This window comes from Lepisma saccharinum, chromosome 29 (genome assembly GCF_977018435.1).
Source record: "Lepisma saccharinum chromosome 29, izLepSacc3.1, whole genome shotgun sequence".
Lineage (NCBI taxonomy): Eukaryota > Metazoa > Arthropoda > Insecta > Zygentoma > Lepismatidae > Lepisma > Lepisma saccharinum.
Genome location: NC_139257.1, coordinates 12,079,071 through 12,151,159, shown reverse-complemented (window position 1 = coordinate 12,151,159; position 72,089 = coordinate 12,079,071). Strand labels below are relative to the sequence as shown.

At 36.6% G+C, this 72,089-nt stretch overlaps 1 protein-coding gene across 1 annotated transcript; it reads right to left on the bottom strand.

The window, feature by feature from the left end:
- Positions 1-31,173: 31,173 nt before the first annotated feature.
- On the bottom strand, positions 31,174-55,525 carry LOC145981390 (uncharacterized). The gene is made up of 2 exons (XM_083114629.1): positions 55,489-55,525; positions 31,174-31,599 (listed from the first exon to the last, which is right to left on the bottom strand). Exon 2 carries the CDS (start codon positions 31,567-31,569, stop codon positions 31,174-31,176), a length of 396 nt encoding a protein of 131 aa, XP_082970755.1. The 5' UTR covers positions 31,570-31,599; positions 55,489-55,525.
- Positions 55,526-72,089: the final 16,564 nt, after the last annotated feature.

Sequence of the window (72,089 nt, the reverse complement as noted above, 5' to 3'; positions counted from 1 at the left end):
GTACATGGTGGACACTTTGAAAACCGTCTGTGATGAGGTTCCCTTCACATCTCCATTAAGCATACTGTGTGCCCTTCAGGGTATGCAACCTATGACAGTTCATTTTTTCGTTTTTACGTCATGGTGCTCTTCGCTTTTCTTTGTTTTTTGGTGCCATTCAACACATGCCAATTTTCGTCGATACCAGCTCAAGCAGAACGCACACCCACCACACTCCCGTCATCGTCTTCATTCGCGTCCTTTGGGGAATCCCTTGCGCCGACATTGCACAACATTGCCGCGTGTTTTGAAAGTTACGGTGCTTATGGTATCTACTTAACGCAAACCGCAGACGCATATTCTGGGCGCGAGAAAGAATTTGTTGAATTAATGTTCATAATTTTCTTTTCGTTGTGTTGTGAAGATTTTGTTGTGTTAGATAAGAAGATTGAAGATGAGACAGACAACAATGAGTAAAGAAGAATGGCCGAAAAATGTCGATTTAAAGGTAAGTTACTGTTATGTTTGGCTTTTGTAATTAGTAATTATCCCACAAAGAAAAAAAATGCTCACTATAAACAGATTTTAAGTCAGGACATACACAGATATTTTGTCCGCCATCGGAAATTGTGTACATAGGTTAATTTTCATATCCATAGACTTTCGTCACCGATCAAGAGAAGAACAAACGATTTAATTTAAAAATCTATTCTGGTGACGATATCTGCTAGGTTCATATGGGCAAATGAATTCTTCAAAAACAAATTCTTCACATTTGTGCTAGGTTAGGTTCTGTGTTTGGCCAAAGCCCCGATCGTGCAAATTATCGGAATATAAGAATTTTTGCAAGCAGTCGAATCAAAAACACAGTTGGGGAAATGCATTTTTGAGCAATGTTTCAATTCATACTTACATTTTAATTTTTCAAGAAAATTAACTTTGCAGTGAGGTGAATGATTAAGACTTGAGGAATGATACTACAGTCCAAATTAAGTTTGAATATACTTTGAATTAACAAAACTAGCTACATCTTAATTAAAGAGACACAATTAGATTTTATTGACAGTAAAAATGTTTGTATTGTTAGTAATGAAGATTTTTTTAAAAAAATATATTTACCTTATATCAATTTTTTTTTAAAAAAAATCTGGGTACTACTTTACTATACCGGAGACACCTATCAATGATTTATTTCACAATTTTTTACATTGCTAACGTACTCTTCTGCATTGCGGAACATTTCTTTAGGTGAAATAATGAATTTATAACAAAAATAATGTCTATTTCTTAATTAACGAGTACTTACTATTGTTCCTTATTTCCCACAAACCATCCATGGGTAGCCCCAAAAACCATTGACGTTAGCCCAAAAATTCACCATAGCCCCACGAACCATCACGGGGACGAGGTATGCCTACTAGGTTAGGTTAGGTTCCATTAGCACTCCTTTCGTTCAATTTAGCATATACGGACAACATCATGGCAGCAGCAGCAATAGCGCATCGGAAATAGATTTTCGTTGAAAACCACATGCATTTGCATTAAAATGGATCAAAACTACATTCCCGAACATCAACAACACTACAGAAAATGATTTGCTTAAGTACTTTCTCCTGTAAATTTGAAGAAATCCATCTCCGGTATAGTAAAGTGTTACCAAAATCTACTATGCTTTTTCTTTTGCATTTTCTGCCTGATGTATTACATTCCTCTATTGAGTCTAAAATTCAGGGCCTTTTTTTTTACCTTGTATTGTACTTTTTAGATATTGAGCTGAATATTTTTTTAAAAAAGAATGAAACATAATCAAGACTTTTACCCATCCATACATGTCTCTACCAGAGCTAAAACTATTCTAAATAAATGAAAAATTATAATGCAGGTGTTCATGTTTCAAATTATAAGTGCATTTTTTTTCCACAGAAAAATCTACCAGATGTCTATGATTACCACATAACATCTTATCAGCAAGAGTCTGGAGGATTCGAAGTTGAACTGAGAATGTCTATTGATGATCAAAGTGATGTTGAAAACTGGTTCAGCGCTTTTCAAGATAGGTCCAAAACTACTTTCCGAGTTGACAAAACATTTCCCAACCTGGGACCTAAAGTTATTTTTAAGGTAATGTCTCAAGTTGTGTGATGACACACTATACATGTAGCCTACAATCAAGATAAAATTATAATAATTCTGGAGTCACTCAAGAACACTAATATTTTAATAATTTATATTCCTTTTTGTAAAACAAGCCAGGAAATTGTACAAATCTAGAGGCAATACATGATGCAAAGTTCTTTTCAGAATGGGGAGTAACTTCCTGGGATTTTTAAATTTTTTTTATACATAGCCTATATGAGTAAGTAACAATGGCAATTTATTCTTGAGTGTGCATGTGAAATCTGTTTTTCAAGAACTGTCTTGAATGTTTCAAGATCCACCAGTTCACAGTAATTTGATCCAATTTCCAGGGTCTTCATTACAAGTTTAAAGTATTTAAAATGGTTCAACACGTTAAGCATTTAATATTTCCAGAATTTGTAATATGTTATTTGATCCATTAAATGAGCTCTTGTTCAAGCTCCTGGGAAAAATTGAAGAAATGGGATTGAAGCGCCAAAAGTTTTGAGACAAAAGCAGTAATTATATTGTTACCTTGTTATACTTTATTGAGAACTAGCAATTTCAACATTAAGACTGCATGAAATATGTTAAGAATTGTGATGAATTAGTTGTACTAAAGTGTAAATGAGCCAATCGGTAGAAAGCATTCTATGTAAATGGAGTATTGTCCTCTACCAAACAAGCCTGATCTCCTGTTTGAAGTTTTTGGCCATTGTTAAGTTTGATTTAGCTGGATTATTATTATTATTATTTAGATCAGTACAGGATACAGTACTTTTTTCTTCAGTGCCATTCACATGTAACTGTGAATATGCCAAATTCTACAGTTTTTTATAGTTTACTCACTTTGTTGTTTTATTATTTCTGAATACTAGACTGAGATTATACATTACAGGGTTGCTACGCTAACAATGAAACAAAATTCAAGTATAAATCATATAATTTCAGACTCTCTAGGCTCAAGTTCCCAAATTTCACATGGAGACAATATTTCGAATGACAATCCTGATATTTGTCAGTTTCCAAAACCTGAGACTGTATTTTACAACAGTCTTATATAACCAGAATTAAATTACACATCCTTAAGGAGTAATTTTTGATAATGAACATTACATATATACTAGGAAAGATGGAAGTGTTGCATGTGATGTATCCTTATGTATCTGTGTGCTTTCATACTGTGTACTTGTCCATTAGACTAATCATATTTTCTTTACAGAAAACCTTCCGATGTCAACATAATACACGCCCAGCTACCCATAATGTAGTTAGATCAGTGAAACATACAGATTGCAATGCCAAAGTGACAATCACTGTAAAGAACAAGCATATGAAAAGGTGAGCACATTGCAAATTCTGGCCACATGAGCATGTACTAGTATTAAGGAAACATATATATAACTTTCGTCATTAGTTATTCTGAGCTTGCATGGTAGTCAGCAGTTTGTTGTAGTAGTGTTCACTTGCTGCAGTGTGTAAAAGTGGAAATTTCAAATCCATGAAATAACCATAATACAATATTTTAAATTGTGTACATTTTTAAATTCCACTTGGAAACACATTTATCCTGGATCAAGCACCATATTTCATTTTGTGGCAATATTTCCATACCTCCTCATGGTTCTTTCATTGGGTTATATGAACCAACAAGAGTGTGTTGCAACTTTGCTGGTAAAGGAAATTTATTGATTGCTGAAGTGTGTATTGTAGAACTTTCATATTGAAACAGTTCATGCATGACGCATATATGTTCCTTTTGAGTTAATGTTTTATTGTAGGTGTAGGAAAACTGAGGTGAAAAAAGATACACAGATACGTCTTCCAAATACATTAATGGTAAATGTGTATGTGAAGAGAATTTAAAAAAATTGGAATGTTACGTTAATTTCAATCTATCATTTGTCACTTTACGTATACTCTATTTGAAAGCATTTTATTCATTTCTTTGCAGAAGTAAAGATTCTCTATTAGCAAGCCATCCCACTGTAATAACAATGAGACTCACACACAACCATCCAGTATATGCAGCTGATGCTCTTCGTTATCGCAGACCAAATGATGGTGTTAAGGAGCAGATCAGGGACCTCTTCGCAAAAGGTCATTCCCCATCATCTGCGTTGGAAGTATTAAAGTATGACCTACAGGAAAAATATGGTGATAAATATTATCAGGTTGGTAATAATTTATTTTCTTTAAATAATGTAAATGCAAATTGATGGTGAAGTCATTATCTTCCTTTGAAAGTGTGTGTTTTATCTTTTATCTTGAAAAAATCAAGGAATTGTACAAATCATTGACAATATTCACTTGCATTCCATGGGAATGAAAAAGAAAACTGTCAGTGAAAAAAGTATTAACATGATAACTTGCTTGGAGATTTGTGGATAGTACCTACATAAATAGTTAAAAATAAATGTATTTAGCATGACCGAAGTTCACTTACTTTATTAGGTAGCTAGTCTTGTCTTGACAATATACGTAAATACATTTTTTTTTGTTAATTTCTTTGTAAATAATTTGCAAATAACTTTTATATTTAGTTTAGTTGATTTGACAAATCTTATGTAGCAATATAAAGTTTACTTTTTGAAATAAAGCAATAACTTAGCTTCATTGGTGACCAAGTACATTGGATGGTCCACTCGCAAATTCACTATCACTGTTTGTTCCTGGTTCGGATTTGTCACTGTGCTTGAGGGTAAATCTGTTGGCTTATGATAAGCAAGTTCATGTGTAATATCCAACCGTTAGTAATAATAATATCTTACTTAACAAATGAAATTGAAGACTCTGTATTATGATTACAACTAATGTAAAAAGTTACATGTCAACGTAATTCACCAAGCTGGCATCTTGCATGTAAAGATGTTTTGAGAAGTACAGTAGATTGACAGGTGCTTGTTATAAATAATCAATTGCAGTAAATTAAAATTAATATTCACTCAGAATAGTATCACAAAATAATCTATTGTTTAAATAGCAATTTGGTTGTCATGCTACTGCATACTAGAATGAGTAAAGTTCCAGTGTATGTAAATGGTTTTATGTATTGTATTGATTGTATTGTATCTTGTATCAATCTCACAGTGCCGCGGTGACTAAGTCGGTAACGCATCTGACTACCATGCTAAAGGTCCCGGGAACTTTTCTAACGTTGGAAGCGGCCCTGGTGCCCACCCAGCATCGAATGACATGGGAACCTAGGGGAAACCCTGGGGGTAAAAGTGGTCAGGGGCATGATGCTGATCACATCACCCCCACTCACGACCGAATCAAGAAAGTGTGGGGCGTTACCCCCACACCCCCTACATGTCTTCATGGTGTGGTGCTAAGCACAGGGGAGCACTTTACCTTTTTTATCTTTATCAATCACACACACCTTCGGTCAGAATCAAATTCACAGAAAAATACACCAATTGCACTCAGTTTGCAATTTTGTTGTTAGGTGAAATGGTCACACATCACTTTCTTCTTTATGCTCCTCAGTCTAGAGTAAAGAAGTTCAAATATCTCCAAAGCTCCAGTGGCTACTCATACATCTTGTCTGTAGCATTATTATTTATACATCAACATGGATTGGCAAGGACAACCAATTCAATGATTGCTTATAGGTTGAAATTAGAAGGCATTTATGAAAATCATTGTTTCTGTAGTTCTTTCATTGGATATCATGTATTTACTAGTCCAATCTTCAATGTCATTTTGTGTGAGTTCCTAATGAATCATATTTTCATCAGAATAATTAGCAGAAAATTGAATGGTAATTTTAGTCTTTGTGGCTACAAGTTCCAGTGCTTAAGTTATTTTTAAGGGGATTTTCTTCAGCCAGACTCCTCAATTTGTCCTTAAAATGCTAGCTGTAGTATTGTCTCGAAGATCTAAATAACAATACATGTCACATTTCTGGGACACACAAGTTGCCAAGAAGTTTCAAAAATTAATATTACATCTGTAAACATGAAATAATTTAATCCTTTTAGCTATGGTACAGTTTGTAATGAAACACATCATTTTTGTATCTGAATGTTAGGAATGCAAAGAAAGGCAAATTAGTTATGTTGTTGCACCAATGCTAAAACCATGAATGTGCTCAATCTTTGTTATATAAATATGATATGATATGATGTGGTCCGATTAAACGTCAAATTCCTGTTCAAGAATCAACCAGTCCAATTCTATATTACTCTTTCAAATGTACGCACTATATGTGCTTCCAAATCCAAATTTATAATAAATTTAGAATAATATAATGTTTTCATTTTTTCTGTCTTAATTTCTTTTAGATCGCTGCTGATGGTTCCTTATGCCCAGATTTGCAGTAGTGTTACAGAGAGTATTATAAAATATTCTCAAAAGAATATGGAGCTTCTGAGGGACCAGAAATGCTTGAATCTTTGAAAACATTTGTAACGGAATACAACAACAAAGTGGGTGAGGTATGTGCCACATTGGATGAATCAGATGACCATCTGATTGTTGCTATTTGTTCCCCATTAATGAAGAGAGTCCACCAGCTTCTGAAAGCATCTGGGGAAGTTGTGTTCATTGACTCCTCTGGTAACATGGATAAGAACAACAATCGAGTATTCGTTTTGATGGCTCCAAGCATTTCTGGAGGCTTGCCATTAGGTATTGTAATAACAGATTCTGAATCTGAGTTTGTTATTACCAAAGGTTTAGAGCTGCTGTCATTATTATTTCCCTCAGAGGCCTTTTTTGGTAAAGGGAGACAGGGCCCAGATATTTTTGTCACTGATGATAGCCGTAGTTTAAGAAATGCCATTAAAGTTAAATATCCGCATAGTGCAATGCTGTTATGCAAGTTCCATGTGCTTCAGGCATTCTGGCGCTATATATGGAACAGTTCACAGAAAGTATTAAAAGAGGATCGTCCAGAGCTATTTACCATGTTTAAAGTTATGGTCAATTCTCCAAATGATGAAGACTTAGACGAGGCATACCTTCAACTTCTGGGGAGTACTTTAAGTCAAAAGTATCCCAATGTTGTAAAGTACCTCGAAAGCATGATGGAGAGAAGAGATGAATGGAGTCTTGCTGGACGAAAGAATCTTTTGATACGAGGTCACAATACAAACAATTATAGTGAGGCTGCATTCCGAGTTTTGAAAGATAATATTTTACACAGGTTAAAAGCATACAGCATTGTACATCTCTTTGATTTCTTGAGTGTAAAATTGACATCTTATTATGAACAAAAAGTAGTTCATACTTTGAACAATAGGAGTAAGGCTGACAAGAGAATGAAACAGTATGAGGCACAAATGAAATTCCTCCATGCAGAAAAATTTCTGATGATCAATACAATGTGAGTAACCGAGAAAAGGGCACAGAATATGTTGTAGATGCGTATGTTGATACATGTTCCTGCCCTGTAGGTTTTCAAGGTGCTCCTTGCAAACACCAGTATTACGTGAAAGTTCAGTTTGCATTGCCTTCTGTCAACTTTCAGGTAGAAGGAGACATGGAAACAAAAAAAGTTTTCCATAAAATATTGACAGGCTCTCAACCAGAGGACCCAAACTGGTATAAGTCTCTCAGGTCATCCTCAGAAGGTCCAAACAATCCAGAAACATCATATCTCAACAACACAATGCCAGCTATACAAAATACTGAAGATGAAGAATTGTCACAGCCTTCAAGTTCATACCAAGCAGAACATGGACTTGAAGTTTCAGATGCCAAAAGAATGCTCTCTTTGGCATTCAAGAAAATAGAAGATAGTTTAGAGGCAAATGAGGAATTAGCAAAATCAGTATCCAAATTTGCTTCAAATGTGCTTAAAATGTCAGACTCAAACCTTTTTTCTTTCTTGGTTTCTAGTGGGAAATATAGAGGACCTGTATCTGGGAGAAGAAAAATAAATGTGCAGCCTACAGCTGTAGCACGTAGGACAACATATCTCGGTGGGAGAAATATTCAGCACACAGGTCGCCCTTCAAAGCACAAAGACTGCCAGAACATGCATATGCTTTGAAGAGAAGAAATCTCTCTACGTGGGCAGAATTACCAACACCCAAAGGGAAGGCTGCACCACATGCTCTGAATGCATGTGTAGAAAGGAACATAGCTCTTGGAAAAACTCACCACAAGAAATCAGCATGAAAGCTTGCTTTACCTAGAAAAGGGTAATCTACATACACTGCTTCAAATTGTCGTAAAGAAGATCAAACAACATACTATACTGTACTTGCCTTTGTATTTTTCTTTCAACCTTTCAGTCTTACACATGTTTTTCTTCATGAACTTAGCAAGTGTAATTTAAAACAATAATAAAATTAGTAAAGGATAAGAGGAAGTTAAAAGGTATGAAGAATTTAATCCTCATTCCTGTTGTTCATTCACATGGCTCCTGTACCAGATGTTGGACGGAAAACATTGAAAGAAGAAAAACTAGTATCCTATAGTATTGATTGTAAGTATTGTGATCTGTTGTACAACTAATTGTACCTTCAGTGCTTCCAAATAAGCATTGTAATTGAAAAGTATATGCCTGTTATTTTTAAATTAAATTAAATTTCAATGTATGATAATCTTGCTTCCCATGTTTCTTTATGTACACAGAGATATGATTCTTCATCCTAACCCGTGATGATTATTGCATTGCTTGTAATCAATTGAATTTTCAACTTTGTGTGTGTGTGTGTGTGTGCGCATGTGTAAATACATATTTACTGTTTGTGTATTTATATTCATTTATCTAACAAGTACATTTAAAAACAATAGAATTATAAAGTATAAAGCTGTGATGTTTGAATCTGTAACTCCGATACATTGTTTTTTTCTTGTGCAAATTTATTAATCATACATTTAATTGCACAATATGGAGTGCACTGAAATTTGTGGTTCAAACCAATCAATTACGTATGTTATAATTTTTGCAACATTCAAATTGTTATAAATGTTGAGACATTAAAAAAAAATCAGATTTTTATTGTTAAAATACATGTTAAAAATATGTATTCAGTATGTCTTATTTTCCTTACTGTCATATTTTTTCACATGGTCTTATCTTGCATGTATGTGTACTTTAACACTTTATGATGAAGAAGTATGACCGAAAAAGCGAACAAAAGCACCGGGCCTATGTGTGTGTGATGATTTTGCCAGTACGTCAGCGATAGTATTTCTTGCATTATGAAGGCAGTATCACAATTATGCATTGAGTATAAAACATCGCTTATAGTGTTCTTTAAGTACCTGTAGGTTAAGAAAGCATACTTAATCCTAGAAAATCCACATGATGAGGCTGATGCTTTAAAAAACTATGTATTTTGCATCAAGACAATTGAAGGGTTCGGGTGTAAAACATTGTGTATGACATTTTGATCATTTTTTAGTTACAAAGTAAAATTTCAATTTTTAGAGTGAAATTGCCATTTCATACAATTTGCATTGGACTCAGTGAAGCCTTCTGAAATTGGTAAACACAACACGAACACAATTTATCCACAGTATAGCTTCTAATAATAAATAATGACCAAAATGTCACTTACCATATTTTACACCCGATCCCTTCAATTAATGAATTTCCAGCCACACACTTCTGCATTGTACTGATTCAAATGGAAGTTATTGGCAGTGTTACAACCCAGAAGTGTTCATGATTGTACATTTAACACACATTGAACAATCAATATTCAAGAAATAATAATTGTAAATTCAGGTCAAGACAATTTGTAAAACCTAAAACTTTTGCTTGCAAGGCTTGGCATCAGTAAACTACTTCCCAATATGTTCAATGTTTATCTGTTCCATTTGCCTATGCTCAGTATTCAAAATGGTTATTTTTGTTAATTTTTGCTGAAAAGTACTATACTACATATATTTTTTATTAGGTTTCAGAAATCTACATTCAGCTGTAAATTGAGAATGATCAAAAAATACTTATAACAGAAGTATTCGAATTTGTGTATTTCACATTTTTAAATGATTTTTTTTTGGGGCCCGCAAAGCCACAATTCTATTCTGCACTGCATGTATGCACTTAGTAAAATCTGTTATACTTGACAGGAAATTATATATTATTGTTTTTTCATATTTTATCTTAATTTCAATGCATAACAAACAGAAACAAAATTTCTTTGCAAGTATAAAAACGAAATGCTAGGTGGGGGTACCGGTGCATGCATAATTTAAATTGTTATTGCACTGCAAGTTTGTAAAGAAATTGAAGTTTTATGTAATCTTATACTAGCGTGATATGTAGTACAATCAGGAAGAAAGGTAACATTATTATAATACATATTTGTGAAGCAGGCAAGTTTCTTCATTCCAAGTTTTAATTTTAATTCTCAAATTTAGTGCACTGGCATTGATTTTTCAATTTGATAGCAAGGAAAGGAAATTACTTGGTATATCAGTAACATGGTATGGAGAAAAGTATGTAGACAGGAAAACATATCAATAGAATGGAGAAATATGGAATATCTTATCTTCTGAGTAGCATGACACAAGTCACTATAACTAGTGTTTGTACTCAAATTTTTACTACTGGTAGGCAATGTCTTTCCTGGTATGTGGTATTTTAATTATTTTAAAGTTATGTTACAATCTGCTCAGTTCTTTTGTTATAGAACGACCGCAAAATAATTTTTGGCCAGGAAAAAAAATATATTTTTACAGTGCAATTACTTATCGCAAAGCAATATTTAAAACGGTAATTCAAGTAAACTAAGTTATCCACAATTGTCCATATTACCATATTAATTTATCAATAGAAAAAAAAAGACGTGTAGCTATGTACAGTGCTTTTTTTTCTGGGAATAAAGGTTCCAACACACTTCAAGGTGGTTTGTTGTGTTCACAATAGGAACTAATCACAATAGCCCCTTCTAGTCCACTGCACTTTTTGACTCTCTCTGCACTCGTTCATGCAACACCAACTCATCTACTTTGTTAATTTGGTGTCTGCACCGTTTGGACTACATTATGGAGTGTGTGGTGTATGATCACGTGGTGCATGCTAACTAATCAAATGAGCGTTTAAAGCAACAGACAGACATTTATTGAATGTTCTGAACGTGAACACAGCTATCATCTAGTTGATTAAATGTCATTTCCTTGCACCAGCCTGCACTATACCACGCGTTAAGAAGTGTATCGAAATAGACGGGGACAATATGTTGTACTTTCATAAATGATCCATGTAGTTACATACATATTTATTTGGTTAATACAGCATACTGCCAGAAAAAATCCACTGACTATGTAAGTTAACAGTGGTATTGTTCAAGTGGAAGTTTCAACTGATAAAATTGCAATACTCTTAAAAATGCATCAAAAGGATATATATGCTGCACAATTCAAGGAACTGAGGCATAGGAATTTTCTCAAATTGAACTAAACACTTGAAGTGGCAATTTCTGGGTGTGAGGGAATGAAGATGCAAGTGGTGGTCATACAGAAGTTTTCTTAGATTGGGAATGGATTCTCCATATTAGCCCCATCTAGTTCGCTGGACATTTTGACTCTCTTTGCACCGAAGCATCTAATTGGTTACACGGTGCAACAGCAAGTCGTCTAGTTCAATGATTTGGAGTCAAGTAGTAGATTTGGTGTTTGCACTACATTTTGGGTCGGTGCATGTGTGGTATATGATCATGTGGTGAGTGCTAACTAATCAAATGAACATTTAAAGCAGCAGACAGGCATTTGTTGAATCTTCTGAATCTGAGCACAGATGTTAAAAATCCAAGCAAGAATAACATACTTGTATGTTACCATCAGAGAGATTAATGTTTCTCTATGTACGGTACCTTTACATAATACCATAATACAGTTTTAAACAGAAAACGGAATAATGAATCACAATATTTAATACCCACAATCCAGTAGGGGAACCTGTCCTAAAATGACATACTGTAAGGAAAAAATGCTGTAACAAGTGTATTAATTGCAACTCTTTGTTTATTTTTTACATATTAAGAACTCAAAGCTTTACGTTTTATATGGTACAGTTAAAAATCATATATGTTATGTTATATGCTCTTTACAAAGGTTTTTTAAAAATGCAACAGTGTGTAATTTTACCTGAGGTACTTGGATAAAATGACATACCCATTTATAAAACGTAATTGAATCTTACATACCCATTCATATAACACGTAATTGAAACTTTTTACTAGCATAAATCGCAAGTAAATGTCCTTGATGTCTTTGGTACACCAGCACACTCATTGTGCGCCCACATTGAACATTGTATGCACCTCAGTCATGTTTCCTTAGGTTTCGAATGACTGAAGAAGTCGTTGCAATAGATACTTGGCGCATCGTAATCACTATCATGTAGCTTCCTTTTTCTGGAGGACCTGGCCTGGGATGTAGAGGATAGTGGTGATATGTTGACTGGTCTGAGCAATGAGGGTAATGAAGTTGCAGTTACAGATGTGGTACCATAAGGTGAAGGCATTGCAGATGGGGGAGGAAAAGATTGTGCAATTTCGGTTACAGGAGTCAAAGCTGGAAATGATGATGATTCGGCCACAGTTTTAGGTGTATCAATTCCTGGCTGGGTCCCACCTTCCCACCGGCAGAAAAGTTTTTTGGTAACGACCCAATCCTTTATGAACTCCAACCACCTGCTTGTTTTCCCTCTGCACTCTCATCCACAAAGTAGCCTGGGGAATGCAGAATGTCTTGGATGTACGTTGCCAACCCATTTCTCCACTGTTTATTGTATTTATAGCACGTTGCATAGTGTCCTTATGCCATGACTGAATAATGGTTGGAGAGTACGTACTCTCCAACCATTATTTCTGTAGCTTAAAATAATAATAAAAGAAAACATTTTCAGTCTGCTTTCCATATTATCTATCTTGAGCCTCCCCGATGGCGCAGTGGTAGCGTCGCCGCCTTGTAATCAAGGCGTCCCAGGTTCGATACCCGGTGGAGGCACAAGTGGTTCGGATCCCACTTTAAACTGTAGGTCCAGTCCCGATTAGCCTTACTGTGCATAAAGTGGACTTAAAACACCAACTCAACAACAACAACAATTCCATATTATCTACAATAATTCAGTTGCAATAGTGATAGTGAATAGTATCCAATATTTACACATTGAACAACTTTCAACACTTACATATTTTACACCTTGGCAATAATAGAATTCCTATTAAATGTGTAGGTCGACAAAAATATTTACTCAGGTAAAATTACATTCTATGTCATTTTATCCTAATTAAGAGTATGTCATTTTACCCTCTGTCATAACCTCAAACAAGTGTGTAAATGCTTGCGTTTATGAATACTTGCAAGATTTTACAATGGGTTTATAATATGCACAATATAACTAATTCCTTACCTTATTTATATAAATGTTGGCCCGCTTATTGTAATTGTAGAAATCTGGCATCAAACAATGATCACCTCAAACTTTTACAACTCCGTATTTAAGGATTACGCTCCTGTTTCGATATCCTTTACACAATAGCACCGCCACTCACACAGGTTCTTTGTTGTCTACTACAGTACACAATCAGACACTGAAAAGTACTACCCCCTTGCAGCAGTAACGAGAAACTCAAGGTATGTCATTTTATCTGAGTATGTCATTTTAGGACAGGTTCCCCTACCTACCTGTATACTGTGTTTTATAAAATTCGGAACCAAGATTAACGAAGGAAAAACACTACTTTCCAAATAGCAATTATTGTAGCAAAATCTATCCTAGTTCTACACATAGTATACAAAATTTCCGTGGTTATTTTCATTATCAACGAATAGTAAATCTATTGCATACATTGCTTCATAAATCAAGTTGCACCACAACAGAAAATTCAGATGTCCCTTTTCTGAACCTATTTATGCATCCTTGTTATAAGTTTACTGTTATACTTCTGAGATATAAAATTCTGGATAAGCACCTGTGTTAGATGGGTTTATCCACAATTTTTCATTTGGGGAGTGTATGTTCAAATTTAGGTATTTTTCGAGCAAAAATAACCATAAATTTGCCCTTTTTTAAAAATATTTAAATCACTGGTATTAGGAGATGGCATTGTATTCATGGACGTCAGCAGGATTTTTCCCCCAGAGAGAGACAAGCAAAGTAATTTTTGCCACGTGTGGGAACAAACAAAGAATATTTTCCAACATAGTAGTATTACACCCTTAAAAGACACCCCTTCAGCTTAGAAGTTATAAAGTTCCTCCAAAGCTCCTTCGAATAATTAACAGAGATTAGTGTGACAAATAAAATTGTGTGTGTAATTTTAGTAGACCAGGGTATGATTATATTGTATCCAATATCTACACAATATTTTCTTCATTTTTTCAATGCATTTTGTACAGAAATGGAATGACTTTAATTTTTATATATACACACACACACATATGCGCGCGCGCGTGTGTATTTAATTCGAGTGTGCAAGTTCCTCTCCCCCCCCCCAAGAAACAGACTGCTACATATCAGATGTAAAAAAGCAGCAAATTTGCGATGAAAAATATGAAATAAATTATTTTACAATGGAATTTGATAGTTCTATATGTGATTCCATTCACGTGTGTAATACTTCTTACTTTATCATTCATAATTAATAACTATTCAAATGATCAGTTTCTCTACACTTTCTTTACACTTGCTAAAGTCGCCTACATCATCGTGTACAGTGCAAAAAAGATATTCTCACAATCACAGCACCGTAACTTTCCAACAGCCAATCAGAGAGCAAGAAATGAAACCTCATTCACAAGTTGACTGGAAAAAAAAATTCGCGTACGGGACACGTTTTCCAAATAGGGTGTTACCATCGCCCACCTTATTTCAAACTGTAGACACTCGACTTCGGGAAACAGGATCAGTGTTGCCACCTCGTCGAGAAGTTGGACGACGGTTTGTGGAAGATGTGCTAACTGCAGTGATGGATCATCCAGGCACCAGTATGCGCGCACTAGCCCACGAACGAAACACCTCCCATGTGAATGAGTGGCGAGTCCTGGGAGAAGAGGGGATGCACCCGTACAAATTGAAGAAAGTGCAAGACTTTTTACCTAAGGACTTTGGCCCACGTGAGGACTTTTGCCAATGGTTTGTTCATCAAATTGAAATTATCCCCATTTTTCAGAATACGGTACTATGGACTGATGAGGCTATCTTCACGAAAACTGGTGTGTTCAATAGTAAAAACAGTCATGTGTGGGAACATGAAAATCCACATGCACTGCTAGTGGCACATCATCAGCACAGATTTGCAGTGAATGTGTGGTGCGGGATACTGCATGACCATTTAATTGGACCGTACATTCTCCCTGTTCGCCTATGTGAACCCACTTATCAAGCATTTCTCAGTGAGGTTTTGCCTGAACTATTAGAGGACGTGCCCTTGGCACTGAGACAAAGACTGTGGTTTCAACATGACGGTGCACCCCCACATTTTGATCCTAATGTGCCACATTTCCTCAATACCGTATTCCACAACCAGTGCATTGGCAGGGGAGGGCGTGTGCCATGCCACCTCGATCGCCTGATATTACACCCCTGGATTTCTTCCTCTGGGGAGAGATGAAACGCCTCGTTTACGAAACACCTGTCGTGTCAGCCAAGGACCTCGTTACCTGTATCAATGTAGCTGCAGCATCGATAGCAGAAATGCCAGGGTTGTTGGGTCGCACAACCCAATCCTTGATTCGCCGTTGTCGCCTATGCTTGGAAGTACATGGTGGACACTTTGAAAACCGTCTGTGATGAGGTTCCCTTCACATCTCCATTAAGCATACTGTGTGCCCTTCAGGGTATGCAACCTATGACAGTTCATTTTTTCGTTTTTACGTCATGGTGCCCTTCGCTTTTCTTTGTTTTTTGGTGCCATTCAACACATGCCAATTTTCGTCGATACCAGCTCAAGCAGAATGCACACCCACCACACTCCCATCATCGTCTTCATTCGCGTCCTTTGGGGAATCCCTTGCGCCAACATTGCACAACATTGCCGTGTGTTTTGACAAGAGCGTACCCAATTTCTTAGTGGACCGCCCAACACCGATGACTTCTCTCCACCCGTTTTGCCATTATTCACTTCGGAAAATCATTTTCCCACGTTTTCAAACGTCAATAACTCGGCAACAAAGCCATTTCCCGAATTTCGTTACATGAACTTTCCACCTTATTTTCACTCGTACAATCACCTCCCAAGCATTGTAAACGAACTTACAAAACACCCTGTATAATTCTTAACACATGATCTTGTAGGTGTAATTAGGGTCTATCCCTTATGCTAGAAGGCAGATGCCCCCTAAACTAATTGAAAAGTCATTTTTCTTGGTAATTAGTATCTACATGTTGAAGTATGAATGAGGACAGCCAGAGAACTAGCGGCTCCATGCTTAAGGTGGCTTGGTGGTTGTTGATAATGAAGCAAAAAAAGTAAGTTGCAGTCTGCTGAAAGGACCTCTCAATTAGGTGAAAGAACAAATGGTTGTGACACAAACTTCTGTACCCACATAAAAGAAGATTCCATTTTTCAAAATTATTTATTGCACATTAAATACATACACATACCAGAACACAAAAGCCTACACAAATATGACACCTTAAGTATCTTGAATTAATTGGATTCGTCAAAATAATATATTAAATGTTGAATAGAAAATAGGCTTTTAAGTTCTATGAATTTCTGAATGTCGTCTAAGATCCTGCATCAGTGCAAATGACTTCTTACATGTTGAACACACATGGGGCTTCTCTCCAGTGTGAATTATTAAATGTTTTCTAAGATCTTCCTTCTGTGCAATGATTTATTACATGTTGAACACACATACGGATTTTCTCCAATATGAATTCTTACATGTTTTTCAAGACTTTCCTTTCATGTAAATGATTTGTTAGATGTTGAAGACACACAGCACTTCTCTCCAGAATGAATTCTTAAATGTTTTTCAAGACCTTCCTTTCGTGTAAATGATTTGTTACATGTTGAACACACATAGGGCTTCTCTCCAGAATGAATTCTTAAATGTTTTTCAAGATATTCCTTCCATGTAAATGATTTGTTACATGTTGAACACACATAGAACTTCTCTCCAGAATGAATTCTTAAATGTTTTCAAGACCTTCCTATTGTGGAAATCATTTGTTACATGTTGAACACACATAGGGCTTCTCTCCAGAATGAATTCCTCAATGCTTTTCAAGATGTCGCTTCCATGTAAATGATTTGTTACATGTTGAACACACAGAGGGCTTCTCTCCAGAATGAATTATTAAATGTCTTCAAGATGTTCCTTCTGTGTAAAAGATTTGTTACATGTTGAACACACATAGGGCCTCGCTCCAGAATGAACTATCCAAGATGTTGGTTTCGTGTAAATGATTTGTTGCATTTTGATCACACATGGGGCTTCTCTCTAGTATGAATTCTTAAATGCTTTTCAAGACCTACCTTTTGTGAAAATGATTTGCTACATGTTGAACACACATAGGGCTTCTCTCCAGTATGAACTCTTAAATGATTTTCAAGATGTTCCTTCTGTGTAAATGGTTAGTTAGATGTTGAACTCACATAGAGCTTCTCTCCAGTATGAATTCTTAAATGTCTTCAAGATGTTCCTTCTGTGTAAAAGATTTGTTACATGTTGAACATACATGGGGCTTTTCTCCAGTGTAATTATTAAATGTTCTCTAAGATCTTCTTTCCGTGCAAATTATTTATTACATGTTGAACACACATGGGGATTTTCTTCAGTGTGAATTCTTAAATGTGTTCCAAGATGTTCCTTCCATGTAAATGATTTGTTACATGTTGAACGCACATAGGGCTACTCTCCTGTATGAACTCTTAAATGTTTTTCAAGACCTTCCTTTCGTGTAAATGATTTGTTACATGTTGAACACACATAGGGCTTCTCTCCAGAATGAATTCTTAAATGTTTTTCAAGATGTTCCTTCTGTGTAAATGATTTGTTACATGTTGAACACACATAGGGCTTCTCTCCAGAATGAATTCTTAAATGTTTTTCAAGATGTCCCTTCCATGTAAATGATTTGTTACATGTTGAACACACATAGGGCTTCTCTCCAGAATGAATTCTTAAATGTTTTTCAAGACCGTCCTTTCGTGTAAATGATTTGTTACATGTTGAACACACATAGGGCCTCTCTCCAGAATGAATTCTTAAATGTTTTTCAAGATGTCCCTTCCATGTAAATGATTTGTTACATGTTGAACACACATAGGGCTTCTCTCCAGAATGAATTCTTAAATGTTCTTCAAGATGATCCTTCCGTCGAAATGATTTGTTACATGTTGAACACACATAGGGCTTCTCTCCAGAATGAATTCTTAAATGTTTTTCAAGATGTCCCTTCCATGTAAATGATTTGCTACATGTTGAACATACATAGGGCTTCTCTCTAGAATGAATTCTTAAATGTTCTTCAAGATGTTCCTTCCGTGTAAATGGTTTGTTACATGTTGAACACACATAGGGCTTCTCTCCAGTATGAATTCTTAAATGTTTTTCAAGATTTCCCTTCCATGTAAATGATTTGTTACATGTTGAACACACATAGGGCTTCTCTCCAGAATGAATTCTTAAATGATTTTCAAGACCTTCCTTTCGTGTAAATGATTTCTTACATGTTGAACACACATAGGGCTTCTCTCCAGAATGAATTCTTAAATGTTTTTCAAGATATTCCTTCCATGTAAATGATATGTTACATGTTGAACACACATAGGACTTCTCTCCAGAATGAATTCTTAAATGTTCTTCAAGATGTTCCTTCCGTCGAAATGATTTGTTAAATGTTGAACACACATAGGGCTTCTCTCCAGAATGAATTCTTAAATGTTTTTCAAGATGTCCCTTCCGTGTAAATGATTTGTTACATGTTGAACACACATAGGGCTTCTCTCTAGAATGAATTCTTAAATGTTCTTCAAGATATTCCTTCCGTGTAAATGATTTGTTACATGTTGAACACATATAGGGCTTCCCTCCAGTATGAATTCTTAAATGTTTTTCAAGATTTCCCTTCCATGTAAATGATTTGTTACATGTTGAACACACATAGGGCTTCTCTCCAGTATGAATTCTTAAATGATTTTTAAGATGTTCCTTCCGTGTAAATGATTTGTTACATGTTGAACACACATAGGGCCTCTCTTCAGAATGATTTATTAAATGATTTTCAAGACTTTCCTTCTGTATAAATAATTCCTTGCACATTGAGCACTGAAAAGATTTCGTTCTAGAATCATTTCGCATGTGAACCAAAAGTTCACATTCATCATCAAACAAATTACTTGCATCATTCAAAATGACAAAACCCTCCGAGTTTGAAGATTGTGTAGATTCTCCTTTCCTTTTAGATTCTAGAGTACTTCCACTATTCTTTGTCGCAGAGCAGGATGTTGAGGCTAGTATCCAGCTGCAAGAAATAAATCCTATTTCAAGTGATTTGGGTTTTGAGTTAAAATATAAGTATCTCTAAGATATGAATATATGAATGTATATCATTGTACAAATATTTTTATTGAAGAGCAAATTTAATCAATGTATATTTCAGTAATAATCTGGAAAATATATATAGTAAAGACAAGTTATGAAAGGATATCTCAGAAAAAGTGCGCTACTATCTCACATGGTTTTTAAATTTTCTTGTAACAATTTCACAACGGAAATTAGCTATTAGTAGCTACAACCCAATTATTTGAAATTTCAAATGATAAAATTATGAAGAATGAAACATTATTTCAAAATAAAAGTATTATTTGCATAACACTACAAATAACTTCAAGTACTGTGAAATACCTTTTAGAGTGATTCAATAGATGACCCAAAATTTTAATTGACTGTACCATAAAACTGTAAGGGAGTTTTACACATCATGAAGCCCCATCATTGATATATTATTCAAAGCTTAACATCATTGGTTTAAACAATACAGAAAAGTCTATAAAAGAATAATATTTATTGGTTTTGTTTATTTTACTTTGCTTTTCTGCCACATCTGGTTATCATGAAGATGAGTGATGATATGATGAAACTGATGAATGGATTCTCAAATACACCCATACCCATGCCAGAATTCGAACCCAGGTCTGTTGTAATTGTAGTGCAATGTGCTAACTACTCCGTCACGCCCAGAGGGCACCATAAATAAATCAGCATTAATGCACTTTTCAGTTAGATACCTGTACAATAAATTTTCAAAGGGTGATAATTGGACATCTGGCCATATGTTAGTATATCATTTGCGACCACCATCAGTCATGACCCATTAGCACAAATCTCCAAGGGATATCCACAATGTACATATCATTCCAAATGACTTGTAGCATCTTGGACAAAAAAGGGTTTCTTTCGAGTATGATATGCAGGATAGGACATCCTCCTGGTTATCGAGAAAATTTCCTGTCCTGTATATCCAGAGGATCTCCCATTCTGGATATTTATGGGATATTCAGTATTATGTCCACATCATCATCCTTTGCTGTTTTCTGCCTCTGGCTGGGTCGGCATAGAAGTCAAGCCTCTCCATTTTTACTGATCTTCCATCACTCCTCTCTTTCTAACACTCTCCACTATCTTATCTTTTCACCAATATCTTGGTCTCCCCCTTGGTTCTTTTCCCATTCCTTGTGTATGGAAAGCTCTTACTGGTAGTCTTTCTGCATCCATCCTCTTCTGTGTCTCAACCATCTCATCTGTACCTAATCAAACCTGTCCTGAAGCTTCACCACAATCACATTTTGTCGGATCTTCCCATTCCTTATTCTATCCCTTCTAGTCTTCCCCAATATACTCCTTAAAAAAATCATCCCCACTGCCTGCATCTTTCTTTTGTCCCTCTCCATCATTGTCCAAGTCTCTGCTTCATAAGGAATTATTAGCACATAGTATGTATTATATATTATCTTCTTGCATTTCATAGGTACATCAGTGTTCCATATTAATCTTTGAATGCTTTGATATAGTCCACCACCCATTTGTCCTATTCTGTTTACCTCCACATCTATTCTTCACTTCTCTGAATTATGCTTCCTAGATGTTTGACACTACCCTCAACTCTTCCATGTCCATCTCTATTCTAGGTTCATTTCTGGCTCTGTCTCTTTTCTGCACTGAATTTTATTCCTGCTCTTCTCATTTCCTCATTCTAGTTATCAAGCTGTCTCCGTACTACTTCTTCTGTGTTCCCCCATATTAACAAGTCATCAGTGAACAACAGGACCTTCATCTTTTCCTCTCCTATCTTCTTCCCCACCTGTTCGTTAATTGCATCCATTGTAATTATGAAGAGCAGTGGGGAAAGTGCACTTCCCTGTTTTTTATTATTTATACTGAACCATTACTATCTTCCTACTGGTGCCCTTCGACAGCGCTGCACTCTACACACTATATCTTCCTCGACTCCTTTCTCTCTTCGAGCCTTCCAAACCTTTGTTTTGACCATGGTATTGAATGTCTCTTCTATATCTAGGAATGCCATAACCAAATCATTTCCATACCCGTAAGGCCTTTCCTGCATTTCCCTTCTGGTGAATATCAGATCTATCTTTGATCTGGCTCTTCTAAATCTGTATTGTTCCTCTATCATGTTCAGCTCTGTTACTTTCCTTATTCGTTTCTCTAATATTTTCTCATACACCTTTGCTAAGTGTCACATCAGTGTTATTCGTCTGTCACCCTTCTTGAATATAGGGAACTATTAGTCCAACTGTCGAATCTCTCAGAACTTCTCTCTCTCTCTCTCTCTCTCACCACACTCTTTTCAACACAATACACCAATCACTCTTGCTCCTAATATCATTTCCATTGGCACTTCATCTACTCCAGGTACTCTCTCTGTTTATTCTCTTCAGAGCTTCCTCCACTTCTTTCATGTGAGATTAAATTTTTCCTTCCTGTTTTTTCTTCTTCACTTCTTCACGTTCATCTCCATTTTTCACATACAGCAATTTCTCGAAATGATTTCTCCACATTCTCCTTATTTCTACATCTTCTTCTACAAACTATTCCCTTACATCCCTTAGCCTACAGCTGTCTCCAATTTATCTTATCTTTTTTCTCACTAATCCATAAAATTCTTTCTTGTTCCCGTCCATCCAATTTCTTCCTTCCTCCTTTACTGCTGTTCTTGTCTTTCTTCTTTCCCATGTACTCTTTCGCGAATTTTGTGATTTAAATTTTCAAAATCCATCATTTTTTTCTGCCTCTCTAGTTCCTCGATTCCACAAAGGTGTTTCTTTCATCTTTCTTTTCTTTCTTGCCTTTCCACATACCTCTTTGGCTGCATCTACTAGATGTTTTAAATCTTGTCCAATCTGTTTCTACTCCTTTAGGTTCATCTCTTGGCACATTTATTTGCAATATTTCCTTGATATTTCTCTATTATCATCTTATACTTCAATTTCCACACTCTTATCCTTATCTCTTGTTCCTCCCTTCAATCTATTATTTTCCATCTCCTATTAGTAGCCTGTGGTCACTGTCCAAGTTCTAACTGGGTATACTTTAATGGTATTCATTATTTTCTTTACTTCCTTGCATACCAATATATATTCTATTTCAGTCTTCTGTTCATTATTTCAACTGTATCTTGTAATTATATGGCTGTCATATTTCTTCTTAAACCAGCTATTACCTACTGACAGTCCGTTTCTCTTACAGAAGTCCAGAAGCTTTCTTCCCTCCTCATTCCTCTGTTCTCATCCATCTGATCCAAGTATTACCATATATCCTTTCCTGTCTATTCTTACTTGTGCAGTAAAATCACCCATCAGAATCTTCCATTCCCTTCCTACATGTTCTTCCAAGTCTTCTTCAAATTATTCTTTCTCCTCCATTGTACATCCTGTTTGTGGGGCATACACTTGAATTATTTCTATTATTTTCCCTCTTACATTCATTTTTAGTTTCATTATTCTGTCATTTACCCATTCTCTTTCCTCACTTATTCCACTTCTCCCTACAAATTCAACCTCACTTTGCCTGCCCTTTTCGATCCTTGCCCAGTACAGATTATAGTCTTTCCTCAATTTCATTTCTCTTTTTCTTTTCCATTTTGTTTTGCTCATTCCAAAGACGTCGATCGTTCTTCTATTAGATTCACAATTTCTTTAGTCCTTCCTGTCAGTGTTCCCATATTCAATTTCCAGTCCGGCTTGTTTGTTTCGTTTCTCCATTTTTTTAAAAATATTTTCGGCTGTCGGCTAATTGGGCCTGCGACAGTCTACACCTGTGGGTTCTCAGGTACAACCTTCCTTTCTGTCAGAATTCCAACTACCTTAGCCTTTCTGGATCTCTCCAGAGCCACAACGCAGTGGAGGCTAACACTTTTACAGTGGCGTTTATTTGCTATGACTCAAGGCTGTCGATAGATATCTGTGGTATATGCTGACTATGTTCAAGTCACAGGACAACCTCCACACACTGATACCCTTGCCGCCTCAGTCCAGTACTGTTTATCTGGGTTTCCCCTTATTCGCAGCTCCCCCTTATATCTGAAGGTTTCACTATCCTCCACCTGTGACCCGTCCAGTAGTTGAAGCTTGCATTAATGCCATCCTATTCACAAATTAAAGTAAATATTTTGATACCAGTGGAATTATACTTTGATAGTGCCCAGTCTCAATTTTGTTATTTTAGGACTCAAATTCTGTGATCCAGAATCAATTGGCATGAAGCAATTGAACTGTACATACAGTATTCTTACATCAAGCAAGTCATGCATGCATGCAGGCCAGAAGAAATTTTCTGGAGTTACAAGACTATGTTTCACTCACCACGCATGGTTATATTGAGGGGATAGTTGCAGTGTGCTCCATGGTACTGAAGGATGTGAATTTTTGTGCATCCATGCCTACACGTGTGTGTGTTTGTGCATTTCTGACAGAGAGAGAGAGAGAGGATTGCCTCTTATCGTATGTGTATACAAGACCTTTGATATGCATAAATGTAGTCCAGTAATGTTCTTTTCATATCCAAAGTACATGTAAAAAATATCAGGATAATGTACAGATTACGTCCAATTTCAGTCCAGAATATATCTTTGCACACAATGAAATAAAAACATCCAGAAAATCCTCCGATTATGGAAACCAAGTCACATTGATATCCAAAACATGTCCAAAAGTAAAAAAAAACATATCCTTCGTGGATATCCCCTGAGTGGACATATGGATGTTCAAAGTATATTTGGGCCTCCCTGATGGACAGTGGTAACATCGACACCGTGTAATCAAGAGGTCCTGGGTTCGATACCCGGTGGAGGCACTTGTGCTTTGGATCGCACTTTAAACTGTAGATCCAGTCCCAATTTCCCATACTTTGTACAAAGTGGAGGGGATAAACACCAATCAACCAAATCAGAGGATATTCAATGGATGTCTACTGGACATTCCTGGATATCCAGGATTTTGACGCGAATATCCAGAAGATATACACTAGACACTAGTATATTTGGGTGCTGCATTTGAGTGGTTTCGAGTTTGACGATTTTGCATGTTAAGTTAAAGAGTGCAATTTTTAGGCAATAATTCCTTAGCTGCTAACACTAGCAGGGTGAAATTTTGTCAACAGATGCAGGCAACATGAACGTAAGTATTGGACACTCATTTATATGTAAAATCATACATCTTAATTTTCAACCAAATTTGTTCTTCTGAGACAATGCCACACTAAGCCTGGCTACACTGAATTTGTAATTTGTGTATTAATACACAAACACATATGATAGTATTATATACTCGAATGACAACACAGATTCTTTAGTGTCCATAAAAATACTTTTATATATACTTCTATTTCAATGGAAAGTGTTCAATGTTATTTAAATTGGGATCTGGCATGGGACTTAATGATGCAAATGGTTACCCTACAAAAGACCAGTATCTGACGACATGTTATATATGTCCCACATTTCAGAAAAAAAATTTAAAAACTTAGGACATTTGGAATTTGGGTACATGCTCCTGTAGACTAATTGACACAAATAAAAAGTAACGATCCTGTCTCATAGTAGGAATGTAAATAGCATTCACCAAAATTTACCCATTACTCAAATAATAAGGGGGCAGCAGTTAAAGAAGGAAAACATTGCGGTTGGAATAAATTTTCGAAATTTCTGCATATCTTCCCAAAATATGCATTTATTACAGACTAGCTTAAGGATTTAATCAAAGACATTATTTGCAAAACTGTAATTAAGAAAAAGAAAAGAGAATTTATTGGGATTGAAAGGAATATACAGTCTAGTAGCTATTGGGATTGAAAGGAATATACAGTCTAGTAGCTATTGGGATTGAAAGGAATATACAGTCTAGTAGCTATTGGGATTGAAAGGAATATACAGTCTAGTAGCCACTTGCCATTCCATGTGCATGTTCCGAAAGTTGCTTGAGTTTAACATGTTAAACGAGTTATGACTAATACACATTCCAGAAGTGCTTTCCTGAAATTCAGACAAGAAAGATCTTCGAAAAAACATATGGGCTCTGAGGCAAGTTAGTTGCATTGAAATCCTCTTCTTGTTGCAGAAACGCAGAAAATCATGTGCTGAAAAAAAAAAGACCAAAGCCTCTGGAAGCTGCAAAAAGTGCTGGTCTGCTAGGATGATGAACATGAGTGAAATGTGTGATGTATAAGTGTGTTATTGGAAAGAAATAATAAATTATGCAGTATGCTAGTTCTTTCAGCAAGTATTGCAATTTTTATTTTTCCTTTTCTACATATTGTAGAAAGAGATGGTAGATTACCAAAGGTAGATACCATGGCAGAAAATTTTGTGGCAAACGTACTTTCTTGGTACATTCTTAGAAATGAGCAAGTGAAATTTGCACAAGTATTCAAGTAAAGAATGAAAATTCTTAAGATTTTTTAAAAGAGAATGTATTTAAAAGTTGGTCGAAATCTGGTTGTACAAAGATGTGCAGCTTATATATTATTTGTGTAGAGGCATGATTGTTTGCAGAATTTTTCTAGCAAGGGGCAAATGAGGGATATTTCCCTTCCCCCCATAATAGTGTTGCCTCTTGAAGAAAACCCTTTTTAAGACTGAAAATATAAGTTTCCTTTATCACCCTTCCAAAACTTTACAAAAAACTATGGCTGCCCTTGCTGGAAATTTCTACTGTTTTCAGTACACAAATTCTACTGTTTCCAAATGTCTTCCACTGTGTACTGTGAAATGTACTGAAATCCTATTGTAGATCTACTGTACAGCTACTGTACTCTACAGTAGGGCTACTGTACTGAAAAAACAATGTGAATAATAATGCATAATACTTGCTATAATATAATATAAAATTATTTATTGACTCCAGGAAGAGACAAATTAATTCCTCACACCATATTTTCTGTGATTTTGGAGTGAATTGGGAAAACAGTACTGTTTTTCTAATGAATACTACTGAATTCAGATATATCTTAACGAATAACTTACTACAAATTTTCTTAAGGGATAACTCAACCTTAAAGCAGCTAGCAGTTTGAATACATGATCATATGAGTTGATTTTTTTTTGCATGGAATTTCCATGGTTATTATTATATCTGTGTAATGCAAATGCAGAAAGGATCCATTTTTTGGTCAACGTAGTTTTTCTGTGAATATAGGAAGAACAATATGTCAACTTATGTATATAAAGGGTACGTTTTTCAAATTTCTACTATGTCAACTTATGTATAAAAGAGTACGTTTTTCACATTTCTACAAGTGCATTAACCACAATAAAGCTACACACTTAAAAACTTTGTTGTGTGAACACATTCTTAAGTAGCATGTTCCACATGCTTTACCATACAATTATTTTAGTTCATTATACGATTTTTCCATTGCATTTTCAGTTGTATAGATAAGAAAATTTACATTACTGACAAGGGTACTGTTTTCAGACAGCAATATACTGTACACAATAAAATATGTAGAAATTTTCAGCAAAAAATGCAGGCTCGACCAGGACTCGAACCCAAGTCTATAGCATACTGGGCCATTGCTCTAACCACTGAGCTACCAAGCCGGTCTGGCCTCACCTGATTGTTTACTCTCGCCCTTTTAACTGCGTGGAATCGTCTCTGCCAGTGCTACCACAACGGGATCTGTTGCCTTTGAAACACAGTAGACTTCAACGTTGCCTGGTTCCTCCCAGTGTAGAGATGTTAATTATTGTAGATTAGGCACACACAGGAGATGTACTACGTAGACATTTTCAGTGAAAAATGCAGGCTCACCCAGGACTCGAACCCGGGTCTCTGGCATACTGTGTCATTGCTCTAACCACTGAGCTACCGAGCTGATCTGGCCTCACCTGATATTTTGCCATCGCTGTTTTACCTGTGTGGACGAATAGGTTAGAGCAATGGCACAGTATGCCAGAGACCCGGGATCGAGTCCGGGACGAGCCTGCATTTTTCGCTGAAAATTTCTACATAGTACATCTGTGTGTGCCTAATCTACAACAATAAAATATGTTATTTTTACAATTATATTACTAAAAAAGTTAAGAGTACAGTTCAACTTGGTTCAACTACTTAAGATAGAGGAAACAGTTGGACTAAACAGTTAAAATCATTAGCAGTACAGTTTATCTACTGAAAACAGTAGAAACAATTGGGCTACTAAAACAATATAAAACATTAGCAGTACAGTTCATCTACTGAAAACAGTAGACAGAATTTTTCAGTAGGGTGAAATTATATGTAATGTGTATAGTACAAAGTACATGTTAACATCCATTTCTTGGAGAAAATAAATCATTGCCCCCCCCCCCCCATATAAGAGTTATGCGTAATGGTGTAGCACACTTCAATGCAGCTGCTGATTCCTTTTCTTTTGGTAGTTCATTATTATTAACAGACATCAGCAGCACATTTTATTGCTGCTAATCTGCTCATATAGCAGCCTTCCTATTGCCTGCCCTTCATAAATATATATAAAAACCCTACTTTTACCAGGTTAAGGAGACCAGTTACATTTATTTGATTCGTGTGTTTTGTTGTGACTTTTGGAATGCACCACAGAAGACGTATTTTAGCTGGAATGTGGTGCATTTGCTTCACTTTTCTCGGACAAGATTCAGAACATAAAAGATATATATATATATATTTATTCATTCATTATTTTCTGCCTAATTGGCAGGTTTTTCACTGCAATCTCCAGCTTTCCCTATTCTCTGCCTTATGCTTCGTAATAGCATACGACCCAGTTAATTTAATATCATCCATAAGCTGATATGTCACTCTTCCACGGACTTTTCCTCCTTCAACCATTCCCTCCAAGGCATCTTTTAGCAGGCAGTTCCATCTTAAGTGTCCTAACCAGTTTCTTTTCCTCTTCTTGATGGTCGCCAGTATAGTTCTTTTTTCACCAACTCTTTTCAGTACAACTTCGTTTCTTACCTTGTCCATCCATTTTACACACTCCATTTTTCATCATGTCCACATTTCAAAAGCTTCGAGTCGTTTCTCTTCATTTCTTCTCAACGTCCAGGTTTCTGCACCATATATTGCTACACTCCACACAAAACATTTCACTAATCTCTTCCTTAGACCTATGTCCATGGGTCCACAAAAACTTTTTTTCTTTTATTGAAAGCTTCTTTTGCTATTGCGATTCTCATTTTCACTTCTTGTTTGCAGCTCATGTCACTGCTTATAGTGCATCCGAGGTACTTGAAGCTATCCACTTGCTGGATTCTTTCACTGTTTGCTCTCACATTAATATTCCTTGGTTTCCGTCCTATATCCATTGCCTTTGTCTTCTTTACATTTATCTTCATCCCATACTGCTCACAGCTGCTGTTTAACTCTTCTAACATACTATTTATGGTTATTTCATCCTCAGCGAATAATGCCATGTCATCAGCAAATCTTATGCAGTTTATTCTTCTTCCTCCCAATATGACACCTCCCATGCCCTGGAAACAATTTTTCACTATATCTTCTAAATAGATATTAAACAAAGTAGGCGATAGGCAGCATCCTTGTCGTACTCCCCTTCCAATTTCACAGCCTTCTGTCATTTCGTCTCCTGTTCTCACTTTAACTCGTTGATTCATGTATAAGTTGCTTAGAAGTCTTCTCTCTTTCCAATCTACACGAAATTTCTTCAGAATTTCTGAAAGTTTAACCCAATTCACTTTATCAAAGGCGTTCTCCAGGTCTACAAATACTACAAAGACCTCCTTTCCTTTCTCTAAATATCTTTCCCCAATGGTCCTCAGTAAACCAATTGCATCCCTTGTACCTCTTCCTTTCCTGAAACGAAACTGTTCTTCCTCTAACTAGCCGCTGAGCTTCGAGTATAGGCGTCTGTTCAGAATTCTTAGAAGAATTTTTGCCGAGTGAGATATCAAGCTGATTGTCCAGTACTCAGAACATTTTCTGGCATTGCTTTTCTTCTGCAGAGGTACCAAAACAGTCTCTGTGAAATCTTGTGGCCAATCCCCTTTTTCATAGATTTCATTGCATAAGTGCAGTATTTCTCTTTTTCCATCTCCCAGGCATTTGATAAGTTCAACAGGAATTTCATCAGTGCCCGTTGCTTTCCCATGCCTCATTTCTTTGAGTGCTTGCTCAAATTCTTCATTCAGGATATAGTATCCTTTCTCATCATCAGGCACGTCGTCTTCATTTTCTACATTCAGACTGTCTGGACGATTCTCTTTCTGGTAGAGCTCTTCAACATACTTTCCCCACACATTCGATATTCCTTTTTTGTCTGTCATTTCACATCCTTCCTCGTCTTCTATCATCCACATTGTTTTCCATTTCTTCTTTTGGAAGCCCAAGCAGTTTACTTCACGATACATCAAGTCATACCTTCCTCTTTTTTCCAGTTCTTCAATTTCTTCAAATTTTTGTTTTATCCATTGTTCTTTGGCCCTGTCAGTTTCTCTTCTTAGCTGGTTATTCAGTATCCTGTAATTATGTCTTCCCTTTTCTGTATTTACATTCTTCCAATTTCTCCGTTCCTCCATTTTTTCCAGCATACTTTCAGTAATATATATATATATATATGTTACACACACACACATAACTCCTGAGAAAAACAATTCACACATACTTACACTCACAAATACATTCCAGCTCAGGACATATAAAAAGTCACCATAAAGATAAACTATGAATCAACAGCAGAATTAAATGCCTTCGGAGTGTTTTCATAATGAGAACATTATTCTGAAATTCTAACGGTCTCTAAATGCAATTGAAAGTAGCTGAATAGCTGAAATTACTTTTTTGCCTAAACCCGTACTAACGGTATTCCAACCCCCATTACATAATTGGGCAAATTCCACACCAGTTGTAAAAAGAGATAGCAGCTCAAGTGAAATGAATCGCTAGCCAGTTCTTTTGTGCATTCTTGCCACTTACATAACAGTATGGGAGGAAGACCGGGCTAGCACTCCCGAGAACTTTGTTGTCAAGCTGATTCTATAATCTTGAGTCTCGTTCCTGTTCTGTTCTGCATGGACAGCTCAGTTGTGGAAAGAGAATAAATGTGCATGTGCAACCAAAAGGTCATCGCCAGAGGTGAGGCCTCTGCTGGCGATTTTTACAACTGGAAGTTGCTTTATGATGACTTACAATACTTCACTATCATCAAAATTGGAGAGAGTGAAGCCGTGGCAGGTAGATTTTTTAATTGACTATTATCTAGTAGCCACAATTGCTGCAACACATCTCTGCAAACTAAACAGAGACCAACTTCCATGGTTTGTAATTTGGCAGGCCCTGGAGTTCAATCCCTGGCTGGAAATGGGTGTTCTATGTGAGTGTGCCTTCATCAATTTCAACCTATCATCACTCATCTTCACGATTAGCCAAATGCGGCAAAAAAGTGATGTAAAATGAACCAAATGAATGAATCAAAAACAACAGAAAATGTTCATACGTAAAAATATCCATAAGGTAACCATATTTTGATCTTCATATGGGAGATTTGAAATTCATGCTTCATTGTTTAATTACTATATGGAAAAATTCATGCCTCTGCCCATACACAAGAAGCAATTTTGATAATGACTAAATATTCAAGTTGAGGAAATTTTGATGAAGTATGATCGAAGTATTATGGTACTCGGTTTCATTAATGTCAAAATTCTTCATGAACTCACCTTTTTGTCTCTGCAGATGGACATTCATCTTCAATTGCAAGCTCAGTTTTTACATCTTCAGGCTCTACATTAACATTGTCACTCTCATTAGCTTTGCATGCAACAGCACCAAACTGTGATATGTCATCACTAGCATGGAAATTTTTACTATCATCGTGTAAAAATTCAGTCATCCCAGCACCAGAGTTCAAGTATATGTGAAAGGAAGCATCCTTTGGCTCTTCGATTTTCATTTGTTCCAACTTTGGTTCAGATTTAATAACTGATGATGATGGTGGTGGCTGGCAAGTGTTTTCAGCTGACTCTTCATTTGGTTCACTCTTGATTGAACAACTTATGAACTCAGGTTCTATCTTCAGTAAGTTGGACAAAGAGAGATAGTGAAACTCCATCTGTGATGATGAGGATAAGGCACTTGCTATCTGAAAATACATTTTGCACACAAACATCAGAAACAATATACAAAACATACATAAACAAGTAAAACGATAAATTGGAAACACGTACCAGATACTGGAAAATTTCAAATTTTTGCTGCCGCGAGTGACATCTTCAGTGATGTAAAAAGAAAAACTGAAGTCTTGTGAAGTTGTAAAGTGATGGTTAGGGAGGTTTGGGGAAGTTACTCGGTGTTTTCTTTCTTCTTTGTAAGGAAACGGGGTCTGGTTGCTCACATATCTGATATGTAGGCCCTCTCCCATCCTTTTCGTACTGAGGTGTTTGCAGATTCGGATAGGAGAGGATGATCGCTACCTGGAAGCAATTATTGAAAGGAATATTGTAATGGTTGGTATGTGATAGTTAAGGCCAAGTGTGGATGCAGTGGCAGTTGTCGATCCTGTGGTTGAGAGTTGTGGTTGGTTTCCCAAGAAAAAAGCTACCACAGATGTTGCAGGTCAGGACATTAAGGTTTGAGATGTAGCAGGCCCTTGACCTTTTGGGGTGAAGGGAAAATTTGCCAGTGGAAGTATGAATCTGGAGGGTGTGAAAAGTGTAGAAATTGGAGAAGGTTTTGTTTGCACCTTGGATGCTTGCATTTATGAGCGTGTAGATGTAGGTTTTGCGGTGAAAGGGTGATCTGGAACAGGATGTTTTGAAGGTTGGAGATGGGCATTTGAAAACAACACTGGTCTTGTCAGGAAAGATGTTTGTGGTTTTAGGTCATTGTGAATAATGTAGTATAGAGTGTGGCAGATTTTGTTGCGATGGGGATGATTTTGGGTGATAAGTAGAGGAGAGTTGGTGGCAAGTTTCTTGGTGGGATGTATGTTGCAGTTCGGGATATTTAGTTGGAAACCATGGTGGAAAAATATCCACAGTTGACGAGGATTGGTGTAAGTGGAGGTTGTAGTTCTGTCGGGAAATGGGTCAAGTGTTGAGGTGCTGTTCTCTGAAAGCCAGAGAGAACAGGATGGCTTTATGTGTGTGGAATGGGTGGGAGCTAGAAAAACGTAGGCATCGCATGTGCTTGGTGGGTTTGATGTGTGTGGGTGTTTTCAAATTAACTTCCCCAATTTGCTCATGGGGAAGGTGATCTGGTTGGTATAGCAGGTCCAGGTGAACTTGAGGGAGCAGAAGTGGTTGAGTTGGTATAGGGAAGTGGATAGTAATTATTTATTGCATCTTGTTTATCATGGCGAAGTTAAGGCTTTGTAGCCTTTTCTACCACTTCACCATGTTTACAACAACATTTAAACCATTACATAGAAAGGTAAATATTAAAATAAAGAGAAATATAAAATTACAAAGAAAAAATTTCAAAAAAAGGATAAAATAAAATACATACGGGAATAAAAACCTAACCTATACTCATGAGCATACAACAACACACACACACACAATCACATATTCATGACAGTAGTCAGGGATTTGAAATATGAAGGTGAATAAGGGTTTTCAGTGTTTTTCTGCGCTTAACTGTATTCAATTTATCACTAAATATAATGTGCTAACTATTTGTGCCCAATAAAAAATGTTTTAATTGCATCTTAAAGACATATGCTGAAGATGAGTTCCGGATTTCGAGGGGCAGTGAGTTCCAAAGACGAGAAGTAGAAATGGTGAAAGATTTTGAATAAAAATTTGAGTTATGAAGGGAGATGAGTAGTTGAGTTCTCCCTCATGATCTGGTGTCAAGGCTGTGTGATTCGGAAAGCATTGAGAATCTGCTCGAGAGATAAGCCGGTTCTTTTGAACTGATTGCTGAATAGAGAAGGGTGAGGTTGTGTACCTTTTGCCGATCAATTAATTTGAGCCAATTTAGCTTTGTAAATAAAACGGATAAATGGTCCCTATATTTCAGATCGAAAATAAAGCGGACGCAGGTGTTTTGTACTCGTTGAAGACGTTGAGTGAGATCATCTGGTAGTTCGGAATAGACAGAATCGCAGTAACCAAAGTGTGGAAAAACAAGTGTTTGATTTTAATGCTAACGGGTAGAAAATGTTTAAGCCGAACAAGAGCGTGTAATGCAGCGAAGGCTCTTTTACTAGCTAAATTTATGTGATCTGACCGTGAGAGATGCTGATTAAACATTATGCCCAGATTTATGGCTGTTTTACTTAATTTAATAGCTTTCCGTAAGACCATTATGGGCAGGAGGGACAAAATTTCAAACACGGAAAACATTGCAAGCCTATAATAATAGTTTGGGTTTTCGAAGGATTTATTAGTAGCCCATGATTAGCTGACCAAGTACTGATTTTGTTCAGATCATAATTTATATCTCGAATTGAATTTTCAATATTCTTTGGAGGAAAGGACAAATACAGATGAACATCATCTGCATAGATGTGATATTTGCAGTGTTCGAGTGCGTCAGGAATATGGTTAATGTACAGAGAGAAGAGGAGTGGACCGAGGACGGTTCCCTGGGGGACACCGGTGCTGATTGATCGTCACGACGATTTCTCACCAGAGTTGAAGACACATTGTTGGCGTTAATTAATATACTAACGGAACCAAGCTACGGTTGGGTCAGAGAAGTTGTACAGGGAGGATAGCTTCGATAGCAGGATGTCGTGGTCAATAGTCTGAAAAGCTTTACTAAAGTCCAGAAGTACAAGAATAGTTACTTCTTTAATGTCCATGGCGTGTCTTATGTCGTCCGTCACGTTCATGAGCGCTGTGCAGGTGCTATGGTTGTGCCAGAATACCGAGTGGAGAGAATTTATTAGATTGTTTCGTGATAAGAAATTACGCGTTTGGTTACTGACAACATGTTCGAGAGCTTTAGACAGAGCCGGAAGAATACTTATCGACCGGTGGTCGCCGAGGCTGAGAACTTCGTTTGTTTTCGGCAGAGGGTGAACCTTAGCTAGTTCCAAATCGACGGGAATATGCCGAAAGACAGGGAGACATTAATTGCCTGTTATAGGAACGAGAATGTACGGGAGAATTTTCTTAATCATTAAAACAGAGATTTCGTCTATTCCCACAGCAGTGGATTTTATTTTATTGAGAGCTGACTGAACGTGTTCTGGCTGAATGGGCGAGAAGAAATATTTTGGTGCGGTGCTGTGAATGGTGGTTGAAATCGTTTGTATTGTTTCTTCCCTTACATTATTGTCGAGTGTTTGAACCTCACTGAAGTGTCCAGAGCATGAAGATGCTGTCTCTAAAAAGGAGGCATAGGACAGGTTTTAGGGCTTGGGTCTCCAGGAACTCTTGCTTGAGTTTGCCCATGAAGAGGTTGGCACAGGAGAGGGCCATTCTAGTACCCATAGCTGTGCATCGAACAGGGTTCCCACATGAACCCTAACTGCATTTTCCCAGAAATTTCCCTGCATTTTCCAGAATCCTCACATCTTTTCCAGAGTACAAAAAACCAGTACACTATTAGTTTAAAAATATTCTACATGTATCTCTTTTATCACTAACACTGCCGATCTGATACATTTATAAACAGTCTGTAATTTAGTAAAATATTTTGCCATTTTATTATTATTTTTATGAATAAAACATATAATTCATGACATAGGTTTGTAAACCAAATGACTAAATAGGCAGATCCTTTTCAAAGGCAAACTCTACTGCAATCACCCAGCTACCTACATTAATGAACCATTCATCGAATATTCAAGGAATATTTCCAATTTTATATCAGATGAGTAGAATATTGATTATTATCAGTGTGCATATTAAGTAAATTTTGTACAGCAGTATATCAGAATCAGTCAAAAACAAAATATGTTCAAAAATAAAATGACATCTTTGTGCACATAAGTACAGACAAAGTCTTTTGTGAGAATTTTCACATTGTATTACAGCACACAAAATAAATTTAAAACACATTTTACCATCAATACTGTCACAAGTTTGGAAGGTGAGAACTCTCAGAGAGAATGAACATGTGAGTCATTGCTAATTAAGCTACAGAAGTGATAGCGTACCATACCCGTTCGATTAAGAAATATTGACCCTGGCAGACCTTGTCAGCTCCTGCTCAGAAATGTGTTGGGTAAGTCTTTCACAGGAAATGGTAAGAACACTGGCCTTTGGCGAGAGGTGACGAGAGGCCAAGCGAGGGTTTAAATAGGTGCGCATGAGAGCGACACGAGGGCTTTTAATCTGGAATCATCGGAGAAGCAGGAGCTACTGGTCTTATTTCTTAACCGAACAGGGTAAGCTAGTCTACACCCCATTCTGCCATTCGCATTGCTCACTTCAGTCTAAACCGAATCATGAGTTTATTTTAATGATAAGTTAGATATTTGTACCTGCCTGTTCAGGGCTGTCTCTACCATCAATAGTATTTAATCGGGAGGGGCAAGTTACATCCCTATTTAAGATCCCCGCGTTCAGGTTGGAACGCTACGTGGTGAGATGCTTGGGCTTTTCATCCATTTTCCTGAAATAGGATGAAAATTAGAGATACGTGTTCGAGTTGCGGAATTTTTCATTTATATCATTCGAAATAAATGAAAATTGAAATTTGTTAAATAGTGACATGTCAGAATTGTTTTTCTTCGCGAATCTTTATTTTTGGGGCAAGCTGCGTAGCACGCAGTTTTAATGTTAATGATGGTTAATGTCGATACTCAGCTTTAATTCAGTCCTTACCCACCACACCCCCACCTAATAGGCTAATCACCCGCTGCATTAAATCACATTACAATGCGGAGGAAACGAAAATAGAATGTTTCTTTGGTAGCCACGGGCAATGAGGCAACAGCTCTGCGCCCTTGCTTCGTCGCGGTTTTCCGCGTCGATGCGATGTGGCATAAGGTCCGTTCGTCATTCCGCGTGCCGGAAGGTTCGATGTCGGACATTCGAGTGTCATATTCCGCCCAGAATTTGGCCAGCCCGGGCACGTCTACCGACGAGCCCTTGTCATTCCGCTCCTAGTAACGCCGTGGTTCGCTCGAACCCGGTACCTTCGGTCAGGCCCTGATGGCTATGACAGAACTACCACCTGGGAAATTTTCATCAATTCCCAGGATTTTATCTAAATTTTGAAAGTGGCATTTGATTTTTATGACCCTTGTCCTTGCAGGAGTCTCTTGAAATACAATTTGGTAATTTTTTTTACATGCATTTGGTGCGTGACTTATAATAGTTTGGCTATAAACGATACGACTCAATCACACCATAGTGCGTGTACTTAGTGGGTCACAGCAGAGAGTATTCCTGAAGTCAATTGTGTTTTTTAATTAATTAAAGTCCTTTAAAGCTTCAATTTCATATATATTTTTAAAACAGACCGTAACTTGTTAATGATCCGAAAAATAAGGCCATTTGTGTTTATGTGGTTTAAGTTTAAACTGTTAAAGATTATCGCAAGGAGGATATTTAATTTTATCACGTATAGTTTTGAAATGCACAAGGTTCAGTAGTCGACTCCATCGTAATTAAAATGACTGAAATCTCCTCGCCCCAAAGAATGGGAGCCTTGGTACAAATAATTGTAGTGCAAATTGATAAGGAGATAGTCGAGAGAATACATGAGTCAGTTGCAGTGCATTTTTTTATTTTACCTTATTTAAGGATTTTTTTTACTAAAGTAAAGTTAATATGTGAAAAAACGAAACGCTAATTATATTTCTAGGAATAGAGGAGCAATTATATGTCCGCTACTATACGTTGACGTAAGTAGTCAGAGTGACGCTACCATTCGGTTAGAGTATAACCCGCTCGTTGATTCAATGTTCTAGCTAAGGAATAATAATAGGTGTTTTTAGTTGTACGCGCAGAAATACCGGTAGTGAAATATAAAAGAGTGCGCAAGTGTTTATATATATGTTTTAAGGAATAGAGGAGCAATGATGTCCGCTACTAAAGGTAGTAAGTGTGACGCTCCCTTCCATTAGTTTTAAGGTTATGTCTTCCCCTACGAATTAATTGTGTACACAGAGGTACCTGTAGCAAGAGGCATGACACTGTCATTGTAGCGCAATGACATAAGAATGACTTAGTCTGCATGACTTTTAGTTTGTTAAAACACCATAGTTAGGCGTAAGCCAACTTGTAATGAAAAGTAGAACGAAACGTAAGCGGTATTCATGGCGTGGAGTATTTCACATATTAACGAGATTTTTTTGTTATTATCCATATATTTATTGTCTCTTTCAGCTATTTATTAAAGGATAGCTTAATATTCCTCCTTTTGCATTTTCTAGCTTTGAATTTTAAATACCTTAAATTTCATGTGTATTTATATTATGATATTTATATTTCAAGTTACGTCATTCCTTAATGTTTAAATAAACACTCTTTAGCGTTATTCAACAGATTTCGTGTGGTTACTTAATCGCATCGAAAATCACCAAATCACTAAATAGCGATAAAAGTTAAAAAGAATGTTTAAATTAAGGCAAAACTGGTTGTCATTTTTTTTTATTAAATAACGATGAAGTTTTGCGAATAGTATAATCAATCAAGCCCTCCCCTTAGGTATAATCACGTTTACATTCCGTCAGCTTACGATAGGTTTAAACACGCAAGTTTAATCTCTGCATCGAAAGCACGATTCATTCCTTGTTTTCCTTTTGTTCCTTCGAACTCAGGATATGTGCAAGACTCAAGTCCAGGATTTTCCTTCCATGTAAGTAGCCAGATTTCCGTGCGGAAATTTCCAGTTTTGCGTTAGCGGAAGAAACATATCCAATTTCAGTCTCAGAGAGAGAGAATTTGATGACACCTTTTTTTGTGTGTCAAGTGTCGGGATGGATGCGGAATTTGTTGTAGATGAACTCTACACTCAGGTGGCTTCGACACTGACATTCCTAGCCTCAAACCGAGGTGTTAATAAGAGCCTCTTCAAGGGCACTTATTTATGCGATTTTTTTTTTCGTTCCTTCAGAATTTTCATTTCCCGAATGAAATTTAATTACTTCTTACAGATTAATTTCATGTTAATCTTCGTAAAGTAGGTAATATCAAGTAATTGGGCTTATATTTTAATCTCCCACACGTCATAGACTTTAGTTGAAGTAATTAATGATCTTAACTTCATTGGAGCCATGTCATTTACTCTTTTATTTTACTTGTGGCTAGGTCCATTTTAACAGCTGTGACGTTACCAAATTTTGGGTTAATTTTTTTTTTCGTCAGTTCCTCATTTTTTACAATGCTTTGACACTTCTGACATAATATTAATGGATTTCGTCGGGTTATTTTTCTGATACCAGGGGATATATTTTATACCATCTACATATTACTTTTATATATTTATCAATATTTAATCCTAGATATTTTCGTTTATTTTATTGTATATTGATCATGTCCCAACAAAGGGCATTTAGTGATATATCATAACTTTAGTTTTATATTGCACATTATTTTATATTTTGGGAGAAGCCAGGCGCTATATATAATTTAGTCAATATATACATATATTACTTTTGATGAAGTCATATTTTCATTTTAATGGTGTTCCAGTGTTAAGGCGTCAAATGACATGTTCCGCCTTTTATTTTATTTAGCCTTCATTCAAACTTTGTTTTATAATTTATATCACTTATTGGGCAGTTTATTTTATTTTAGTTTACTTATCTTTACTCATGATTTTCACTTGCCTATAAAAGACGATTACGTTACACATTTTTTATATATTTTAAATATTAACTGACTGAGAGGAATGTAGTGTTTCCAATGTCCTACCTGTTTCCTACCCTGTTCGGAAATTCCACGAGTTCAAGGAATTTCGAAAGTAGTCCAGCGATTTTTTTTGAGGCCGGAAGAAGAACGCATTCCTGAAGGCTTTGGAGCTCACCAGCCTCCTTTGGATTTCAGCGGTGTATGTCACTGGTGTGAGAGCTGAAATCGCCAGGGATTTTCACCTCAAGACGCCCCTGCTGCTGTTATGCATCTTCAATAATCACAATCAGAACGACCTATCCCCTTTTGGTCGTCTTCGCCCCTGTTCCCATCATCTACCACCAATTGGGACCAGCGTAGCAGCAACGAACATCCTATCCCAAGTGACATCCCAGGATCGGAACAGCGTCAGGAACACCAGAAGAAATTTCCTCTTACAGAGCAACCCCCCCCCCCACGACTCTAACCCCCTTAAGAAGAAGCATGAACATCTTTCATGTACATCGTCCCTTTTGCTCTGTAAGGCCAGGCAGTGTACTTCACGACATATTGGAACTTTCCGGGTACAGTCAACGACCCAAATGTGTTCAGACCCCACCCCTGTGGATCAGCAACCTGCCAGGCTACCTGTGAACAGTTTCATCATACCAGTGGCCATGTTTAGTGCACCTTCTTGGAGTGATCGAGGCGTCGCAACCCCCGGACACCTTGCATACTGTATGCAACGGCACGGTACACCTTCCGTTTTCGCATGCAACCAGAGTACGAAATGTGTCGCCATACGATGTGTGCCGGAAATATGCAATGGCGTCTGCTGTGAACTTTCGGGGGCCTATCATAACATTTCCCCCCAGTGTCCGCCATTGTACAACGCATATTTTGGGGCTTGGAAAAGCTACTTGGAGTGGCTTTCCATGGACTACCCTGTGATCGCCGCCCCACGGCCAACGTTTTTTCATCTGACCTGTGCTGAACAGTATTCCTGAACTTTCCACACCGGGATTCGAACCCGGTCTCCCAGTGCAATTGTGATCGGTCAAGGACCGTGCATCTCCCGGAACAATGCTTCATATCCCAGGACTCTGTGGTTTGAGTGTATTTGGATTGCCCTGCCTTATGACTTCGCAGGTCATAGTGTGCCCACATTAGTGTGCTACGAACGTCAATAGCAAGTGAAAATTTATTCTTCAATTATATTCTTCTCTTCGTGTGGTTGCGGATAGCCAATACTGCTTGTGTTGTTTCTTTTATTGGCTTCAGTGCATCCATGTCAATGTCGCGCAGTCCAGTGGAGATTGGTGTTTACCACGTTTTTTTTGCTCTCGCCTCGAACTATCAGCCTGACGAGGCGAGCATACGGCCTCAAGGTTTCTCACGGCTTACGTTTGGCGCTTAGTTAGCAGTTGTTCAGATGCCATTACCAATCTCTCCGAGTTGTTATGCGAAACGCAGAAGCCACTCGCATGGCTCGGGTTACGATCCAGTGTGATGAACGTTCCGCTGACTTCGCGGACCTGCGAACAACACTTGCTATCGCATGTTGATATACCGTCAGCATCTCTCATTACGAAAGACTCTTCCAGCGTGTGGCTAACAATAACAAAGACTTTATTTCAGCAGTCAAGCTTGAGCTTAATTTTGTTCCATTTAATTTTCGGTGAAGGGTCTCTGACATTTTTTTTATTATTTTATTTTATTTTATGTAACCTTTTTCATGTAATAAAAAATACTTTCAAATTTTGGTGAATGGCAGAAGGTTCAATTTAAACTTTTAATGATTACAATTTCAATTTTAGAAATTGTCTCGCAAGAGGGAGTGTCGTACCATACCCGTTCGATTAAGAAATATTGACCCTGGCAGACCTTGTCAGCTCCTGCTCAGAAATGTGTTGGGTAAGCCTTTCACAGGAAATGGTAAGAGGGTTTAAAAACGTGCGCATGAGAGCGACAGGAGGGCTTTTAATCTGGAATCATCGGAGAAGTAGGAGCTACTGGTCTTATTTCTTAACCGAACAGGGTAAGCTAGTCTACACCCCATTCTGCCATTCGCATTGCTCACTTCAGTCTAAACCGAATCATGAGTTTATTTTAATGATAAGTTAGATATTTGTACCTGCCTGTTCAGGGCTGTCTCTACCATCAATAGTATTTAATCGGGAGGGGCAAGTTACATCCCTATTTAATATCCCCGCGTTCATGTTGGAACGCTACGATAGGACGGTATGCTTTAGCATTCATGATGGAATTGGGGAGATTACAAAACCCACGTGGCTGTTATAGCACGCTGTAAGATAGAGAAGTCAGCTGGTGAAATTTTCAACATCCTCCAGAAGTTTCAGATTTCCAAGAGGTTCATGAATTGTACTATCCAGTGTTTCATTGACAAAAGTTGTAATTATTAGTATGAGATTATATTTTCGTCCTTCAAATGTGCTTCATTGGGACTCAATGATTTAACTAGAAGATTTTCCCTGACAATTTTATCTTTTTCAAATTTGCTGAGATTTTTGCTTGGTCTTCAATGTTGAAGCTGTTGCTGTAAGGAGAAGCTAGACTAGATGGATCAGGAAGTTAGGGATGGAGTTGTGGGGGTTTTGGTCTGCTACTGAGGTAGAACTTCTTGGAGTGGAGGTTGAAGGCGGTGAATGATTGATATGGTTTATTTATTTCGCTCTTCTGCCACTTTTATGTGATCTTGACAATGAGAATGAATGATGATATGATGAAATTGATGAAGGGGACACTCACAAAAAACATTCATGACCAGGCTTGGATTCAAACCCTTCATGTTATAGCTCAGCATGCTAACTACTCCACCATAGAGGACGGCAGGAAGCCATTGAAATGAGTATGACCATAGAGGACGGCAGGAAGCCATGGAAATGAGTATGTTGGTGCAAAGGGAAGTTATTTTAACGATAGCAAGGATGGTGTTTGTGGACAATGGTGTAAGAATGTTGATTTTTCTGGAGGAAGTGGTTGGTGTCACGAAGGTAGGAGGGCAGATCCTTCACAAAAGGCAGGAGATGGAAGTCTGCAAAGACTGGAATTCCTTCTGTGGTTGAGTTGTGGCTGGGACCTAAGTTTTGATCTGTGCTGTTTTTAAGATTTTACAATTAAGAAAGGCTTATGAATGCCACTTAGTGTAGTTTTCACCCTTTCCTTAACATGTAACGTATATGTATTGTATTGTGAATTGTTTGCATGAGGTGCCTAATAAATTGAAGATTTAGTGCCATTTTCCTCTGTAATGATGATTACATTGTTCCACATGCACTCAATGCTGACATATTTGCAGCATCACTTAATCGCTAAATAAAATACTACTGCAATATATGTAGTATTTTGATACATGTATGAAATGTATGCTACATAAAATATATTCCACCCCTGTTATATAAAATGTAAAATAAAGATGCTGCAAAAAAAAAAATTAATTGCGATGATTTTCTGCAAGATATTGTCCTACTGTGACCACTTAATGAAATTATGGCATTTTATAATACTTCGAGTAGGCACCACTGCCATATGTTATATGGTGATAGAGTAGGTTCACCATGAAATAAAATGTTGCACATGTCATGATTCGTAAAGTCTTAATAGAAAGATTTTAATGGCAATTCTGAAAGTATCTCTAGATTGTAGTAGTTGCAGGCTGATGATATCAAATGACTCCCTCGAATTTCCAGAAAAAAATTCTCACAGGAGATTACCTGATTACAAAATGAAACCAGAAGTATCTGGGGGTACGGAAAGGACATTTGTGGAGTTACAGGCATTAGAATGTATTCCGAGACTGTGTTTTTTTTCATAACAACGGGATTGTAAAAATATTTTTATTATAATTTTACCACTTGTCACTAAATCTTAACTGAAATCACTTTTATGTTAAATATAATGATACTAATTAATTTTGAAGGCAGACTCAGCCTATCTGCCTAATGTAGCAGCAAGCACCAACAAAAGAGGTTGAAAGTATTTTTCAGTTGAACGGAGATAGTGGCGAGAGAAAAACTTTTTGTAGCAAAAATGTCTTAAGTAATGTGTAGGTGGGAGTTTAGTATTTGCGGTTGCCAAATATACCATTAGTTTTAAAGGGGAAATATTTTTTCCTAGGTACCAAAAGCTAATCGATGATACAATGGGAAGAAGAGTACTGCAATGAGCGTTTATTGCTCTAGCGTCAAATGGTTCACACAGACAACGCTAGATAGCATATGGAATTGAGAGTTTCAGCCCATAATCATCTATTGATTTTCATGTATCACTATGCATTTGTAAGATAAGACTAAACTATATTTTAACATGGAGATGATGACTGTGGTCACTTAAGTTTCAATTTTGCTGTAATTGAATACACTCGCATACACATGGATGAAGGATATTTCTGTGTTGGGAATTGCTTATGGTTTGCCTGTTAAGCTGTAGCAGAACAAGAACATTCTTTCAGGTATTCTCATGAAAGTGATTCAATGTATAAAATAAACAATGCTATGTGCAGACTAAATTCCCTGAACAGTTATGCACACAATGAAGGAAATGACCTCGACAATTGAATCAGATTGTTTTAGGAAGGTACTAGCACCGGAGGCAACCAACAAGTGTCTGGGCATTAAGAAATACCTACCTGGGGGTCAAATTTACCCCCATGTGCCTAGTTAAGGGTTAAATCAGAAGATTTTGTTGATAAAAAATTACTGATTTAATTCACTTTGGTGAAAGTACATTCATCTCATAATCATTTAATGGTGTTTATTAGGCTCTCAGAAATGAAAAGAAAGGAACAAAATATACGTATATGTACTGATGGGGTGAAGCTCATATGAAAGCAAATGTAATATGTAAACTCCAAACACATTTAAATTTTTCAAGATTTAAAAATCGATAATTTTTATATGCAAAAATAGCAATCACTTTATGTAGAATAATGTATAAAATAAAAAATAATGTTAAACCATAAATAGTGCCATAATCATTAAACTGTAAATAAACATGGCAGCTCATATTATGCAAACTATCTTTTATTTTCACTAAAAGAAAAGTTACTGAATTTATTATATGAGCATTAACACACTCAACAAACATTTCCATAGTAGTTTCATATACATATACAGTATCAGGAACAGAAAAAATGTATATTTACATGTATTTTTTTCATTGGCTTTAATCAAACTGTTTAAATATTTTACAGTTCCGTTTTCCACAAAAAAGAATTTCCATATGGAAACAGGTATCTATATGTATGGTGCCAGAAAACATACAAGCAATTTTAAGCATGTCTCCTTAAAAAAAGAAAAAAAAAATCAGACCTAAATTAGGGCTTAGCCTATATCAGTGGTATCAGTATCGGAAAGTATCGGTTTGAATTCATCTACCGATACCAGCCGATACTCTTCGGGCATTTCGGTCTTTCACAGGTTCTACAAAAATGGCTCGTGACACTTTCGCGGAAACTAATAATCCTGGAAATTATGTAAAATTCGAAGTTTCTTCTTCTCTTGCCCAAATTATGAAAGAAAAACTATATTTTCTGTTTAAATAACATCTATTTTAACATTCTGATGTGATTATTCAATATTCTAAAGCCAATTTATTGGTAAATTCTTGCATATAATTGGAGAAGATTATTTGGACACCAATAGTGATCAATATTTTGAACAAAATTTAATTTTGCAATTTTCAAGTATCGCTATCGGTATTGGTGGGAATCGTTAAGAGTATCGGCATTGGAATTGGTTCAGCCCTAATTTAATATAAAAAATCATCAAAAATGACTTTTTAATAAAAATCATATTTATTTTCCCACCCTGAGGATCTGCCAGAAATCCGTCAGCCCTCATTCACCAAACCCCTCATTGCTCACTGAAAATGCATCTTGCACTATTAACAGAGAATTCTAATATATTCTTCGTATATCTGCACGATCTCCTTTCCAAGCTCCTCACTCAACCTCCATGCAGTTAAGAAACAACCACCACATACATGTTTCAATATTAAAGGTTTCATTTTGACTGACCATTCCTAACATTGAACAACTACATTAATTTCGAAAAAAAATGTCCTTAATCTTGAAGCAACAGTAACCTGGAAGGAATGGGGGAAATCAAATGAAACTACACTATATTGTTCATTGAAGGGAGGTTGTGCCACTGAGCTGCAAAAAAGGGGGCAGGAGAGCTTCAAGTGTATGGCAGAGATAATGGATACAATAACATCAGTTTTCAAAACACGAAGAGAACCTTCATGTGTGCACATTGCAAATAAATTATGCAATGAACTATAGCTGTCTTCATAAGAAATAAGAAATGATCATCATACGCACAACTTATCTGTAATGAAAATCAAGAACTCGAAAGCAACAACTCAAAAAAGTTTCACTCTGTTTACGTACAGGAACCATTATCTTACGAACCATTAACCCCTGTCTGAAACTGACACCCTTCTATCTTCTCTAAATTTACAGGATATATCAATTGCTGAAATAGAAGAAACAATACAGAACCTTAAACCTAAAAAAAATGGCAGGGCCTGATCATATCAAGGGGTGTGGTGAAAGTCTAAAATATTCACTACATATACTCTTCACCCTTGTAATACAAACATAGAAATTTCCAGATAAATGGAAATTGTCACAAATTTGTACATACCAAAAAACATCAGACAAATCTAAAATTTCAAACCACAGACCAATTGCGATACTCTCTGCATCAGCTAAACTATTAAAAAGAAACTTCACAAACACTTTTTTGCTCACGTCAAAACCAATTCTCTCCTCGCACCAGCATGGATTCGTACCAGAGAGATCTGTTGTGATGAACATCTTAGAAATCACAAACTTCATTTCCACTGAACTTGACAACAAAGGCCAGGTAGACATTATATACACAGATTTCTGCAAAGTGTTCGACACTGTAAACCATGTTATTCTCTTGAAAAAAATAGTGTTTTATAACTTCTCCTTTTCCCTCATAGATATAATGTGCTCGTATCTCTAAAACAGAAAACACTAAATTATCAAGGTTGCTGCTCCCATGAATTTGTAGCTAGCTCACGCGTACCTCAAGGTTCTAATCTTGGTCCCAGCTTAGAAATTCAAAGAAACTCTTATTCGCTGATGACTTAAAATTCTATAGGAGCATTCACAATGAAGATTCCATTAAATTACAATAGGATATTGAAAATCTCAACGCATGGTGTAAAGCAAATAAAGTTAATCTAAACCATAAGAAATGCAGGGCTGTAACATTTACCCTATTGAAATCCCCAATACACTATAAATACGGAATAGCACACACACAAATAAACAGGGCAAACTCAGTAATAGATCTTGGTTTAGTGCTCGATGATACATTATCGTTTCAGTTACACATTACAAAAACTGTTAATGACACGCATAGAAACCTGGGGTTCATTATGAGAACTGCAAAGGAATTCAATGAAAATAAAGCGCTGTCATCATTATTTAACCTATATGTTAGCCTTAAATTAGAGTATGCCTCTATAGTGTGGAGTTCACAAACCAGTAAACAAATAGATCTTATTGAAAAAGTTCAAAATAAATTCACTCGTTATATAGTTTTTAGGGAAGACGGTGTATATACAAAGGTGATACCTCCCTTGCAAACAGAAGAACGATACATCACTCCTTTTTCTTTTCAAACTTCTTAATGACAAATTGGATTCTACCTCTTTGCTTTCAAAAATAGCTTGCTATGTCCCCCATCCAAAGTTGTGATCAAGAAAGCAACTCTTTGCAATTTCCCCGCACCCGTACAAAATCCACAAAATGGCTCCCCTGAGAAGAATGTGTATCTTGCATAATGAATGGTTAAAGAGGGGTGTACACTTAGACATATTTGCTAAATTTTCTGAGTATAAACACTATTTAATGGACAACATTCTTACTAAATTTTATTTTTTGTGCTTTCTTTCCTTTCTTTGTGTATGTATATATACGCATACATATGTGAATGTAATTGAGTAAAATTTGATTCATTTTTTATCCATGGTAATATACGAGGGAGAATCAAATGAAAACCGCAAAAGTGCATTTAAAAATCTTTCTTTCTTTCTTTCTTGGCATTTGGAAATTTGCAGACACAGTCCTTGACGTCTTTCCGAGCTGGTAGTATGAAGCAGTGCCGGTAGGTGGGGTTGGATGTCAGTAACAGCTGATTCAAGATGGCGGCACCACTATGCAGTTGCAACAAGCAGGAACAGCATGGAGTTATTCGATTTTTATGGAGTGAAGGTGTGAAACCGGTTGATATTCATCAGAGAATGCAGACAAAGTATGGGGACGCCTGTCTGTCACAGCGGCAAGTCTAAGAATGGTGCAAGAAATTCACAGAAGGTAAGACTTCATTGACTAATGCTCCCTGTCTGGGTCAGGCTCAACAAGTTGTGACAGAGGAGTCCATAGCCACAGCAGATCAGCTTCTTCAGGAAAACAGGCATGTCACCCTGGCTGAAATGGTTTCCTTGCTGAATATGAGTTTGGTTCAGTACAACCCATGGTGCAAGATGAACTCCACTACAGAAAAGAATCCACCAGGTGGGTTCCTAGACAGCTGACACAGGAACTGAAAGTCTGTTGGGTTGACGCATGTCAAGAGCTGCTGAGGCGTTATTAAGAGGAGGGTGAGAAATTTCTAGCTCACATTGTCACCGGGGATGAAAGTTTGGTGCACCATTTTCAACCGGAGACAAAACATGCAAGCAAAGAATGGTGACTTTCATCTTCGCCGAAACCAAAGAAGTTTCGCAGCCAGCCCTTTGCAGGGAAAGTCATGTTGACTTTACTCTGGGATAAGAAAGGTCCTATTCTGGAATACTACATACCTCCCATACGACAATGAGTAGTGCCACCTCCACCGACATTCTCAAGAACCATTTGAGGCCAGCGATACACACAAAGCGAAGGGGATTGCTGATTGCATGTGTTTTGCTTCAACATGATAACGCCTATCCTCATTCTGCTCGTGCAACCATGAAAAACATCGATGACCTACGCTTCAAGTGCCTTCCATATCCACCATACTCACCAGATTTGGCACCATCTGATTTCCACATCTTTGCTTCATTAAAGGAGCACTTTGAAGGGCAGAGGTTCAAGTCTGATGAAGACGTCCAATTGGCGGTACACGACTGGCTACACAGTCAACCATTTTTTTTACTCATGCGGTATCGAAGCACTACCTATCCGATGGTGTTAAGTGCAATGAACTGGGAGAGGACTATATAGAAAAATAATGTACAATCAAACATTATCCCTGCATGAAAGTAGTGAAAAAAAATTAATTGCCGTTTTCATTCGATTCTCCCTCATATAAGGATGATATATGTAACATCTATCTATATGTATATTTTTTTCTGAAAATGTGTATAAATACTATTTTTATGTGTATAAATACCCAAATGTAAGACATTTACTGTGCACTGTAAAAGAGCATATGCCGGTTGTGCGAAGATAATAATAAAATTAAATAGCTGTGAGTACCAGAATTAGGTGCAGAGTGTACTCTGGAGCAGAGAAAGTGTAACAATGTTCACAGCTACTTCAACATTCCAGGGCAGCTGGCCCCTGTGGCAGAGTGGTTAGCACATTGTGCTATGATGCCAAGGGTCCCTGGTTTGAATCTCAGCAGGGGCATGGATGTTTCTGAGTGTCCATTCATCAATTTTATCATATCATCAATTATTTCCATCTTTGAAATTAGCAAAAATGCAAAGTAAAATAAAGCAAATCAATCAATCACCAGGGTGAATGTAAGATATATCATGTATGCTCAGATACAATGTTTAAGGCAAAAATGCTGCTTGCTTTGTTGGTACTCTGTATGAAGCAACTGACCCAAAACAAGACATCATCTCACATATTGATGAAGTTATATAGTTGGGTGGACTGTCTTCAGAATTCTAAAATACAGCAAAAAAATCTGGAAGTATTTTGCATCTTCGCTTGGGAAGGAAGTAGTGGATATAATTGGCAAACAAACAATATCAATTTTTGGTATTCATGTAATAAGTAAAGTAAATCTGCGCCAATTGTACAGACTGCTTCAGATTATTCAAAAGTAGTTAGAAATCTCGTGCAAAAAAACTAAAGTTATTTTGATAAATGAAGAAGCAATTTTACGAGAGAATTTGGTGAGATGCTCAGCCAATTGCAACCATGAAATCAGTACATACCATAAAAGCTATTCCAGGTACATGTTTATATACCCATGAGAATGCTCTCTACCTCCTGAATTAGAAATTCATGTGAATGCCTGTGGGAGCATGGAAGACTGGGCCATAGTAACACATGACGACAAACACGATACCGGTGAAGTTACAAGGAAGGTTGATAATAAATATGAGATATCCGTAATGGTTAAGAATGGTGACACCAACCACTAGAAGTGGTTTTTGAAAACTAATAAGTTATTGTACCCATCCTCTCCTAGTTAATTCCAGAAAACAATTCAACTTTCATGATGTCAGGTATTGAAGTGTGATGCCAAACTATTTGCACTGGTGATTCAGTGGCTTCTCTGAAATTGTAACAGTTCCATATGCTGTATGTTGAAAGTATATTTTACTTTGGAAATGTTCTTCCATAAAAATTCTTGTTCCAAATGAAGAACTCAAGATTTTGATGATGCAAGGGACAAGGTTGCGAGGTACTTCATATTTCCATATTCAACATTCAGCTAAGTAACCCTATACTTGATAAATAAAAATAATTCAAATGTGCTAATTATATGTATCTATAAAAATGCATCCCTACCTGATGTAAAGTTTTATAGTTTTTCACTTGTAAAATGACATTTGAAGGGCTCGAGTGTAAAACATGGTTAGTGACATTTTGATCATTTCTGAGTTCATTAAGAAAAAAAGGTTATTAGAAGCTTTATTGTAGATGAATTGTTTTTGTTTTGTGTTTACCAATTTCACAAACTTCACTGAGTCCAAAACAAATTGTGTGACATGGCAATTTCACTCGAAAATTGAAGGATGGCACATTTTACTTTGTAACTGAATTACCAATATGTCACTTCCATGTTTTACACCAGAGCCCTCTCATTTTACTTTACAGATTTTTTTAAAAACATTTTCTAAATAATTATCTGTTCTTTTTTTCATGATGGTTTAGCTTGTACTCTAACTAAATACCATGGATAAAAAAATAAAGATTGCAATGTTATTTATTTGATATCCTGGTATCTCTTTTCAGAGAATTGCCCAAATTACTTCAGATGTGGTAATGACAGAGAATTTAAAGTGTAGGGGACAGCTGGGCAGAACGGACACCATGTGACTGCAATCAACACAGAATTTCTTCAAAACTACACATGATATTTCAGAAAATTTACCTAAAATTAAGACTTTCGAAGTGTTGAATAATTTCCATTTTTTAGGGGGTCTGATGGTCCAAATTACGATTGTCTACTTCCCATATCATCATGGTACGAAGACATCTTTATCCTGGTTCGATTTTTATTTATGGCTATAAACATGTGATTCGTATTTCTAGCGATTATTTACTGCATGATTCATTGAGAATTGTTTCTCACTTCCATATATTCTTATGTGATTCTTCTCTTGCATTTAGCCATTTGATTACTGTCGTCTTGGTTAAGTAGTTAGGTTAGGCAAGTCAGGTTTAGTGATCTTAGTGTTCAAATAACATCTTAAATGCTTTTGTTGTTAGGTTATGTTGGCCAGGTTTAGTGCTCTTAGTGTTACAGTAATTTCCCTGAATGCTTTAAACATCTCGTCAAGTGCGTGCTGGTCTCAAGCACACCCTTTGAGCCTCGTGTCAGCCATATTCTGTGGATTGCATTGTCAATGGAAGGGGGGATATTTGCGTAAGGTACATTTTACAACTTCATTTTGCTGATAAATAAGACTTTTCAGAACTGCAAGCACTGCTAATTACTTTCAGAAAGCTTCAAATTTACTTTCACAATCATTTCCACTATTCTGAGATATTTTCCTTTCTTCCATGAAAAAAATTGCTATGTCATAGGAAGAGCAGATGCTTGAGTACAGTACTTTAAACTCTTTTTTAGCCGATAAATTGCACTTTTTGGAACTCCAAACAGTGGTAATTACTTTCACCAAGGCTCAAATTTACTGCAACAATTGAAGGGGTCCACCATATAATGTTGTAAGTGACAAAAAAGTGATTTTTCAGAAATGATTTGATTTGATTTGTTGTTTTAAGTCCACTACATGCACAGTAAGGCTAATCGGGACTGGAACTATTTTAAAGTGTGATCCGAACCACTTGTGCCTCCACCGGGTATTGAACGTGGGACCCCTTCCTTGATTACAAGACGAAGACATCGGGGAGGCCCTTTTCAGAAATGAGCAAAAACATTTGTAGAATACATGGGCATTTATTTTGAACTTTTGTTTTTAGCTAGAATGTATAGTTCGTATAGAAATAAACATAAAACCAAAAGAACAATTCATTGCAATAAGCCATTAACGTGTTAGAGGGCTTTTTACACCATGTAATGAGGTAACAAACAACGTTGTAAGCGACTGGCAGTTACGTTATACCGAAAACTACCTCAACAAGGGAGGGGGCAGGAATGAAAAACACAGTAATTCTGTAAATACCTTATTTTGTGATACAAGTAAAGCAATAGTAGATAAAAGTACAAAAATGGTATTATAAAATTATAACATAATGTTAAATGAGGATAATACATTTTCTTGTGGGTTAACATTTTCATTACTCAACTTCAAGTTCTTGGTAAAAGGAAACAAATTCTCGTGGAAGATACTGACACATATCATCCAAATCTTTCTTTTTGGCAGCCTTTATATGGAGACGACCTTCGTATAGGTTGGGAAAAGCAGCCACTTTCACTTGGGGAAGATTTCTCTTGGCTGGCCCTTTGGATTGTTTGGTCAAACAGTGCATTTGCCATGGTTGTAGAACGTTGTGGGATGTTCTTCCATGTAATGTTGTCAGGTCATCATTGACGATTTGGTACCATGCATGGTCTGTAATATTATATGATTTGGTGACCAATGAATGCAAAATGATGTCCAAGTTTTTGAAATCATCTCTACACATGACATATACGTCAAACTGGTCGGAACTCCTAGCATTAGCAATAACTTCTACCCATTGAAATGGGACATACACTTTTTTCCCCTTTTCTGCTCATTCAATAACGGCAAAATCCCTATCACAGGGGAGAAAACTGTGGCCAGTAGTCATAAACTTTTGCTCAACAGTCGAAAAGCCCTCATTTACTACCATGTGTTGAATTAAAGCTATCATGCACCAGCTGTTATTTTGCCCAACACATCTGTCAGACCACAACGTCAATTTGAGTGTTTCGCCTTCTCTCAGTTTGGAAAAATGTAGTTGTATATACTTCAGGATACATGATGATATCTCTGCTGACCCTCGCTTGGCTATGGTCTCGTCCCAAAAAAACATCATAGATTTATTGTTACCCTGATTGTGGACAGCAAGATTGAAACAGGACAACTGCCTTTGATAAAATACGTTATTATGGGTCAGATTGGGACAAAATGAAACCTGCTGCAGGTCAACACATAAAACAATGTTTTCTGCATGTTCCTTGGCATTTTTCGTGTCTTCTGTCAGTGACTTATAAGCAAGATCTGCCCTCATGTGATGAAGGTTACTTTCATTTGCAATTTGTCTCATTACCGCTTCATTGTTCGTTGAAATAATATGAACGTGCAAGCGGTCACAATATGCACAAGTATCGTACCGGGGCAGACCAAATCTTAGTTTAAAATCAGAATTGAAAATGTCATGGTACAGATGAAGCTTTACTTTAACTTCAGGATATTTAATGCAAAAAAGTTCCCACATTTTCCTTACATTTAGCCCTGCATCCAAACATTGTATTTTACTCTCATGCCTTGAATAATGATTTTCCTGCCTTGGGAATGAGGAAATATGTAGTTTAATAAGCTCCCAAGTCTCATCTGATGTCTTTCCTTGTTTCTCGTGTAACCCTCGGTTGTCTATAAAAGATTTATCAAACTTTATTTTATCAAGAAGTATCTGTACAAGGCGAGGTGTGATCTTCAAAATGTTGCATAACATTTTTTGGCATATTCATACATTACTTTCCTTCCTTGGAAGATAATACTCTACAGTGCAATGTCTTCTAGAAATATCTTCACTTACTCGTCTGAGAGTAATATTGACAACCTTGATGCATATTTGAGTCAAAAATATTGTTTGCTTGTTGTAGTTCAGTTTATAGAAGTCCTGAAAGTGCTGCAACATTTCCGCATGATCGACGTCTTCACATTCAAATTGACAAGAGCAAACTCTCCCCTGAAAAACAAATACAATAATATAATATTAGAGTAAGCAGTGATGGTAGTATTTAAATAGATACCAAGGCGTATTTACATTATTTTGCCTGATAACGATTTCTAAATCAACATACTGCTATTTATATTTCAATATAACTACTAATCTTCACTAAAAAGGAAGGTTGAAATGTGAACCAAAATATAATACATATTCGTAATAAGGAGCATCATCCCTTTCACTTGGACACCCAAAGCCATAATACAAAAATAACATACAAAATTGGTACAAAAATATTTTGCCCAAACAAGTTTTCCCTAGATGTCGGGAGGTACAAAGAAGAATCGCGTCAATTTTAGGCTTGCTCGAATGTATTGTTCTGGAATCAAAAATGGGATGCCGACAGACAGACATATGTACAATTTTGTCTACGGACTCTACATTATTCAAGGGTAACACTGACTGGTTACAACGTTATTCTACTCACCTCTTCTGGCATCAGTTTTCCGGGTACAGTTTTTTTCTTCTTTGTTACATATGGCATGCCAGCATCCCTCAAAGCTTTCCTCTTCTTATCCTCCCAATGCGAAACATTAACTTTCCGTTTTTTACCGTTATTTATGCATTTTTGATCACCCAGTGACAGAGTAATGCCCGACACAGCATCCGTTGTTTGGCTCGGTTTGGCACATACAACGTTCTTCCCGCGACAAGACCCGAATTCCCATGCTTCTCACTTAGGTTTGCAGTGCTACCAACCTAATATATCATCAATCTAAATTTACCACATGGGGGGGAATGTCGCATACTCCGTTTTTGCCACAAAATCTCCACATTGGATGAGGGACAGGCTATACTGTATGCAGATGACACAAACATTATATTAACAGATCACTGTGAGCATGCCTTAAAAAATAAAGTAAACAACACATTGCTAAAGCTTGATAGCTGGTTTCAAGGAAATAATTTAAATCTAAATACAAGCAAAGCAAATTACATAAATTTTACAGCCTCTCTCAAAAAAAAAAAAAAAAAACCACTTAAATATTAATGTTAAGTCCAAAAATACAGACTTAATGCACGCAAAAGAAACTACATTTCTGGGTATTGTTTTAGATGAACACTTGAAATTCTCAAACCACATCAACATGCTTCAACAAAAATGAATTAAATTCTGTTTTGCACTGCGTGCAAACATTACCAGCTTTTGGTCTGTCAGAAGTCTCTATGTAGCAAACTTTGAATCAGTAATAAGGTATGGAATCATGAGCTGGGGAAACAAGGCATATAGCTCCATACTGTTTAAATTACAAAAAAAGAGCACTTCAAATTGTGGCAGGTGTCAATGCGAAATAATAGGGCAGAATTCTCTTCCGTAACTTCTGCTTGCTGACAATACCCTGTTTGTATATCTATGAATGTCTGGTATACATCAAACAAAATATTAGTACTTTTGAAACCAATGAATGTATCCATAGCCTGAACACGAGAAATAAAGACAAAATTCAAATGAAGACATGCCATGCCGTCTTACTCTCTACAAGAAGGGACCTAAAAACTCAACAGCTGACCTGTATAACAAGTTGCCAAGAGAGTGAAGACATGAACTAAAAGTGGAAAGGTTTACAAATAAAATCAAAGTCATGCTAATTAAACATTCATTTTACAGCATACAAGAATATACAGAGGCAACACTCATCTTTTGAATGCATACAGACATATATATTGGACAGAGTGTGAAGGACTCAAGGTCTTGTGTACGTGTAAACAGAATAAATGTTAAAAGGTATGGTTAGTTACCATAAATGCAGAGTTGCTGTTGTACATCAAACTGAAATTGTCAAGTATAATATCTTTATATGCAAGGGTTATAATACACCAATATATATGTGTGTATCTTAGGTTAAAATTACCAAAATTATTATCATGCACTTCTATTTGACATGTCCTATGCTACAGATGTGCCTACTTGTACAAAATTGTAGTCCTTGGATGCAAATAAATCATATCATATCATCATACATCACAACAAGTTTCAAAATTGCAAACTTGAAAAAGTTCCAGTTGGGAGAAGCTGGACACATGTACAGGACTCCATTCACTGAAAGTTAACAGGAGAATTCCTTAGGTTAAGGGTTATTGCTATATATTGTATATATGTGTACATTAATTTGAAGTTGTCCTTGGCTTTTTATGAAAAAGAAATATGATTTTTCAAAAATATAGCTAGAAACAGGGGTGACCACAGAGGTTTTTCATGACATGCACGCGTCATGGGAATTTTTGGGGGGGACAAAATTGTATACCAATTCTATATATCTTCCCACAAAAATGGGGGGGGGGGTGTAGTTTCTTTTGATTGACTTTTTATTCATTTTTAGTTAAGGTTATTATTAACAGTTTTTCTAGCTACCTGTGGCTGTAGATGATCACGGAAACATCACCTCTCAGTGAAATCGATTAAGGGGGGCGAGGGGTTGTTGAATCTACTTTTTGCCACTTTTGCTCCTGCACTATGCTAAATTTTATCTACAAAGGGAAAGTAAACTGTCCTTGCCCCCTAGTTTTGGAATCCAATGGCCACCACTGCCACCTCTTATGCCTTTAGAATTGGTTTGGATGGGGGGGGGGGGAGGAGGGCGTGCTGTTCCCATTAATACAAAGTTAGTCAAGCAGACAAACTGCTAAAAATAAGGTTCAATACTCTAACAATGGCAGTGAGTCTGAGCAGTTTTGTACGTTTTATGTTAGCAAACACGAAAGTGAGCCTATAGTACCTAAAGTTAACATATATTGCTTAAAGATATCTGTATATATTGTTCCGCAAATTTTTTCTGACCAAAATAATTTGAGTAAATAATTCGGTATAAGGTGGGTGGGGGGAGGTGTTCTACCTTCTTGGGGGGAATGCATCTTAGGCCTTGGAGGGGATGGGCAGGTACCCCTGGCTAGAAAATTGTTGTATTTAACTACTGATTTAATTCTACAGAAATTTTAATAAATTGTGAGCATTGAGCTAGTTGTATTTTATTTAACAGAAGTATCTTGGGTTGTCCAGTAGACATTCTGTCTACACAGCTAAAAGGATAAGATGTACCCCTTTTGCATTTTAATTATTTGGAAAAACTTGAGAAGCTTCCCACGACGTTGTTCTGAATATTTCCACAATATTTCCCGATATGCAGATATATACAATTGAAGAACAAATACACCTTATATGTTATGTTTATCATTCATCCCAAGAAGAAACACAAGAAACATATAATTATTGGTATTAGAAAATGTTAAATGTACTACGGACATAAAGTGAGGAGTATAGCTGCTTCAAAAATGCATTGGTGATGTTTGCTTAGAATGTCATAAGAGTTTCTCTCGGTAGTAAAATTTACTTCTCGTGTCAAATTTTGCCAGAATTAATGCTTGCTGCAGCTTCATTAAGGTCTATCAACTTTAAACATAAGTTCAAATCCATTTACATGTTTTGAAACACTTTCTCTCTTCTCTCCACACATGTAGTAAATAGCAACCAACATTCTGAAGTAAGATCATTTCTCTTGCTGGTTATGGTTTTTAGAAGCACATAAACATATTTTTTTTGTCATGTTTCGCGAAGTGTTCGGGCTGGTCTGTATCAGGCTATCTTAATCCTAGGACACTAACCTTATTTTAGTTACAGTGGTTACTAACCATGAGTAAAGATGACACACCATCTATTATTAATGCTCTTAGCAAAGAATGAACTAAAATTTTATATTTTGGTATTTGTATTCATAATTTAGTTACATAATACATAGTAATATAATTTACTAATATTTATTTATGACAATAATAACTATTATAAAAATATACCTATAGTATAAATGTTATGTAAATGAATATAAAATAGTGGAAAAGGGAACAGTTTTGCATTCAGGTGCATGTTGGACCAATTTTCCTTTCATGATAACTGAAAAGAGGCTTGTTGCACTTGATACATTATGTTGTCGCCTTGTAATAATTAAGAGGTCCTGGGTTCGATACCCGGTGGAGGCAGATAGTAGTTCCGATCCCACTTTAAGCTGCAGGTCCAGTTCCCATTATCCTTTCTGTGCATAAAGTAGACTTAAAACAACAATTCAATCAATCAATACAATATCAGTAAATTTGTAAGAAAATGCTACTACCTATTATTCTTTCTTACATACTGAACATGAGTCAGTTTTACTCAAAATATGCATTCCTTTAATGCTAAACGTGAGTAAATTTTACTCACCACATTACCTACACATACTATGAGTAAACATTACTCCCTAGCTTCTATTAACAGAGCAGTGGTGCACAGACAGTAGATGACGCGAACCCCTCCCTTTGGCATCTTATTGCCAACTATTGGCCGGAAGACAGGGGTAACCAAAAAAGTTGGGGAGTGAATATATTTTACTCATGGTTAGTGATCTAGGGTTAATAATAGGGTACTAGTTAGTTATAGCAAAAACACATTTAACTCTTTTATTTTTAAATTAATTTCATTTGTACTTACCTCATATGCATAGCGGAACATTTTTCAACTTGGGATTACGTTTTTGTTGTTTTTTTTTCAATGAAAAAAGCGTTATTCTTAACATTATAAGTATTTATTGGTCGTTGCTAATTGGCGGGCAAATCTTGACTCACATTGTCTATCGTCAGCTGATATGCTGTGTCGTGAGCTGATATGCAGTGTTACTAAACTTATGAACTGATAAATGCCGCACAAACTATTCACAAAAGGTTTTTAAGCGAAAATTGATCCACAAACCATTCACGGAAGGTTAGGTTAGGTTCAGTTAGGTTAGGCAAACAGAAAATTGAACTGAAAAAAAAAACGCTCACACGTCATCTTGTAAAACTACCACGTAGTTGCTACACTAGCACTTATTAACCGAAAAATGATGGTTTTTAGGCTAAAATTGATCCACAAATCATTCACGGAAGGTTAGGTTCAGTTAGGTTAGGCAAACATAGAAAATTAAATTGGAAAAAAGACGCTCACACGTCATCTTGTAAAACTACCGCGTGGTTGCTACACTGACAGGGGGTTACATAATCGAACGCACGGAACATTTGATTCACGTAGTCGACGGTCATGATGGCATGAGCTATCGTGCAACGGAGATACATGAATGTCGAAAATTACATTATTTACCGGCCGAATAAGTTGCACGAATGGAAAAACACTATTCCCAGCTTCCAAAAGTCCACTGGAACTCAATTCCGTAAGTACTTTCCCGTCTTTTCTCCTGTAAATTTGAAGAAATGTGTTTTCGCTATATCTGACTGTTACCAATAATAGTAATAATAGTAACATTCAAGGCACATGAACATGAATACGTGTTATAACTTTAACATTATTCAACTAATTAAAGGAGCGCTCCCGCGCGGGTGTCCTTCGGAAACACAACAGCCAAATTGTGTGTATGTGCTTCTAAAAACAGTAAACAGCAAGAGGAATAATTCTGCAATGCAAGCAGTATGAACATACAAGAAAAAATATACAGTAAGACCACTTCATTCTCACTATTCAAATGTTTATTACTCAATTCTGGAATACTTGCTAATATTACTTACAATTGATAGTTGGCAGTTGAGTATTTTTATGTTCCTGAAAGTAAATCACATGCTTATATTTTAATGTAAAAAACACATGTACCCGTATTGCAAGCAAATGAATGGAAAATCCCTCCCGCTGGGTTTGAAAATCCCTCCCGCTATCCCTCTCACTGGGTTGCAACACTGCGCATTTGTATCGCTGTCGCGCTTTTCTACAAATTCTCTTTGCTTTTCTACTTACTTAATGTAGACACTACTAAAGAAGGCAAGTTTATAGAAATGGAAACATAAAGAGGAAGGACTACAAAGATATTCGAAGATAAATACGTAACTGTCACCAATTGTAAGTAATATTAGTATATATTCCAGAATAGAGTAATAATAATAATTTGATTAGAGATTGCTTGATTGATTTATGCACCGTAAGGCTAATCGGGTAAAATTTGACATCAGAAGGTGAATCATAGCCGCTGTAAATTTGGTAAAACTGTCAAAGCCGGGAATCGGATTTCTTCAAATTTACAGGAGAAAGTACTTACGGAATTGAGTTTCTGTGTAATTTCGGAAGGTCGTAGAAGTGTTTTCTCGCATTTTTCAATGTATTTGGCCGCTAATTCATGTATTTTTTTATAATAATCTCTGTCCGATGCATAGGTACCAGTTTCATAGATCGGAGACACATTAAAATAAGATATTTTGTGTTTTGCATGGTTCGTACTTACCAATTGTGTATTGCGGAACATAGTTCAAGGTGCCATTATGCTTTTTACATGAAAACAAACACTTTTTCTACTGAAAAAACGAATTTATCTAAGTGCTACCGAACGCACGTAATGGTGCGATATCGCTTACTTTGTGAATGATATCGCTTCTTTTGTTTTCGCATATATGTGTTTTCCAACCTTCTTCACCGAAAAATACCTACTATCGTGTTTGTCATGTGTGCAAATTGTACATTATGCACGGGTAGGTGACGGATAGCCCCACAAACCATCCCGATAAAGTTAGGTTTGGTTAGGTTAGGCAAGCATAGTTAAAAAAAAAAAGGGTTGGAAACACTGACATGATTTCCCGGTCAAATAGATACCACGATGAAAGAAAATACCTCGACTAACGTTGGGAACCTTAGAGAAACTCATTTCCGTAAGTTGTTTCTTCTGTAAAAATGAAGAAATGTGTCTCCGATGTATGAAACTGTTACCAAAAATTATTTTTGTTTGAAATTTTTGAGTCCAAATTTCCAACCGATTCCGGGCTCCGCCCTTGGGGTAATTGACCTACTGCTCCCAACTGTTAACACGGCCGCGCCTCCCCTCTGCTCCATCTCCCCAGCTTTATCCCTGTTAAAGACATGTTAGAAATTGGCCGGAGTCACCCTGCCCCCAAATGAGCCCCAAACTCTTAAATTTGAAGAAATCCGTTAAATCACACTAAACTCCTTCTAAATGTTAGACAATGCTACAGGAACTTATTGCCATAAATAGTTTCTTCTGTAAAAATGAAGAAATCTGTCCGGTGAATATCAGATTAGTACCCTTGTTTTTTTCAACATAAATAACTTTTTTTCAAGTCGAAACAGTGCTCATTACTTGAAGAAAGGTTCAAATTTTGTGTGACAATGATTTCCAAAATTCTACAATAATTAGTCTTTGTGCTAGGAGAAATCATAAAACAACCGATACCAGAAAAACATTTTTCATTGTATTTACGCTATTGGAACCTAACCTAACAGGCTTAACCTAACCTTGTTGGGTGACCCGGGGTAAATATTGGACAAAAATCAAACTTTTACCATAGCTCCCACATTTATGTACTTTTCTAGCCAGTACTTTTTTTGGTAATTACTATTTGATATATCTGTCAGGTACCATTGTTGTAATTTATTAATTCCTTTCAGGAGTAGAAACAAAAATAAAACTGTGTCCAAAATTTACCCCATCCTTGGGGTAATTGTTGGACACAGTGGGGTAAATATTGGACATTAGTTATCAATGTGTTCTGCACAGCACAGAGATGAGCCATAGGGGGTAAATGCTGGACAACGGTGTGTCCTATAGGTGCTATGTTTGAGGTAATTATTGAACAGCACATGACTTCTGTAAAAAATGTATAACAGTGAAATCTAATAAAAATTAGCAACTTTTTGTTTTCTGGGCAACCTTTTAATAATTTCTAGCATATTGGTTATGTGCGTATTACTCGCTATCTATAAACAAAAATACGTATTAAATTTTGTCTACTTACATAAGTGAGTATATATTCGTTTTAAACTACGTTTTGGAAGCTTTCCTGCTTCCTTCTTCAGGTGGTCGTATTTTAGGCTCGGAACATCAAGCCACATTGGAGAAGTGTCATATGAGGATACTAGGTATGCGTGGGTAGAAAAAATTAAATACTTTTAACGTATTTTTGTTAATTTGTGCTTTGTTCAAGTACAAACATTGCACAAATGGTGTTTTTTAATCACACAAACTATAACAAGTTAATTTAAGCATATTGAGGTGCTGTCTGTCACCAAACTACAACTAACTAACTAAACTAATTGGTAATAATCTGATATTCCCCGTACAGATTTCTTCATTTTTACAGAAGAAACTACTTACGGTAATAAGTTCCTGTAGCATTGTCTAACATCTGGAAGGTGTTTTGTGTGATGTGGGAATGTTTCATAGCGGAAATTTAACCATTGACGCATAGCCCTATGAACCATATCTGTTAAGGTTAGGTTAGGTAGGGTCACGTATAGGTTACAATAGTTAAAAATTGGTTTAAAAAAAAATATGCATAGCCCCACACACCATTCTCGCATAGCCCCACGAACCATTGACACATAACCCCACGAACCATTGACACATAGCCCCACAAACCATTTGCGGAAATGTACGTTCTTCAGTTACAAAAACACTTTTTTTTAAAAAAAAAATTGCAACTACTTTCATCAAAAAACGTGAATGCACCTTCAAGAATGTTCCGCGAAGCAGATGGGTAAGTACGATTGTCAAAAATTCAGAAAATGAAGAAGTTATAGGTGTCCGGCGACTATAAGATTTTTACCAACTGATTAGAACTAAATACAGTTATACCTAAAAACTAAATACATAACTTTTCAAAACTTTAAACTTTTTAGACAGCTTCTTTGTTCAAGTAGGCCTACAAACATTGCACAAATGTATTTTAATCAAACACACTGCAACAAAGCATATTGAGATGCTATAGGCTTACACTAGGTTGTCACTTTCCACATCATCTTCAATCATTACACGATCAGACTGCGGAGTAGGGAATATTTGAAGACTAAAATTGGTAAACGCTGTAAGTGCTACAATAATTCAAACACAGTTTTCCACGTTAAACTGTGAAATGTGCCATGCTTTATAATGTGGTAAACGTGAAATGTGGCTGGTAGCCCTCTAAGTAGTTCAAAGGGCATGTAAAGAGGTCACTAGTGTGCACGTTCTTAAGGGCTGATGTGCGGAATGATGCAATTTCCCAACACTTTTACTTTTGACACTTACAATGTTTACCACTTTTAGTTCTCATTTCGTTCCTGAATCTAGATATATTTTGATTTGGTGTTTTAAGTCAACTTTATGCACAGTAAGACTAATCGCGACTGGACCTACAGTTTAAAGTGGGATCCGAACCACTATGTGTCTCCACCGGCTATCGAACCTGGTACCCCTTGATTAGAAGGCTACTACGCTACCACTGCATCATCGGGGAGGCACTAGAGATACTTTGAAACATTGACCTTACTTCATCATTACAAGTTATTTGAAATGGATTAACTGATACGGTTTGCACAGGACCATAAAACACATACAGTGTTTTCACAATTTCACTCTGCGGTTGCGCTCATCACCAGTACCTGTTGCAGTCCAATAATCAAGCTGTCCAATAATTACCCCATAGCATGTCCACCAATTACTCGCTGTGTCTAATAATTACCTCATAACTAAACATGCATGTCATACTGTTACTGTTCATCCTACAATGGTGTTTTTCAGCACAAACCACCTTCATACACATATCCAAGACTGGACATTACAAAATTCAAGATCAAGTAAAAGAAAACAAACATATACACAATTTTGTATCATTTGAAAAGAAGTTAAAACCATTTTTTTAAAGTGCTTTGGGTTATTAATATATTTTTTGAGAAAATGTACTAATATTATCCCAATAATTAATCAGAACATTGCTGGATATGCAATTAACAAATGTTGGTTGGTTAGATGTAATAAATTATGATACAACATGGTTTCTGGTCCCTGTCCATAATTTACCCCGATTTTCTGTGTCCAATAATTACCCCTGGTCACCCTAGGCATTCCTCGTCTGAAATAATAAAGGAAACTGTGCGTAAACCATATGGACGCGAAGGAATGGAGAAATTGGCCGAGAAATGCATTGCTTTTAGTAGCAGGAAAAACATTTTTTATGCGCAAAAATATAATAGTAATCGGAAAAATAACACCGGAAAATGGAAGCAGAATGTACGTACTTTCAGGGGATATAAATTTTGTTTGCGTATGTAGAATAAAAAAGCAGCCCATGTTCTGCAGTGAGACCAAACATTTTCCAGTTACGATAGTTTTCTCTCAAATAAATTTTTCAAAATGGTGAATCCTCTGTTACAATGTATGTATCCCTTTCTACATCAAAACAGGAATGAGCCATACAGATCAGCAAGGTTTTGCTGATGTTTTGATTCAAAATGTATTTTTAAAGAAGTGTTGAAGAGGAGTAGCAATTTAACACTTTTATTACAAGAGCATAATAGAGTTAATTTTTAGCATAATCACAAGAAGCTAATGATAGATTTTGAATGAGATTACACCTACTACTGTTCAACTTTTTACAACCACTAGATAATATCCAAAGGGCTTTTTCCTATTCTGACATACGTCCTATGTAAGGTTACCAGACGTCCAGTTTTTCCCGCATATATCCTACGTATTTAGCCTTATGTCCGGCATCCGGCAGGCATTTAAAAAATATCATAAATGTCCTATATTTTGAACATCACATAATATTATGTAGGCCACGGTGTCTCAGTTGGTAACGCGTCTACCATGTTCAAGGTCACGGGTTCAATCCCCGGCCAGTTCAAATCCGGGAACTTTTCTAATGTTGGAAGCGGCCCCGGCACCCACCCAGCATCGAATGACACGGGTACCTGGGGGAAACCCTGGGGTGTAAAGGCGGTCAGGGGCATGATGCTGATCACATCACCCCCACTCATGACCGGATCAAGAAAGTGTGGGGCGTTACCCCCACACCCCCTATTCGCCTTCATGGCATGGTGCTGAGCACAGGGGAACACTTTACCTTTTTTTACATAATATTAATTAGGAAAATACGTACATGTTTCGTTGAACAATGGGATATCATGCAAGTTACAAGTCCATTGCCCAAAATGAAATTAAAAGTTTGTCCTGCTAGAGAACACACAATAATATGGAAGCAACTAATGAACAAAGTTTTGAGTCTACACTCTGATGTTACTGTTCGGTGCCTGAGTAGAATTTCTAGCCTTGGGGTTTATACTGATGGAAGAAAGTGTTTCCCATTCTTATTCAATATTTTTGATTGTAAAGTAGGCGGTATAGAGAACAGAGTTATTCAGGGTGTCTACCAGTCAAGAAAGCCATGAAAGTCAAGAAGAAGTAAAGAAAGCAACAAGTAGGTCAAGAAGTCAATAAAAATCAGGAAATTATACTTATGGTCAAGAATGTTTGCTATCACAATTACTGACTGGTTGATTTAATTTATTTTACTTCACATTTCTGCCCCTTTGGCTAATTGCGAAGATGAGGATGAATGGTAGTGAGATAAGATGGATGAAGAAACAATCACATACACATAAGGACGACAACACAAGCCCCACATAAGATTATTCTGGCTGTGAATCCATATGCCAGAACCTGGCTAGTCTGCCAAATGCAGTCCAGGATGCATTAATAGATAAAGCAAGTCTAATTCTTTTGTAAAATACAGCTTCAGTTTTAATCTTAACAGCCCATTTGGTAGGGGCTTTTCATTAAATATCATAGATATGTATTTTCTTATTTGCTAATTTCCAACTTTACCTAAGAGGGATCGAATCAATAAATGTTAACTAAAACGAAATAAAGGTCAAGAAACGTCCTGGTAAAGACAAGAATTTTAGTTTGATATTTTGGTAGATATCCTGTAATTAAACTAAAAATACCATTTCAAACTACGGTCATTGCTGAATATTTGTTAGCCATTACAGGTCATAATGCAAATGTGAGAGACTACTTTCACTACCATCAGCACAGTGGACTCGAGAGAGATTTTTTTTCACATCTGTAAAAAGTTTGGTCTCATCAATATATTTTGACAAAACCTGCAATTTTGAGAAAATTTTCTCTTCTGAGAAGTACCAGTTAAAACATGTAGTAGAAGTACATTGTTTAGTAGGTAAGACTCTACTTTACGTCCTTTTCCTAAGGAATATGTGTCATATCTCGTTGGAAAGCTTATTGTATAAGGAATTCAATAACGTAAATCCCAAAGCGAGGAAAAATTACCTGGAGGAGGAAATCGATAAAAAATGATGTTGTCTGGATATGCATCATTGAACGTACTGAGGAAATTCGATGATGAAGCACATATTTAGGGGTGAAATGAGTGCTAATGGAACCTAACCTAACTTGCCTAACCTAACCTCATAGCCATACCTCGTCCCCATGAATGGTTTGTGGGGCTACCCGTTCATGGTTTTTGGGGCTAACATGAATGGTTTGTGGGGCTATCGTGAATGGTTCATGGGGCTACCCATGAATGGTTCGTGGGGCTATCTGTGAATGGTTAGTGGGGCTATCGTGAACAGAAAGTTAAAAAGAAAAATGTACTTACCCGAAGACGGTTTTGAACGATGCAATAAATTTTTACTGGGGATAAACTTATTTTACACTATCTACAAGTTTTTGGAACCTGTTCTTTTTCATGCACCATACACACGCACAACGCACCGAGAACGCAAAGAAGCAATCGCCACGCAAACGAGCAAAGCACACGCATTCACAATGCGTACAGAAAGACGAGCCTGCAGTGTTTTTATCTCTCATCAGTTACCACCATATCACAATAAGGACGTAAAGTAGAGTCTAGCCGTTTAGTATATTACAGTACATTTCAGAATTCGTTATGAATTCATTTTTTAAAACTCAAAAAGTGTCATTTTTAAATGACTTTTTTATCATGTTCTGTAGAAATATGTTATTTATTGTGAATGTTTTGTGTACTACATTTTGGGAAAACCTGTTCTACATTTCCCTTATAGTGATCTGGTAACCCTAGTCCTACATGTACAGTTGTGTATCCTAGAACATAGGAAGAAGCCCCGCTCGCACATTTTGTCTTGCTGTAAAGCTTATGTTTATTGCGTAGAAAGGGTCCATCGTGAAATCCTCCACCCTCGATTTCGCTAGGGATTTTTTTTTATATATATAGGATGATTGTGTGTTTCAAATTGTGAGAAACAAAATTCTCGAGCATGGAAACAAATATTTATGTGTGTACAGCCGTTTAAAGTGCAGATACAGCCGTTTAAAGTTGCGAGGTGGAAGTCTACTTGTAGCCATGTCAATTTCATACCAGTCATCCTCCAGCCACCCGCACCTGTACCGATGGATATATAACAGTCGCTTTGGCTCTGTCGCTTTTTCAGGACTAAACAAGATAATTTCATAAAAATAGCACCCCGATTTCGGGCTCAGCCCCTGGGGTAATTGATCTACTGTTACCGTGGCCCTGCCTCTGCTATGCTCCGACTACCCGCCTTTTTCTATAGAGTCCCTTTATAGGCAGGTACATTATGTAGGTAAGGAATTTTAATATTACAAAAATGTAAGTTTCGTAGCACGTAGATCTCTAAAAATTTCCTTCCGCACTATTTAAATTCTTCCTTTCTTAGAAGAAACTTTATTTTGGAGAAAGAAATGTGCTACAAATCAAGGGTGGAGGATTTCACGACACAGCCCTTAGAAGCAGATATTGCATGCAGTCTGTTCATGATATAACATGAAAGGTACTGAGTGGTGAATAGAAATATATGCAGGGGCATTTTGAAAGTTGAAAATAGCCCAATATTGGGGATTTGCATGTTTGATGCATAGATGAGATGATTACTGCAGCTGCAGCAAGAGAAATATATTCTCAGTATTCATTAATATTTTAATATTATTTCACAATGCATGATGTTTTATGGTAAGAAAGTAAGAAAAAACAGTAAGATTGAAACAGATAGGAAGGTTAATCTGTAAAATTAAAAAGATAAAGAACATAAAAAAGAGAAATGACAGGAAATATATGAGAAGGGAAAACGTCCGTGGTGGAGTGGTTGAATGTCGGGTGTCCTCGGGTTGAGTCCCAGCCAATGTGTGTCCATTCATGAATTCAATCATATCATCACTCATCCTCATTGTCAAAATTAACCAAAAGTGATAGAGAAAAGACATTAAACAACAATCAAATCAAATTAGGAAGATAACAAGTCGAATTGTGTACTATGTCAGGACACATGTAAGCAGCATGACTTTTCCTTTGCCAAAGGAATGGGGTGCACTGCTATTTTAATTATAGCTGCAATGCCCCCCTCCTCTCCCCATATACATCCTTGGATGTCTTGCTTTTCTTTTCAGAAAATCTGGTGGTGACTCTTAGCTATGTATTAGTGGCGAATGTGAATATGAAGGTGCCGTGTGATCAAAAGTGAACATTCCTCGCTTTGGTTCTTATGTATTTAGGCACGTCCGGGACAACTGTACACCAAGCATGTGACTGGCATCAACTTTATTATATTCTGTCATTTTTAAATAGCGGCAGAAAATTGCAGCTGATCATACAAAAAGACAAAGAGAGAATATTTTGCACTCATGATCAGTATAATTTACTTTCCATTTCATACCTTAAAGATAGTTAAAGGTTTGGAAGACACGTGCCATATGCCTGTTACTTAAAATGGCATGCCTAATGGATGGTCAAAAAAAAATGTACTTATATTCCTTTTCCTGAATGTCTGGAGTAAGGGAACGCGAACATGTTCTTGGCGCATGCTGAAGGGTGTGTGCCTCTCCCAATGAGCATGCGGAGGGGAGGAGAATGTGCGGGAGGGGGCAATTCGACTGCTCATTCACAGTCCAGTTGTTCTGTAGTAAACATGTCAGCTTGCATCAGAAGAGCCCGGCATAGTGTTGACTGTGTTCAAGAACCTATTTGCACGAAGTAAAACAGTAAATGAATGTGTTTTGGAAATTGGGAAATCCACCGTTTATAATACCCGGAAGGAAGCAAAACAATGGCGAGAAAAGGATGGAACATCCCTGTTGGAAATGCCGGGCAAAAAGCATCCGAAACAAGCTCAACGATTTGCAGACTTCGATGAGTTTGTGCTAGAGGCATTACGAGGGCTCATTCACAGGGATTTTGTGTTTTTTAGGGTCGCAGGTGTGAAAAAGAAAAAAAAGAATTTGTGTGTAAAGAAATAAGTTATGTACCATTTACAGGCCAACTACTGGTGTTCTTGCATTGCATTGTTTTCTCAAAAGACAATAAACGCGCAATATTATTTATTTGTGTAAAACAACACATTGGCTCAGGGGTGCATATCCCCCAAGGCCCATGTTGCACTCCCCTCGTTTATGTCGAATTAATTACTCAATTTTTTTTTGGTGAGTCAAAATTTGTGGAAAAATGGAATACTAGAGGTGCAACCACGAATATCGTCTGGTGGGGGCAAGTACCAGGATAGACATACCAATAATAATAGTAATAAAACTTATAATGGCTTTATTATTATTATTATTACTGCTACTACCAGGAGTAGTAGTAGGAACAAAGATGTTATTATCCTCATAAATTATGCAAAGGGGGTAGAAGTCTGTGCAAAAGCATTTGTTTGGAACAAACGATACGAAACATTTTTCAAAACCGTCAATTTTACATTAGCTAATAATGGAAAACAAGCACACAAACTGTATTTTTGAATGGCAGTAAATGAATGATAAATGCATTCCAAAGATACATGTTTAACTTTCACGGACAACATATGATTTACACATATGCGACATAAAATAGAAAATACATATTCAAGAAGCTAACACTAAATTGTGTACATATTGAAAGTTTATTCAATACAAATATACTACACATATTATTTAAATACAGTACATTACAAAAATGAAGCAGAATGCGAGCGAAGTGAGTAAGAAAACTTTTAGATCCAATTTTATGCAATTGAAAACAATATTGATTTAATTGGGTGCAAGTAATTTCACTGAACACAATGGCATTCTTTCTTTTACAACTATTTTTAGATCACTCAGCGCCCATGGCCGACTCCCTCCGCTCCTAGCTAAAGCTCTGAACTTGACGAAAACTAGTAAAGCAGATAATGCGAGCGAAGCAAGAAAGAAAATTTTACAAAATGTATTTTTATTTGCATAGAATTTGAAATCGAAGGGTAATTGCTCCTCTGTGCTCCCCTGCAGATGCCCTTGGCCGTCATAGTTTGTCCCCTTGCTACCCTAGGATTGACTTCCGTCGAAGGTTGTGGGGGGGGAATGACCCCCTGTCCCCCTGTTTTTGCAACATGGTATAATACAGACATATTTAAGCAATATATGTTTACTTTACATACTTTAGGCTCACTACCATTGGTAGTCAACCTTATTCTGCACAGTTTGTCTGCTTGACTAACCTTGGTACCACGTCCCCCCTCCATCCAAACTGATTCTAAAGACATAAGAGGTGGTGTTTCATTTCGACCCTATCGCCGCGATCATCCACAGGTAGGTAGGAAAACTATACATAATAACCAAAACTAAAAATCAATAACAAGTCAATCAAACAATACGATCCCCCCATTTTTGTGTGAAGATATATAGAATGGGTATAAAAATCCCCCCCCCCAAAATTCCATGATGCAGGCGCGTCATGAAACCCCCCTGTGGGCACCCCTGCACTGGCCATTGTTGAGAATAAAAAGAAATTGGCAGCAGAAAGCGTTTTGCTTTACGGCCGTTATACGGCACAGCTTTCGTTGCTTTCATCCCGCACCCTTCCCCACCTAGCCTGGCCCCACCCACAAGCTTTCCCCTCTGCACGTTGCTACTCCAGACATTCCAGAAAAGTTGTATAGTATGCCTCTGTGGCCACCACAATAGACCAAAGTGAATGAGAAAATGTAGTATTTATAAGTATTACATTCCTTACAACCATGCAAAGTTTCATTGAAAATTGGCTGATACTTTGCGTTAGAAATAATGATAATGATGTGTAAGAGCAGCAGTGTTGCTAGCTTATAGAAAAAATCCAAAATTTCACTTCTGATATCATCCGTATGAACAAATTTGCAGGCAAGTATGACAAAAACACTCCTTGAGAATATGTAATCCTCAGGCCCATTTTTCCTTGGACCTACATTGTTAAAGTGTTGTTTTGTTCTCAATATTGCATGTAAAACTGAAATGTCAGTATAAAGTATTGGCTGAAGAGTTATAGCCAATTTTATAATATCTATTCCATAATTCTGAAAAGTAAAACAAATACATTTTCAATTCTCGCTTGTTAATAATAGTGAAAATGGAAGTAGGCAGTGGCGTAAATAACAACCTTCCAACCCCCATGGTGCAAAGGGGGTGGGGGTGCATTAAGAATGACAAATTAAGAAAGTTTTCCTTTTGGAGTTAAGATATATTTTAAAATATTTTTTTGCCCCTAGAAACAGAAACAGAAAATGTTAATTACTAGAAAAGTATAAAGTGAACTATCAGATTAGACAAAATACTTCATTTGCAAGTAGTTTAAATCATGTGGTCATTACAAGAGGTGCAACAAGTGAAATTTTAACTTTGTGAATCCCAATATTGGTCTGTATTTACAGCTTCAATTTTTATCATCCAAACCAAGTAAAACACAACTACCTTTCTGGAAAGACGGGTGATATTTCACCTGGCACTAAGCCAGACAGAGAATAGAGAGATTTGGTTGATGTTATTCATCTTTATTAGATGCTATTTATTGTGAACCATGCAGGTTGTTTCCTGATAGGTTTGAATGGTGTAATGGTAAAATTAATGATTTGTAAAAATAAACAAAACAAAAAATAAATTCTTATAAAAGTTAATATCAAAAATAATCAAACAATAAAAGAACAGGAAATATGCCGAACTCACATCTTGAATGCATTATGTATGACATAGAGCCTGCAAAAATCATAAATATGTTCTAATAATGTTGCAACAAAGTATGGATAACAAGTGTGAAACCATTAAAAGAATTTTAGATGTATTTATAACATTATCTACTTGTAATTTGGCTCTGCTGGGACATTGAGAAATTGTGACAAATGTACAAAGTACTTCTGCAATATTTTCTCAACATCATAGATTTGTTAGCGAGGTATGACTTCTTAAAACTTGTGTAAAGTTTGTCTGTTGTCTTAACCTTTCATGCCAGTTTTTGCATGGTATACATTCACATTTGAATGTACCTAATACAGATAAACGTAGGTGTGTATTAATATTTAAAAAAAGAGAGCTTTTTTGAAATGAATGCAACTGAAGGTAGAGAGGGGGAGGGGGTGCAGAATGTGTTAGTTACGCTCTTGCAAGTAGGTAATGTCTAATGAATAGAATATGTAAAATGGTAAAAAATGTGTATGATTGTCAGAGAAGTATTTCCTGAGTTTAATGTAACTGAGCATAGATTCCATGTGGCCCCTGTGTCCTTCAACCAATAATTTCACAACTTTAACCAACAAGAGAAATATGCTTGAAAAACTTCAAATTAGGAAAAGGCCATTATCATGCCACTTGGGCCAGAAAGATAATATACCAAGATACACTGTACACAGCCTGTGTAAGTTGTGTTCATCTCGGTTCCAAGTCAGCAAGGTTCTGCCCCTGTGCAGCTGAGTTACCTAGCAAATGACAAGGTTTGTTTTAGTTACCTGACATTACCCAAACACAA

Excerpts from the sequence above, each read along its gene's own strand:
- LOC145981390 (XM_083114629.1), bottom strand. The coding sequence starts at position 31,569 with ATGGAGTTTCACTATCTCTCTTTGTCCAACTTACTGAAGATAGAACCT.